This window comes from Nymphaea colorata, chromosome 12, assembly GCF_008831285.2.
Source record: "Nymphaea colorata isolate Beijing-Zhang1983 chromosome 12, ASM883128v2, whole genome shotgun sequence".
Lineage (NCBI taxonomy): Eukaryota > Viridiplantae > Streptophyta > Magnoliopsida > Nymphaeales > Nymphaeaceae > Nymphaea > Nymphaea colorata.
Genome location: NC_045149.1, coordinates 6905475 through 6967931, shown reverse-complemented (window position 1 = coordinate 6967931; position 62457 = coordinate 6905475). Strand labels below are relative to the sequence as shown.

Here is a 62457-nt window from a genome sequence, read left to right as displayed (position 1 = left end):
GAGTTTTAATACTGCCACTCAAACGTGTCCTAAATCTCCCAACATTGCATGTGCCAAATTGGAGAAATTATCCCAAATATTTTGTAAACCTAAAAATTGATAAAAAGCGTTCAGTTGTGGCATCAAAAGTTGAAATCTTGTCTTTTTAAATACATTGGAGAACCTTCCAATGGGTCTGGAAAAAGGTCGGATGATAATGGCTTAGGAGGACAGCAGCAGAGTTGTGACTAAGTACATGGTTTTTTAACTTAAACCTCTCATGCTCCCTTTTACAATCTATTAAGTAGTTTACCACTCATCGTTGCCGTTTGCAATAAAAATTCTGCAACGGAGAATTTGTTATTTTCAAAATATTTCTGGTCATTACCATCTCCTTTCCTTTCTCCATGCTACCAGAAAATTTTCTTGGTGTTTCACAACTTAAATTTCCATTGTATTACATTGTCTTCCCATATTTTTATGAAGTTTGAATGCCAACAGGTCCGAATCCTGATTCCGGTCGCAAGGAAAAGCAAGAAGAGAAGTTGGTAGAGAACCGGCCGCCAGGGAATCGGTTATTCTGTTCCCTTTGATCGCTCGGAAAAATGAATTGCTATGCACCTCTTGTTGAGAAACGCATTCGAATCTCTCCTGCCCGTCTAACCGTGTTCTTGGAAATTTGAACAGCTATTTCTTTGGTGGATTCACCGTATTATGATTGCCGCTCATAGAACTCAAAATGCTAGAGTCATTAAGGCTTCTATCTCTCGTCATTATGAGCTTCAAAGACGGCATTTTGATTGTACCCATCAAGTTTCGACCACCAAATTTAGGACCCAACAATTCGGCAACGATGAAATCAGCAGATTGTGCAAGCAAGGCAAGTATCACGAGGCATTTGGAGCATTTGAGTCCCTAACGAAGACTGATTTCAAGGTTAACCCCGGAACGTATGCCCGCTTAATTCAAGCTAGCTCGAATTTGAAGTCGTTGGAACATGGCAAGCAAGTTCACGATCACTTGGTAAAGTATGGAGATCCACCAGATACAATATTGTGGAACCACATTCTCAACATGTATGGGAAATGTGGGAGTTTAGGAAATGCTCGCCGAGTGGTCGATGAAATGCCGGTTAGAAACTTCGTTTCATGGACTGCCATCATTGCTGGATATTCACAGCATGGTGATGAAAAGGAAGCTGTTCGACTTTATCGGCGTATGAGGCAGGGGGGTCTCGCCCCTGATAAGTTTGTATTGGCTAATATAGCGAGGGCATGTTCGATTCTGCAAGATGTGGAATTGGGCAGACAAATGCATGGTCATGTGGTCAAAAGTGAAGATGGATTGGAGCCGCTTGTTCAGAACGCATTGGTTTCAATGTATACTAAATGCAACGTGGTTGAAGATGCAGAGATCGTGTTTGATCAAATTGGTGATAAAAACATGGTCTCCTGGACTTCCATGATAGCAGGGTTGTCGCAGAACAATTTTGTGTTTGAGGCACTCTGGGTATTCAAGGAAATGTTGACAGCAGATAAGAGTGTCAACGAGTTGACTTTTGGCAGCGTCTTGAAGGCCTGTAGCAGTTCCATTCTTTTAGAGCAGGGGAAACAAATACATGGTTTAAGTATGAAACATGGATTTTCTCGTGATGTCTTTGTTGGTTGTTCCCTCATTGACATGTATGCAAAATGTGGATATCTGGCCTCAGCTCGGCAGTCGTTTTACATGATACAGGATCGAGACATAGCATCATGGAATGCAATCATAGGTGGTCATGCTTGCAGTCAGTATGTTGATGGGGCCTTACATGTATTTGCTCTAATGCAAAATTATGGTTGCTTAATGCATGTAGAAGTTTTCCTTCTTTAATTGTTGGCCAATCAATTCACTCGTACATTATTAAATCAGGTTTTGATATAAATGTTGCTGTGGGGCAATGCGCTTTTGACCATGTATGACACTTATAACTTTTCTGATGCATTAAGTGTCTTTCATGTTACGGATAAGCAAGATCCGGTCTCTTGGAATGCAATCATGGCAGCATGCATTCAGCATAACGAGGCAGATGATGTCTGCAGGTTGTTTAGGTTGATGCACCGGTCTGATATGAAGCCCGACAGTGTCACATTGATCAGCTGTCTTCTGGATCGAAGGTAGCTGCCTTAGAATTGGGGATTCAAGTTCATGACTATGCAAATAAACTTAGCTTTGATCTTGAACTATCTGTAGCAAATGGACTCATTGACATGTACGCTAAATGTGGAGCTCTTGAATCTACCAAGAGCTTTTTCTCATGGATGTCTAAACCGGATGTGGCTTCTTGGAGTAGTTCGATAGTTGGATATGCACAGTTTGGAAGCGTAGAGAAAGCTCTAAGTCTCTTTGAGGAGATGATTCGTTTAGGTTTTAACTTTTAAGCCAAACAGTATAACGTTTGTAGGAGTACTGTCTGCTTGTAGCCGAGTAGGCCTAGTTGATGAGGGTTACAATCACTACAGAACTATGACAATGAACTACGGGATTACACCAACCAGGTCACACTGTTCATGCATGGTTGACCTGCTAGGGCGTGCTGGCCGCTTAAATGAAGCTTGTGACTTTATCAACCAGATGCTTTATGAACCTGATGTAGTTGTCTGGAAATCTTTGTTTTCTGCCTGTAGAATACATGGGGACTTAAGAAAGTTCTTCAATTGGATCCCACTAATTCTTCAGCTTTTGTTTTGCTTTCAAATATTTATGCTGCATCTTCGCTTTGGGATGATGTTGCCAAACTTCGCAAATAATGAGGCAAAGGGGTGTAAAGAAAGATCCAGGCAAGAGTTGGGTCAAAACTAACGGCAAATTGCATGTGTTTGTATCTGAAGATAGGACTCATCTGCAAATGGAGGATATATATGCAGTTTTCTGTGACCTCTACATTCAGATGGATGATGTCCATAGAACTGAATCAACCATTAGAGAGATGATTCCTGGCGGTGTGACCTGCATATGTTAGAAATAAAAAAGTTCAGTTGCTTTTCTAATAGCAATTATTTATTAAATATATGGACAGCACACAATTTTGATGATCTGATCATCACTAATAAAGATGCAAACAAAGCCAACTGGGCCGATGATGCATTGCTGCCTAAAACAAATGTCTACCTGAAAGATTCACATAGGAATGGTGAGGGTCCAACACGAAAGCCCTTCAACATTTCCTGTAGAAAGATGGATGGAAAAGTTCCATTTTGAAGATTGATGAAAGATCACCAACTTCTTCTGTAGCTGCTAAGGGGTGATAATTCATTTATGGAATAAAAACTGTGTTTTATAGCTTTATTGGAAATTTGATATCTTGTTTGTCATCCACAGAGTTTTCTACTACAGGCATGGGCATTAAATTAGGGATGTCTCCGATCCGAATTGCTCTTACAAAATCGGATATGGTAAGCAATTTGACATTCGATTGAGAAATAGGATCGGATTCGGATTTAAGAAACAACATCCGATCGGATACGGATACCAACTACATAACATCCGATCGGATACGGATTCAGTTTTAAGTAAATATCCGATCGGATACTAACTATAACCTGTTATCCGAATCCAAACTTGAGTTCTGGTGTAGCCTCCAGGTTTTGAAATGGAAACTAAGAAAAGTATGATCTTTGGGCAAAAGTTCTAACCAAACTCACTGACTTAACACCATGACATTGAATGAACATAAATATTATATATGGTATAATCTTATTAAGAGCTACCTTTCATTGTGTTGCATACAATGATGTTCTTATAGAAATCATATACACAATTTAACAAAATATTTTACAATTATATCATATAAAATTAATTAATTAAATAATACTATGTTTAATTAATTTCTTTTCTAATCAAGCAACTATTATAGCTATGGCATCAATTAAGCATGATATCGTAAATAATATATTTACTTAATTGAAATAATAAAAAACACTTCAACGAAGAAATTCAATAAAATGGGAATTTTAAAAAATATGAAAAAGACACTTTTAAAGCTACAATTTTTTTAATGGACCATAAATCCGTAATGTCAAATTGGTTACAAGAAGAACTATATTATATATTTAAAAAATAACAAGTTTAAAAAAATTATTGGCATGTACTTCACCTATGAAAAAAAAGTTGATGGCAAAAAATATATTTTTTAAAAAACCAACTTAAAAAAAAAGTTTGTTTTATAGTAAATAGAAATCTTAAAAGCATTATGATATTCGTTTTAAGTTGAAAGCATCTTCATTGTGCATATTCTCACTATGAAAAAACTGTTAAACTTATAAAAAAAAGTTTTATTTATCAAATTATCAATTTACTTATTTAATCAACCATGTAAATTACTTTGTATAGTCATACAATTCATTCAAAGGCCTAAGTATTCGATATAATTCACAAACTTGAAAACAAAAGCCTCTAACTAGTAGGAAAACAACAAATTGTAAGATTTAATAAACTATCTTATATATCATTGAAGTAATTATACAGTTTTATGTAAAAAAACAACTATCCCATCGAGGTAAGAGGAATAATAAATTATTTGATATATCAACGAACGCATGTAACACAAACTATTTCAATTAACTCAATGAAATGAAAAAAACTTCAAATAATGTCTTTGTTTAAATGAGAAATAATATGGATCACCTGATTTAATAATTATTAATAAGAAATAATCACAAAATAATAATTTATTCAATTAAAATATGTTATTATTTAAAAATAAACCAATCAATGTTCAATATGCATAGTTAATTTGAAAAAAATACGAAAGTCAAACATACTAGTTGTTCAATAGACCAATCAAAGTTCAATATACTATTTGTTTTCAACAAGTATTTAAAAAAATAGAATTTATCAAAATATTTGTGAAAATAATTTAAAACGTCCTTAACCAACTTAAAAACATAAAACATAAAAGTCAAATATGATAAAATATGTGCTTAAAACATCTTAACCAACCATGTGAAAATTAAGTAATAAATATTTGCTTATAAAAAGAAAATATAAAAGTTCAAATTATAAAGCAATTTATAGTCAAATTCAATAAAAAAACTTGACTTTTTGAAATGCACATATATATATAATATAAATAATTTATTTTTTCATACATATTTGAAATGGGCCCAATCACACTTAATTTGAAGAGTATTTTGATTATAAAAAATTAAAATTTAAAAAATATTAAGAAATCAAGCATATCTTAAAAAATTTAAAAATAGAGATAAACTCATTTAAATAATTAAGTTGAGTTTGAGTTCACTAAACTTGAACTGTTAATGCTTGATTAGGCTCGAAAATGAATAACAACTTTTACATACTCTTTTTTAATTAAAATAACCGGTTTCAAAACCCTTTATTTTAGGCGGGAAAATTTTCTGGTTTCTAAAAGTTTTTGCCCCCAAATGCAACCGTAAGGCCGTTTGTGGGCCATGGAAAATTTCTTAGAGGGGTTTTCTTCCTTTTCTTAGTGTTTGATGGGCATGTATTTTACTGTAGCAACGGAATAATATTTCAAATTTTAAAAAAAATTCGTGCGTATCATACGCAGAATTATATTTTCGACCGTTAAAAGGTCGATTCCGGAATAATGTTTCCGGAAACAATTATTCCACCCGGAGGGGTGGAAATTCGTTACCGGAGTTTTTTTTCGGACCGTCAGGGCACGGTCTCGCGACTTCCCGTCGTCTAGCATAGCTTCCCAGAGATCTCGCAAGGCAGCCGCTGCTGCGCCCTTTTCGCACCCTCCCTTCCCTTCCTCCTGCAGTGGTCTTGCATACGGCTTCCCCTTCACTGTCGGCTACGCCTGGTTCTGCTCCCTTTCCGTCGTCATCCTCGTTCCTGCCAAGATCTGGACGGTGGGCCTTCCTCTCGACTCAAGGCTGACTCACGCCTCTCTCCCTCGATTCTCACCGCGGGCGCCGGCGCCCCTCAGGTATCTCTTTCTCTATCTTTCTCTCCGTCCCTCCGTCCCCCCCTCTCTCTCTCTCTCTCTTTGCTGCATCTCTCTCTCCGTCTATGTCTCTCTCTCTCTCTCTCTTGGGCCGCATCACTCTCCGTCGATGTCTCTCTCTCTCTCTCTCTCCGTCTGAGGAGTGGCCGCCCACCACTCCTCTCTGTGGGCGAGGGCCGTTGGTGGCCCTCCCTCTCATTTCTGTCTCTGTGCTGAAAACAGGGCTGCCATGGGCAGCCCTGGCCCCTCTCTCTTTGATGCAATGAAGCACATTGCCTCATATGAAACAACTGGGTATTGTGTGTTGTACCTGGAAATGATTGTGGTGGTAATAGGCGATCTTTGAGTTTTGGAGGTGATCTTTTGAGAGATCTTGGTTTTCCTGTTCATATGCCATCTATGGCTACTAATTTGATTTAGTGAGAGAAGACAGACGGGAAAGGGCTTCGAATTGCCACTAACTACCTTCTCTGATTGCTTCTCCAATGTTCGCCTAATTTAAGGAGTGAATTCATTGTCGTGAGGAATTGTTACTAATTGGAGGGACATGAGTACTAGGACAATTGGCTTCTGAAAACTCTCTTTGAGGCAGATGAAACAAGAAAACAGAGTTCTGGCTTTCATTGTAGGTCCTATATTCCGAAAGTTGGAGATGTAAAGATTTGTAGTACGGGGCAGGGATTCGAATGTGAGAGTGTCGGTGTGCCCATTTCGTGCATTTGCTGAAGTGGAATAGCAACTCCAAGCTTGACGTTGGTGGGTTTCCTAATCTAAACATAAAGATCAAGCTTGATAATCAGCCTAGCGTCTTTATTCATTTTTCTGTGCTTTGTGAAGTAACTTTTATGTTCATGGTTTGAGTTTTACTGTGTACACTTAAAAATGGCTGAAGCGGAACAGCAATTCTAAGCTTCACGTTGGTTGTTTCTCTAATGTAAGTGTAATGATCAAACTTGATACTCAGTCTAGTGTGTTCATTCACTTTTCTGCTGTGAATTACCGTTTATGTGCTAGGTTTGAGTTTACTACTGTGTACACTGAGAAATGGCTTCGCTTGTGTATCATGGTTCCTGATAACAAATGCCAGTCAGATGCTTCTTTTCATGGACACTGTTGGTAGTTGGTATCACTCCTGCGATTGTACCTCCCACTGTTCTATTGTTATGAAGGTTCTTGAGTGTGTGACCATGATTGGATGCATACATATGTATAGCGGGCCACTTGAACAGTTTACACACAGAAAATAGCAGGATTACATTCTTCATGTCAAGAGAGAACGCGGTTCAGACTATAGAGGTATCTAAAATGTTGTATAAATGTATGGGAGTTAAAGGTTGCCTGAGCTTCAATCCCACTTTTTTTAGATGTTTCAATGAGAACTTGTCATAAATAAGACAATATAAAAATTTAAGAGTGAATGCCTCATTCTTTTTTCATTCCTGGATGCTTCTACTTATTTTTCTAATTCTACTTGCGGTGCCATCAAATTCTACTTGATGCAGGTATCTTTTTGTTTTGTGCTTTGCTGTTTGATCGGGAGCATTTTCAAACTAATCATATTTGCCTTCCATCAGGGACTTTCCTGTATGTGTATATATGCAAGTGTCTGTGTCTGTGTACATGCCTGTACACATTGCAGCAACTGCATCAAAGGTGAAGCATTTCATTTTGGTCTCTTCCCTTGGCACAAACAAAGTTGGGTTTCCTGCTGCTATTCTAAAGTAAGTCTTTGTTGGAAGGCAGAAGAAGCCTTGATTGCCAGCGGAATTCCTTACACTGTGAGTAAGTCTTGTTTAGTAATGTTCATGTTCATATTATCACTGATCGTGTTTTGGTAGATGATTTATTATTTATCTGTGTGTTTAAGAAACTATATCAAAAGATTATGTAAATCTGGAAATATGTTTCCTCATTATCAAACACAGAAATATATTTCTGGAAATATATTGCTGTATCATCAAACACAGAAATATATTTCTGGAAACATAATTCTCAGTTATCACACACATCAAAATGAGAATCAGAAACATTTTTCTCATTCTTTTATTCCAGGAAATATATTTGCAGAAACATATTTCCAATTCCAGATTTCTTAGCCATCAAACACTATTAAGTTATATCCGAATCCGAATTAAGTCCGAAAAGTTATATCCGAATCCGAATTAAACTTTTAAGTTATATCCAAATCCATCCGAATAAGATTTATGACTTTTTATAGCTCAGTTAATCAAAAGTTGTGCCTTCAACAAAATCCAATTTCAAACCATGTGATTAGGAAGCCAGCTTTAGTGGCATTAGTTGGTATATGCACATCAAGAGAAGAATTTGTCAACAAAGCTTCCTCTGATGCTAATGGCTGGCATTTCTATTATTCTAGAATTTGTCAACAAGGCTTCCTCTGAGATTGGCATGTAACTAAACAGAAAAAGGGAAAAATGAAGAAGATTTAAGATTGCAATATCTTAAATTCATAGATGTAAAGAATTTGAAATTTTGAAAAGACAAACAAAGAACCAATCATCGATTTAAAGAGCTTCACTTTATAGATAAAAAGTGGAAGAAATCACTATCACATCAAATATAAGATTTAGAGCAACAGAGGAAATCCAATAAATGGTAAGGAAATATCAGAAGTGAACAAGTTACTGCTTCACCATTTTCTTTTCTGGTGCCCCCTTCTTTTTCCATGCCCGCCAGCAACACAAAGAGAGGAAGAACATTATGTACGGAAACAGAGTGTCTATGCTCACCCATTAATCCTCATGAATCAGAACAGAGAGCAAAAGGGGAAAAAAACCTTCATCCACTGTATTAGAAAAAGAATAGCTAAGGTAGGCTCTTTCGTGGCACTTGATAAATGCACACATCAGGAGAACCGTTCACAGAAAATTTACTTAAGAGTGTGAAAAAAGGAGGAGGCACTTTCAATTAGGGAAAGGGGAACAACAGGAGGAGATAAAAAAGTTACATCAAATTCTGTATTTACCTGCATGTTTGGCGAGATGATGCGATTCAAGAGCCTCCCACTTTCCAAACTGTTCTCCGCATCAAAAGTTATCAAAAGTTGTGCCTTCAACAAAATCCAATTTCAAACCATGTGATTAGGAAGCCAGCTTTAGTGGCATTAGTTAGTATATGCACATCAAGAGAAGAATTTGTCAACAAAGCTTCCTCTGATGCTAATGGCTGGCATTTCTATTATTCTGCCTCTCCTAGCCTCTCCTAGAAGACTCAAACAATGAATTGCAAGAAATGGCCATTAACTGCTTCTGTGGTGAAGAAACAAAAAAAGTTCAGCAGATTATCTGCACTTTGAGGATAGACATGTGATTTTTTTAAGCTTACTCAAAGATGACAGCAGGACAGAACAACAGGTAAGAGTACTAGAAGCCTCATTTTTTTATATTCAAGCATGGAAATAACAACATCTAGCAGTGTTTCTTTATCTCAAAAGCATAATAGAAATGTCAAGTTCAAAGTGACATCTTCTGTCATCGTCTTCAAACTGTCAAACAAAAACAAGCCAGACAAAGTCAGTCCATGAATAAAGCAATTAACTGCAAAAGATAAATTATTTGAGTACAGAAAGCCCACAAGACATACAAATAGATTATGAACATTTGAAAAGAAGCAACCATGTTTGAAACACTAACAGGTTCCTTAATCAATGTTAGAGACAAAGAGAGAGCGTATGAAAGAGAGGGTCAATGACTCAATGTTACATACCTCATACCAGTGGCAGTTCGGAATCGGCAGAGATCGATGATAGGGTCACGGGATGTCGGTGGGCTGTGGCTAGATACCGGATGCCGGAACTGTGGACCAGCCAGACGGAGGAGCTGTCGTGCTGGTGTGCGGCGCAACGACGGTGAGCTGGTGACTGGTGAGGATGGTCGACAGAAGAGAGCCAAAGACAAAAATGAAGGAAACAAAACTCTATAAAGCAGAACACCGATCACTAATTTTTTACCCTAAACCGGTGAACCGGTTTCAATAACGTAGTGTATCGGTTTTCAACATTTAATGTAAAAAAAAAGAAGAAAACCCCTCCATGAATTTTTCATGGCCCTCAAACGTGGCCTTAGGGCTGCATTTGGGGACAAAAACTTTTAGAAACCAAGAAATCTAAACGGGGAAAAGTTAAATTTTCCCGCTTGAGACAAAGGGTTTTGAAACCGGTTATTTTAATTAAAAAATGAGTATGTAAAAGTTGTTACCCATTTTCGAGCCTAATCAAGCATTAACAGTTCAAGTTTAGTGAACTTGAACTCAACTTAATTATTTAAATGAGTTTATCTCTATTTTTTAATTTTTTAAGATATGCTTGATTTCTTAATATTTTTTAAATTTTAATTTTTTATAATCAAAATACTCTTCAAATTAAGTGTGCTTGGGCCCATTTCAAATATGTATGAAAAATAAATTATTATATTATATATATATGTGCATTTCAACAAGTCGAGTTTTTTTATTGAATTTGACTATAAATTGCTTTATATTTTGAACTTTTATATTTTCTTTTTATAAGCAAATATTTATTACTTAATTTTCACATGGTTGGTTAAGATGTTTTAACTGTTAGCTTATTAATTTTCTCAATAAGTTATTTATGCTCATATTTTATCATATTTGACTTTTATGCTTGAAACACTGCTAGATGTTGTGATTTCCATGCTTGAATATAAAAAAATGAGGCTTCTAGTACTGTTACCTGTTGTTCTGTCCCGCTGTCATATTTGAGTAAGCTTAAAAAAATCACCTGTCTATCAAAGTGCAGATAATCTGCTAAATTTTTTTTGTTTCTTCACCACGGAAGCAGTTAATGGCCATTTCTTGTTATTCATAGTTTGAGTCTTATAGGAGAGGCTAAGAGAGCCAGAATAATAGAAATGCCAGCCATTAGCATCAGAGGAAGCTTTGTTGACAAATTCTTCTCTTGATGTGCATATACCAACTAATGCCACTAAAGCTGGCTTCCTAATTACATGGTTTTAAATTGGATTTTGTTGAAGGCACAACTTTTGATAACTGAGCTATAAAAAGTCATAAATCTGATTCAGATATAACTTTTCGGACTTAATTCGGATTCAGATATAACTTAAAAGTTTAATTCAGATTCTTATTAGACTGGATAGTTGTTTTTGGTTGGTTAATTCAGATGGAAATGTTTCCTATTTCGAGTCAAAATCTTCCAGCATGTCAGAATTTTGATGTTTTGTTAAAGTTGGATTTTTCACAAACCCAATTTTGGCCACCACCGAATACGATTTAATTGCCAAGCTAAACAACATCTTGCCTCAAAAACGGAGTTTTAATACTGCCACTCAAACATGTCCTATATCTCCCAACATTGCATGTGCCAAATTGGAGAAATTATCCCAAATATTTTGTAAACCTAAAAATTGATAAAAAGCGTTCAGTTGGGGCATCAAAAGTTGAAATCTTGTCTTTTTAAATACATTGGAGAACCTTCCAATGGGTCTGGAAAAAGGTCGGATGATCATGGCTTAGGAGGACAGCAGCAGAGTTGTGACTAAGTACAAGGTTTTTTAACTTAAACCTCTCATGCTTCCTTTTACAATCTATTAAGTAGTTTACCACTCATCGTTGCCGTTTGCAATAAAAATTCTGCAACGGAGAATTTGTTATTTTCAAAATATTTCTGGTCATTACCATCTCCTTTCCTTTCTCCATGCTACCAGAAAATTTTCTTGGTGTTTCACAACTTAAATTTCCATTGTATTACATTGTCTTCCCATATTTTTATGAAGTTTGAATGCCAACAGGTCCGAATCCTGATTCCGGTCGCAACGAAAAGCAAGAAGAGAAGTTGGTAGAGAACCGGCCGCCAGGGAATCGGTTATTCTGTTCCCTTTGATCGCTCGGAAAAATGAACTGCTATGCACCTCTTGTCGAGAAACGCATTCGAATCTCTCCTGCCCGTCTAACCGTGTTCTTGGAAATTTGAACAGCTATTTCTTTGGTGGATTCCCCGTATTATGATTGCCGCTCATAGAACTCAAAATGCTAGAGTCATTAAGGCTTCTATCTCTCGTCATTATGAGCTTCAAAGACGGCATTTTGATTGTACCCATCAAGTTTCGACCACCAAATTTAGGACCCAACAATTCGGCAACGATGAAATCAGCAGATTGTGCAAGCAAGGCAAGTATCACGAGGCATTTGGAGCATTTGAGTCCCTAACGAAGACTGATTTCAAGGTTAACGCCGGAACGTATGCCCGCTTAATTCAAGCTAGCTCGAATTTGAAGTCGTTGGAACATGGCAAGCAAGTTCACGATCACTTGGTAAAGTATGGAGATCCACCAGATACAATACTGTGGAACCACATTCTCAACATGTATGGGAAATGTGGGAGTTTAGGAAATGCTCGCCGAGTGTTCGATGAAATGCCGGTTAGAAACTTCGTTTCATGGACTGCCATCATTGCTGGATATTCACAGCATGGTGATGGAAAGGAAGCTGTTCGACTTTATCGGCGTATGAGGCAGGGGGGTCTCACCCCTGATAAGTTTGTATTGGCTAATATAGCGAGGGCATGTTCGATTCTGCAAGATGTGGAATTGGGCAGACAAATGCATGGTCATGTGGTCAAAAGTGAAGATGGATTGGAGCCGCTTGTTCAGAACGCATTGGTTTCAATGTATACTAAATGCAACGTGGTTGAAGACGCAGAGATCGTGTTTGATCGAATTGGTGATAAAAACATGGTCTCCTGGACTTCCATGATAGCAGGGTTGTCGCAGAACAATTTTGTGTTTGAGGCTCTCTGGGTATTCAAGGAAATGTTGACAGCAGATAAGAGTGTCAACGAGTTGACTTTTGGCAGCGTCTTGAAGGCCTGTAGCAGTTCCATTCTTTTAGAGCAGGGGAAACAAATACATGGTTTAAGTATGAAACATGGATTTTCTCGTGATGTCTTTGTTGGTTGTTCCCTCATTGACATGTATGCAAAATGTGGAGATCTGGCCTCAGCTCGGCAGTCGTTTTACATGATACAGGATCCAGACGTAGCATCATGGAATGCAATCATAGGTGCTCATGCTTGCAGTCAGTATGTTGATGGGGCCTTGCATGTATTTGCTCTAATGCAAAATTATGGCACGGTACCAGATTCGGTGACTATTCTTTGCTTGCTTAGTGCATGTAGAAGTTTTCCTTCTTTAATTGTTGGCCAATCAATTCACTCGTACATTATTAAATCAGGTTTTGATATAAATGTTGCTGTGTGCAATGCGCTTTTGACCATGTATGGCACTTATAACCTTTCTGATGCATTAAGTGTCTTTCATGTTATGGATAAGCAAGATCCGGTCTCTTGGAATGCAATCATGGCAGCATGCATTCAGCATAACGAGGTAGATGATGTCTGCAGGTTGTTTAGGTTGATGCACCGGTCTGATATGAAGCCCGACAGTGTCACACTGATCAGCTGTCTTAGTTCTGCATCGAAGGTAGCTGCCTTAGAATTGGGGATTCAAGTTCATGACTATGCAAATAAACTTGGCTTTGATCTTGAACTATCTGTAGCAAATGGACTCATTGACATGTACGCTAAATGTGGAGCTCTTGAATCTGCCAAGAGCTTTTTCTCATGGATGTCTAAACCGGATGTGGCTTCTTGGAGTAGTTTGATAGTTGGATATGCACAGTTTGGAAGTGCAGAGAAAGCTCTAAGTCTCTTTGACGAGATGGTTCGTTTAGGTTTTAAGCCAAACAGTATAACGTTTGTAGGAGTACTTTCTGCTTGTAGCCGAGTAGGCCTAGTTGATGAGGGTTACAATCACTACAGAACTATGACAATGAACTACGGGATTACACCAACCAGGTCACATTGTTCATGCATGGTTGACCTGCTAGGGCGTGCTGGCCGCTTAAATGAAGCCTGTGGCTTTATCAACCAGATGCTTTATGAACCTGATGTAGTTGTCTGGAAATCTTTGCTTTCTGCCTGTAGAATACATGGGGACTTGGCTCTGGGAGAAAAAGCAGCAAAGAAAGTTCTTCAATTGGATCCCACTAATTCTTCAGCTTTTGTTTTGCTTTCAAATATTTATGCTGCATCTTCGCTTTGGGATGATGTTGCCAAACTTCGGCAAATAATGAGGCAAAGGGGTGTAAAGAAAGATCCAGGCAAGAGTTGGGTCAAAACTAACGGCAAATTGCATGTGTTTGTATCTGAAGATAGGACTCATCTGCAAATGGAGGATATATATGCAGTTTTGGGTGACCTCTACATTCAGATGGATGATGTCCATAGAACTGAATCAACCATTAGAGAGATGATTCCTGGCGGTGTGACCTGCATATGTTAGAAATAAAAAAGTTCAGTTGCTTTTCTAATAGCAATTATTTATTAAATATATGGACAGCACACAATTTTGATGATCTGATCATCACTAATAAAGATGCAAACAAAGCCAACTGGGCCGATGATGCATTGCTGCCTAAAACAAATGTCTACTCGAAAGATTCACATAGGAATGGTGAGGGTCCAACACGAAAGCCCTTCAACATTTCCTGTAGAAAATGGATGGAAAAGTTCCATTTTGAAGATTGATGAAAGATCACCAACTTCTTCTGTAGCTGCTAAGGGATGATAATTCATTTATGGAATAAAAACTGTGTTTTATAGCTTTATTGGAAATTTGATATCTTGTTTGTCATCCACAGAGTTTTCTACTACAGGTGTTTCAATCTCTGCAGTGGGCAGTAAATAATTCTTAGATGGACTATTACCTTGAAGGATCTGCATATCAAAGACATGTTTCTGCTAGGCCTCTATGGACTTTAATAGGAGGTATGTGAGTTTTCAAAGCTTTAATTATCTCCATCCCTTAAACCTGCCCTTCAGCGAGCTCAAGTATAATGATTGTTTCTGTTTAAACCCTTTCCCCCAATATGCTTCTTTCTTTCTGTGACATGCGTAACTAAAGGATGTGCTCTTTAACTGCACAGGATGGCTAATTGAGCAATGGCGCATGCCATTTGCACCAGCCGCAACAATTACGTGGTGGATGAGACGTTCCTCATAGCCTTCAACATGATATCACATATAAAAGGCGTGCTTCTATCCTTAATAATATTAGTGTTAAGGTCCATGCCAGTCACAAAGCCTATAGTCAGAGGCATACGACACTGACCTCGTAGATCATGTGGGGCTTCAAGCATTTAAATCTGGTCGGCGATGGCAGTGCCTAGCAACACAGTTTATGATTGCTGGAGGCATGAATTGGAACCTAGATCTGCATAACGATCTTTCTCGATGGCGTTTTGGATGAGTTGTTTTCTAGTTTCCCATCCATAATCATCTAAGAACTTTCCATGTGGTAGGGAATCTGTTAAATCAGCAGCAAAAGGATGATTTATCTTAAGGTTAGCCAGGTTACCCAAGAGAGTTCAGTACATCCAGGTCTTCATTTCTTATTTTTCACTCCAAAATATAGATGTTTTCTTGAAGGTTTATCATGAGCCCGAATTGTTGAGAACTTAGTGCATTTGCTAATTCAATCTTTTGCTGCCGAAGTACTTGGTGTAGTTAATCCGCAAGCTGCCTAAACCGGCCAAGGGGACAGGATTTAATTGTCTTTTTGAAACCAGAAAATTGCATTACAGGCTTCGTTGCAATCAAAGTGGTCTTTCCGTCGGTTTTGTGAGTTTACCATTAGAACTAATTCCCGCCACCTCCTTGTGCAGAAATAATCTCAGATGCAGCTTTAATTCTCAAAACAGCAGCTGGCTGCCCAGGGAAGTACTAAAATGCTTGAAGCAACCGGGCACCAAACAAGAGATTGGAAGTGTGGGGTGGATCGAGGAACGAGCTTTGATCCCATCATGAGGAGTTAAATTTGTTTTCTGACAAATATGGGCGATCGAAAAAGTTCTACCCTTTGGTATGCATCTTTTCCTTAAAATAGAGATCTTCTGTTAGAATATAAGCAACGGTATTGTAGATTAATCAAGAATTTTCTAGCAGGGTTAGCACCACTTCACCAGCTACCATTACCTGCGGTTTCGTGTCCCTCCATGTGGTCAACACTGGGTATTTCCATGGAAAGTTTCAATGGAAACATGAAAACAGGACCGACTTAGTTGTATTTACTCTTCAAGGAGTGAAAAGGGAGGAGATTCTTGGATGGGGAAGATTAAAGAAATTGCAAAGGCTTGGTTCCATCAAGCTACTCAGCAGAGTAAGAACCATAGCACAGGTAATGCCAGTTGAAAGACTAATGCCATGAGAGAATTGGTTGATTGCATGTGAGTTCGAATAAGAACCAAGAACAAAAAAAAAAGGGTCAGCTTATCTCCGATCTGTGGCCCACTTAATGGCTCCCTCTCTCTCTCTTTCTCTCTTTTTATTTGCATTAGGAAAACTTTCCTGTATAACAGAACAGGGAAATTTTTCTGTATACCAGAAAAGTGAAAACATAGTTATGGCGACGAGGCTGAAGTTCGCTTATTGTTTCACTGAGTAGACCAAATAAGCTTCGTGATCGAGTGACTAATCCTACACGTCAGAAGGTAAAAATTTCCCAAGCTGCTTTCGCTAGCCTGTCCGTCGTAGGACACAAAGGCAAAACAGAAGTGAGAAAGGCAAGTTGTGTCATATAAGTTCGAACTGTTCATGGTGGCGAACAGAAGTGAACAGGAGCGATCTCTTAACCTTTTAACAAAAAAATTTTAAATTTTAGTCAATTGGCAAACAACAACCGCACCGTTAACTTTTCCATTTTAAGTAGTTTTAATTTGTTATTTAATTTGTTACAGGACTATTGGCATTGCATATTGTTTTCTGATATTAATCAAAACGGTACCCGGCCACGACCCATCTGCTGTGTTCGGTAGTTTGTAATTCTCACACAACAAAAGATACTGTAAAAAATGCTCACCACTCAAGATGCTTGCCATCCGCTCTAGAGAAAGCTCCATTCTCTTCCTCCTCTGCCTTAGAATAGAAGCATTGCATATTTATCGTACTCGTCTTCTTCCCCTTACCGTTCAGGTTAGATAGTAGTGTTAAACTCTTTTCATGTGTAAGCCTTTGATTCCCATAAATGGCCGATGAATGCTTTGGGGTTTTTCTTCTCCTAAATAGAATCTTGTTTTTCTTGCTCTCTGGGAAAACGCGTGAACCTCAATCGTCCATCCCTGATTTTAGGCATTGACAAATCTGTCCGGCCTTCCTAATTCGCAAATTCATTTTGAAAATTGCAATTTTAAGTTATCGTCCTTTGCTTACTTTTACCCATAGTTAGCAGTTTGGTTCTGAAAAGGGGCAGAAGAAAGAGAAGTAGGTGCTGGATAGACTTGACTTTGCAAATTAGGAAAGTAAGATTAAATGCTGGTGACTAAGTCACCATGCCAAGGGATGTAGGTAAACTATCAAATCTCCAATGCAAGATACAAACCTTGCTGGCTCTGCACCACCATGTCTCCAGGACCATTTGTGAGTATAGACTTGTGTAATTTTAGCTTGTTAGCCTTAATTTGACCTACTCCAGGCCTTTAAAAGAGGTTCAAAACTATCAAGACCACTTTATCCGAAACCCATTCATGTAAGCGATTCGTCCAACATAAAATGGGGGGGGGGGGGAACAGCGAGAAACATTTTCTTAATTATACACGTTTTACATGAAAGATCAAACCAAAACCAAACAAATAATTAAATAAAGAAGGCGACAAAATATTAATGAAGAAGAAAATACTTGCTACTGTACAATACAAGCTTCCAATATGAAAATTTACAAAATTGATGTGTCAATACCAGCTATTGAACAGCAAGTCGTTGGAGATGATCCAAGAAAACCTGGAAACTAACGTCATCTGTGAAAATGATATCACCGCCTGGTGCTGGCACCGTGTCAGAGTTATAGGTGGCAGAAGGATTCAATTTTGCCAATAGGAAGCGTGCCTGATCAAGCCAAATAAGAAAAAAAAAATTAATAATCCAGAGAGATTGAAAGCCATTACAACATCACTTACACAAACATCACCATTTACATTTTCTGCAACAAGAATGATTTGTAAAGATCATATCAGATAGAAACTGATTGAGGTTGCACGTGCATACACCCATTTGTCATGGCATAAATCCAGACATAAGAGGAGAGGATCTCACACTGAAAGTATCCTAGTTGAGGTGCTATAAGAAGCTATTCTGGTAGACGGGAGAGACCATGGTTCAACGGACGTAGATGAGAAGACCTGTGGATGTTCTTTATTAGTCTTCCACAATTCAGAGTTACACTTGAGAAGTGACAGAGAGCCATTGGAGTCTTCATCCTTAGGGATGTACGGTGTAGCGTGACCAGCTTGGGCTAGTGGCCAATAGGCAGCTGGTTTAATGGTTCCAGTGGCATGCACATTCTTCCCCCTTGTACCATTAAATGGGAGATAAGTGATGCACAAGTTGAAGTGCAGTGCAGGTAAGGGTGAACAACGAGCCGAGCAACTCGAGCTCGGCTCATTAAACGAGCCAGCATTTTTGCTAAACGAGCCGAGCTCGACCTTCGGCTCGTTTATTTTATCGGATCGAGTTCTAGTTCGTTTAATGGAACTCGTTTAACTAGATTCAGCTCGAGTAAGAGTTTCTTTTGTCCGTTGATTCCATTTCATTTCTCCATTTATTTTATCTCTCCTCACTTTTTCCTTCATCCTTCAAAACCCACCGACTCCTCCAGCTGCAGCTTGCAGCACTGATCATCAATCGTTGATGCCAAGGTGTCCCTCTCTTCTCCCTCTACTCAACCCTTACCTCTCCCTCTCTAGATCTGTCTCACAAAATCTAAAAACCCTCGCTCAAACTCTCCCCTTATCTCTCCCTCTCTAGATCTCTCTCTCGCACATCACATAATCTAAAAAACCCTTGATTGAGTGATGGTTGAAAGTGAAACTCCTCGATTGAGAGTTTCAGCCTTGCTCAGTCAAGGGTTTTGCCCAAGAGAGGGTTTTTTGAAACCCTCACCTTGCTGGAGTGAGGATTTTCAGAAACCCTCACTTGGGCAAGGATTAGGACTCCCTCCTTGTAGACCTTGATGAAGAAAGTGGCTGGATTCCAATGCTGCGAGGTAATTTGGCTACGGAGGTGGGTCTGATCGGCAGCTAACCGGAGAGTTGGTCCATTCAGGCACCAGGTGAAGAAAGAAGGGAGGAATCGATGAGAGCTGCGGCTTGCTGCGGAAAAAAGCTGTGATAGGTCAAGACACCGAGACCTATGCTCAACTCTGTGCTCAGATCACCATAGTGGTGAGCAATGGACACGTAAGAGTGGGAGACGTAGCTACTGCTTGAGGAAGACTGGTCACAAGGATCTGTGTCCATCAGCAACATTGAGAGGAAGAGGACGGGGGGAGCATGGGAGGGTTTGAGAAGGTTTCATCAAGGAGTAGGACATCTTGTGGTTGCGCTCGTGCGGTATGCCGCTTGTTGAAGTAGGTTGAAATGCCAGTTTTGGAAGCAATAATCGGGATATGGATGGTGTACATCGCTCTGACAATGCTTGGGATGCTGGACATCACCTCAAATTGCGGCCCAGCAACCGGAGTTGGTCCTTTGAGGAATGGCCACCAGGAACTTCGACATCAGCACATCGCGCATCTGTCGCTAGCCGCCACACGGACACTGTCACCATCTGCTGGATGGGACTCGCTGCCCCAAGCATCGTGTCCTCCTTCGGCGAATTCAACTCGTCATGGATCGTTTCAAACGTCACCCAGCCCATTTGAAACACCCAATGGAGCAAAGCCTTTGAGTAGTCGTCTGTAGACGAGCTTACTGAGCTGAGCTCGAGCTCGACTTTGTACTGTCCAGTCGAGCTCGAGCTTCTTTTGTTGAGCCTGACTCGAGTTCGAGCTCAAGGCTTTATGAGTCGAACCAAGCTCAAGCTGGCCCAGCTCCAGCTCGACTCGACTCGGCTCGTGCTCACCCCTAAGTGCGGGTTCCATCCCAGGCACCGACAGAGTCTGAGACCCTAATGGGCAGAAAAAGGGAGTTAAGTCTCTCACTTGGATGGTCGAATTTCCTTCCACTCACCCGACTAAGGGTCATTTGAGTCCCTCAGACCTGAGTGTCATGAGTACTCATGGAGATCCCTGATACACGATGCGGTTCAACCAGAAAATTAAAGTGGCAAAACACATCAGATTGGAGCATCTTGTGCAAGGGAAGGGAGAAAGACATGAGTACACCAAAAGAAGTCCCACCGTACTAATATGTTTACTTAAAAATGTAAGAGATGAAAATCAGAAAATACCCTTTATAAAGATGCATTATGAAACTCCCATGATACTAGTTAACTGTTTTATAGAACCTATGAGCTCTTCCTAATTAAGCACATATTGTGTCACAACAGGTTACATTAAAGCTGATGTATTCTACATCACAAAGCCAATTATCCCATGAATCATTCTTTCGCTGTGTAGATGTGTATAATTTTACAACCAGCCATAATTTATTCCCATTAAACAAAAAAAGTCTAAGGTATCTATCGACTTTGGTAGCATATAATTGACCTAAGCAACCACATCGAAGACAGGCAGAGTGGCTCCAACCAATTACAAAAGCAGTTTTACAAAGAGATTAGCTACACCCCAGGTAAACATGTTAAAAACTTGATTGACAGAGCAAGCACCCGAGGACCTATTCATGTTTCAACATGAATCACAGTTCCAGGCTTAGATGAAATTCTGCTTCAGCAATCTTAGTTTAGTAATCGTTTGATTCTTTCTACCAAAGCAAGATCAAAGTTACCTGCGAGCCATGTTGATCACAAACAACCAGGCGGGGAACTGGAAACCGCTCCTTTATTATGGCATCTGCATCATCATGGGGAGCTCGCAGTAATTGACCAAAAACCTGTAAGAAAGGCAACACGTTTAATTCTAAAAAATGTGAAGTGAAAACGAGATTATTTTTATCTTCTTATCTTCCATCTAAGATTGCAATTTTTATTTTGGTTTCCTGTTTTATAAATAAGAAAGGTGCATGGAAGGATTTGCAGAATTGTGGTATCCATAACTGCAAATTTGATCCAATCCAGAAATCAAGCACAAGCAGCAAGAATCATAAATCTCTTATCCAAATAGTAGAAAAGTTGAAAACTAAATGGACAACTCTATCTTCTAGCTGTACAAGCAGTTCAACATCAACTTACTTCCAATACCTCATAAAGCAACTCATAAAGAAACCTTCAAAAGACTAAGGGTAAAGTATCATACTTCATTCTAGTGATGCAGAAACCAAAAACTTTGATTGATTTTGATCACAGAATATCGATTAAGTATTCTTTAGAAACATTTTGTGATTAAAATTTTCATTTTAAAAAATAATAAACATATTCTCGATTCAGAAAAAGAAACAGTCAATGTATCGAACGAAAACCACTTGAAGGACCACAAACAATAAACTATATTCTAGAAGAGCACAAAGAGATCATGAATGTTACTTCTAAATCAAGGATGGAATTCAAATTTCACATCTAAACATATGCTCATTAGTTTGAATTTTTCTTTCTTCCCCTTAAGAAATTTTCAGGACAAAAAACATTCAGTGACAACTAAGCTTTCACTGAAGTGGAACACAAGTTCGTCAAGGCTCTAAAGATTCTAGCATGGTGCTGTTGACTAAAATAAAATCAACACATATACATATGTATAAAGTCGACTGGCAGAAATATAATTTTCGAGTTTTTACCAGTGAGATTTTTCTCTGGAAAATCTTGGGAATTTAAAACAATTAAAAATATATGTAAATATATCCAAAATCACAAAATTATGAGTTTTCTATTAATTTTCTTACAAGAGATCTGATAAAAATTCAAAAGAGTTATTGAAATATCAAAAGAAACTAAAAAAAGTTTAAAGCATATTAAAAGAAGACTTTTTAAAAAATATCGTGAAATTACAAGCTTTTCATCTCAAAGAACTGGTGATGCTGTAGACAATGTGGTTCAAATTCCAGATGACAATGTAGAGATAGATAACCTTTTTTATCTTAAAGAAAAACAGTTATAAAACCGTGAACTTCAACTTTCTTCAGTTTCATCTGAAGCATCAAAAAGGTTCTAAATCAAGTCTGACGTGAATGTAGCATATGATACATATTAAGATCAACCCCTTACTACAAAAAGATTGGTAAGAAAAATCTCCTCCCTGCGGACTTGTGCAGCCCTTACGTAGAAAATGCAGAGAAGAGAAGAGAGAGTAGTAGTACCAAGGTTGGTAATAAATCGAAGACCTTTTATAAAGTATCAAGATAGATTAGATTTTCTATACTTAACAGCCAAGATTTAATTAGGAGAATGCAAGGATCTAGACTATATGCTAAGTTTGATATGGAATCTCAAATTTTCCTAATATGGGTTAAAGAAAAGGATGAGGATAATACTATTTCTTTGACGTGATACTACGCTTCTGGAAGTAGTACAAATCCGTGAGACTTGTACCTAACTTGTTTAAGTTGCAGAACAAAAAGAACTATCATGGAGAAGCTCTGAAAAATTATACGCGCAAGCAGAAGTTGGATGATCGACATAGAAAAAGGTATGACTACTATCTGGAAGTCTGACTGAATCCAGTAGGAGTTGAATTAAAATTGTATATTTACTGTGTCCTCATTAAATATTTTGCTATTATTCTTTTTGTCTTATTTAATTTCCGCTAAACACTGATATAGAGGACCCATTCATTTATATTTTTCTTCTCTAACAGGAGTTTTTCCCAAATCTGGGATGATGTTGACTACTTTCAATTTGGTTGAGACTTCGCCAGCAGAGAAGTAATATTTGTCTGAACTGTCTGGTAAAGTATATTAATCTGGTCGGGTATTTGTTGGACAAACTTAGGAATGGTTAGGAACAGCTTCTGATCATTCTTGTTGATCATAATAAAAGCATATCCTAATTTTATGGAAACTTTTACTATTTCTGAAGAATTTGCTCCAAAGATTAATGCTTCAAGAATTGCTTTTAATTCTTTATGAATTATCTTTCTTGCTTTAAACAGAAGCTCAAGATTATGTTGAAATTTTTGCAGATTGGCAGACACTGAATGGATTACTTAATCCAACCCCGTAAAGGATTGACTCACTGCTTTGTCATGAAGACTGACAATAGTCTACCTAATTGAGAAGGGGAACGTTCATTTCATCAGGAAGAGTTTGGGTCTTCTCATGCCCAGAATCATTTATAGTTGTATAGGGCTTTTTGAGAGATCTGTGCTATTTTCATTTTTCAGTTTAAAGATTTATGGTTGTTTTACCTTCATCAAATTTCAAGGTTTTAAGCATTGATGTATTTTCAAGAGTACGGATTGTTACTGAAGCACCAGTGAACCGTCTCCCAATGCTTCACAGGCAGGCAAAAGAGTAATTCTCGTAGTGTGACTACTACTTTCTGGTCCCCCTTTTCCTGGGTTAATTTATCATAAACCAGTTTATTCAGGTGTAACACCTGACTTCACTATAGTTTGTACAGGGGTATTGATGTTCAAGGCCTGTTTAGATCTACTGATGCTGATATGTGATATTCTTCTTGAAGCAGCGGGTTTATTCCCTTTTGGGCTCTGCAGAGAAAACAGAGGAAGTACTACAAAGCCTTGACTTGAACAAGGAGGTTTGAAGGTCCAAAGCGAAATAATTGATGAAGAAACAATGGACCAAAATGTCAATATGAGAACATTGAGGATTTAGATATTGAATCCTGGAAGTCTTCTTGATGATCTAGATATCCACAAACAAATGCCCCTGCCAGTTGCCAACAACTTAAACACTAACTCTGGGTTGGAGCAGCAAAATTGAGATGTTCCCAACGGCAACTTGAATCAAATGATAAGGAATTTCAAACTACAAATTCCTACTGTAAACAGACTTCCACTAGACGGGAAAGTAACTTGAAGAAAAATAATCATAAAATGGAGGAAAATAATCTCCAATATCCTAAATGATGAAGAGCCAAAAACTGCAAGATGGACTAAGGCCTACAGATTCCGCCTTGTGCTAAAAGAAGATTTACCTCCCAAAAGAGGAAAGGGTATTCAAGTCTTTGCACAACTATAAATAAGATAGTTCAAAAGTAAAGAAATCAGACCTTTTAACTCTGATACTACTCTAAACTAACACCCAGAAACCCTATACAATTCGATATTTCTACAAAAATTTACTTATCCAAGTTTCCTCTCTTAGGCATACAAGAGATCAATGAAGAATCAGATCTAGCCTAGACGACATCCCTACAGAACCACCATTTCTGGCAACTTCATCTGATTGTCTGTGAACTTGTTTTTGCTTTACTATAACAAATAGATACATGAAGCATAACAAACACACATATATAAACATGACATTTATATGTATATAAACATACATGCTTGGTTTTAACTTACAATTCTTTTAGCTTGACAACACGACAGACTTCAAACAGATAGGATATTCTTAGAAACTCTCAAAAAAGAAAGATCCACAAACTCTTTGAGGCTAAAAAGCATGCTAAGGACTCAAGAAGGAAGAGACTCAAGACAAACTCCGATACTTCCATCATTGAAGTTTCCCTTCTATATATATTTATACATATATTAAGTATTGCATCATGTACCCTTATGTTCTTACCTTATGTTTCAATATGTTTAATTTAATCTCAACATATGTGCAGTTCTTCATTTTTATATTGTTTTTTTCTGATCTTTTTTGGACAGGTTAGTGCCGCTTAGACCATTTAGAAGGTCAACCGTCCAAGCCCACCTAGCAATTTTGACTACTAGGTTTGCAGCGAGCAAGTTGGGGTGGAATGGGTGCTCCATGGAAATGTGGAGCACCTGTTCTTCAACATACCATGCCAACAGTCAAATGATGAAAAAAGCATTTTCTGCACAATGGGAGGAACACATGGGGTGGCAATGTATGCCACCCACAGGAAGACCAAGTTTTGCGGATTCAAACAAGCTCAAAGGGTTATACCACTGCTCTGACAAGGATTTGAAATTGATTTTTTCCTTTTGACTCTCATTATATATTTGCTAGTTCACAGCATGAGACTCGATGTGGTTGAACTCCAGATGTGGGCAAGTTTGACCAAATGTCCAAATTCAAAGGCTTAATTTAAGAAACAAGCTTCCAGCAAAGACTGGACCTTGAATCACACCAGGTGTTTCCTTAAGCCAAACCACCCAAATGAAATCACCACAGCCAATATAGATTCAGGATTCAACCAGAATCAATCAAATTAGATGGTTAATTCATGAAAATGTTCTTTAAATATGAACATTACCTCGTGCTCTGGTTGATTCTGGTAGCCAGCATTTCTCCACTGGGCAATAGTAACTCCATGAAAAATAACAACCGTAAAGTATGAATCAAGAAGAAGGATCCTATCTGCAGCAATGGCAGCAACATCCAGAAGAGCTGGTTCAGGGGCTGAATGAAAAGAATAAGATATTAATGAGGGTTGAATCATCACAACTGAGTTGGCAACATTCTCTCTGTTCAGGATCATCCGAAAGTAAGCAGTTTCATCAGGACTATTGTTAAACACCTGCAAGACCATAGAGCGTCACTTATGAAACCAAGAAAATAGCAAGAACAATGTGGTTGTGTGATAATCATGATTGTGTAAGATCAGGTCAAAATGTATTGAATGCAGTGTGTCATAACCATTCGCATAAGATCAGGTAAAATGTATTTATGTATGAATAACAATAATCATGTAATAGGAACACATAATCAACCTTCTATATATCCATGTGAGCAGCTTCACGAAAAAAATCATTTAAGTCATCCACACATAACTATGAAGAAAAATAAGAAATTCCCTGAAACTGGTCAGGAGTGTAACTATACCATAGCAGGTGTAAGTGTAACTTATGATTCCCCACCACCCCCACCCCCAACCAAAAAAAAAAGAAAAAAAAGAACAACCCAATATTGTACATACTAGTACTATACCATGAGTGTATCTTACATATTGCACATTTAAAGTGAAAAAATAAAATTTGGGGTTAAATCTGTGCAATAAAATTAGAGCTTTTATGGTTTTTCAATAGGAGAATATGTCTACCCTCCAGAATAAGAATTATAAGTTTTACGACCATAAAGTTGTTTTGAGGACCCCAAAGACTGAGCAACACATACAAACGTACAAACTTATTTATTTTGATACCCATTGAAGTATTAAGAAAAATTTCATTAGCTTTAATGAAAGTTGGCATTTTAACTAGAATGTGCTTGTTATTTGTTACGTTGTGCAACTCAATTTTTCTCATAGAGCTAATTTTGTATTATTTTTTCCGATTTTTCCTTTTCTTGTGTCAGTTCTGGTTTTTTAATTCTTAACATTCAAAAAATATTATGAGTTTATGTTACACTACATTGTGTTATGTATCCAGTTGGACAGGGGCATATGGATTACCGATTACTTCATCCATTTTTACAACATTGCATCAAGGTAACATCCAACATTGAATACCAAAAGACACAAAATAATGAGATTAAAAAAGAGTCAAATTTCTCAGAATGGAAACTTTAGCAGAGTTATGAATAACAGTACCTGGACAAACTGAGAGCGGCGCAAATGAAAAATAAACTGGGGAAATATTGAAAAACGTGGAGATAAACTAAAAGTAGAAGGGCTGTCCTTCTGATAGTCTCCAAACTTGGAACACACACGTATAAGTGATCTATCAAGCCATCTGACAGGATCAAATTCAGCCTGCACATCACAACCACAGATAGGGTGAATGAGTGAAAGACGTACAGGTTTTCAACAAATCAAGTCATGATTGTAAGAAACAATGGCCAAGACTAGCTACGAAGCAGCAAGGCCAAACGTTAGGGTTCTCATATACTAAGATTTCTATTGCTAGGATAGTGCTTAACACTGAAAACAAGTCAACTACTTCTACTAGGAAATCGATAGCTCTACTACCTCGAGCTTTAATTTTTCAAAGCATAAGTTTCTGGAAAACTGGAATGCAGTTAATGACTCCAATAAAATCTCAAGATCAGGAGACTGAACTAGAAGTTTTACATAATGAGGTCATGAGTACAAAATTTTAAGGTCCCGTACTGCTTAGAAATTCCATTGCAGTCCAGATACATCAAACAGAGACATGCTAAGAGACATGAAAATATCAATACCATGGGCACAACAAGAGATCCTAAATGGTAAGAGTCACCAATTAATACCGTACCTCAGCTTCCATTTTTACTGACACCATCCTTGCCAAGACTACAGCTGCAGTTTCTTGATCAAAACCAGCTACCAATTCCTATTCATTCACATAAACACCAAAGATCAGTATATGAAAAGGTCATGTTCTACAGGAACTAGCATAAAAGACTTAAACAGATGTACACAGTCTTCCCATATTAAAGAGGAAAGGAGCATGCATCTCCATGCACACAAACACACACATGCACTTCAAACTTTAAAGTTTAATCAGTTGCTCCATGACCAAATTAAGGAAAAATTTGGGAGCCAGAAGCAAATTAAATATTACGTATGAGCAAACAGAGGGATCTCTTGGTCAAGGTTCCACTTCGAATGAATACAGAGCCTAGGATCCAGCATTTAGTTATATGGAAAAGATAAATTGTTGGAAGTACAAAATAGAAATGGAACAATACATGCTGCTTCAAAGTTCACACCAGCAAAGGGAAACCTTAGGTTTCTGTTACCAAGATGAGATGTTTATATATTTCTATACCTGCACAATGCCTGGGCCAGCTACCCATCTTCTAGAAATTGTAGTTGCACGCAATCTCATTTGACCACCAGCATGCTGATAACTGCAGGGGAGGAAAAGAGGGGGGGAGGGGGGAGTTTAGGGCATCCCTTAGTTAACTGTATCAAACCAAAATATCAACTGAACCGAAAAAAAATTAATATCATGATTCATCTTTAGCAGTAAGAGGAAGATGTATTCCATACTAAGTTAAAAATTGGAAGTAAAACTGATTACTGGTCGGTTGACCAATTGCATCAGGGCTTTCTTTTCTTGCAATATCAAAGACCAAGCATAAGGAGGTTCCCCTGTCAAGACCACACATCTTCCAAGCACTCGTATTCCCCTGACCGATAACTGTCTCTGAACAGAGAGGCCCTTTCTGAAAACAGCCAACAAGTGTTGACCTTACATCCAATAAGCCAACTAAACTGCATTGAATATTTATATTGCTAAAAGAAGAAAAACAAAATTTTATGGTACCTTCTCAAGAGACGCACAAGGTCCAATAATTCCTTGCACTTTAACATCCTTAGAGCAGTTGACCTCAAATATTCCACTGCAAATTTCAGTCTCATGGTTACTTGTAGCAGAATGAGCAAGAAAAAGCTACTTTGACTACAGAAGACACATTAGGTGATTTTTTTAAGGTTTTGTGGCAAAGAAACTAAAAAATTAGACAAGAAGCATAAACAGTATTTTGATCTAACGATTTGGCTGGTTTGCATGCATGGTACAGTTTTTAATCTATATAATATTATGTTCAGAAGACTTTTCCTGCTTCAGCAGGAAAAGAAACAGCAAAGTGACACAAGAAATAGACCAAATATAACAACAATGCAACCTTGGTAGTTACTATAGCATGTAAATAAAAATCAGACTGAATGATGGAATCACAGAATGGATTGCAGAAGGTGAAATCTGAAAAGTAAATTAAACCATTTTTTTAGAACTTTTGTGGAAAAAAATAAACAATGGTCAGAGAGCATGAAAATATAAAGATATGACAAAGCAATAATATTAATGAAGCAGATGATACACAAACAAGAAAGTACAAAATAACATAAGCACGGCCTTACTTAAAGGACAAACCAAGATCATAGTCACTGGACTGGAAAATACGCTTGAGAGAATCCTTGAAAACAGAATGGCCAAAACTTTCAGCCAACACAACAAGGCCTCCAGTCTTTTCAACAGCTATCTTAAGCTCCGCTACCCCCACCTGATAAGCACAAAAGAACAAAACAGAAAACTTAAGACATACCAACACTTGGTATGCATGTGAAAGAAAAAAATAAAACAAAGCCAATTCATTTTCCTATGATAGTTAAGAATAATCGTAAATATCTTCCTTATGACTAAAAACGCAGGGACATTTACACTGTCTCCTAGTTGCTTGCGAGCCCTGCTGATCCAACATTACTTACAAGTTACAACCATTAATCTGTAGAAATGATGACCAGTCAACGCATCCCCATAGTCACTTCCTTGGCCATCTTCAGAGAATCCAGGTTTTGAACCTAAGCACAGAGCCATTCACCCAAAACCTCCTCAGCTTCTCTTCTCATACACCACCCATACTGACCCTTCCCTAAATAAGAGGCCTGTTGGGGTCATATCTTTTGCTTCTATTAGTGTTGATTTCATGTTGTTATTTGTCATTACTTAACCAAGATAACTCTTTTTCCTTAATCTACAAATTTCTTCTTTCTTTGCCATTTTCCTCCCTGAGGAGCTACAGAACTTCTGATAAGGCATGATATTGCCATGTCCCAAGCTATGGCCTTCTCCTTTAAGCTTATCACTTTGAAAATTATGGATTACAACCATTTGGTTGAAGATTCTACTTTGTGTCATCACAAATACATTTACCTTGCACACTAAAAACTCAAAATGCCAGTTAAGCAAGAAATATAAACGTACTTTCCATGCTGTGGCATGGAGGTCAGAGACACCCTGCCCACTCGGCTCCAATCCTAATGGCATACCTTCTGCATAACGGGTCAGCAAGGAAATGGAAAGAATGAGGTTTCACCATCCCCTCTCTGTCCTAATTCAAGATAAATTCATGAGATGTAGGATTTCTGAATCTTTAGCAAAAGGTAATAGACATAATGCCAAAGGCTTCAGCTAACACAACTGAATTATTTACATAAATGTCTAATGCAATTTTCAGCCTAAGAGATTATTTTTGCAGAAAATGTCTTTTATTGAGGATCTCTGAGGTAGATGGTTGGAAGTTGGAAGCCCCTAAGGAAACTAATCGCTTAGACTTGAGTAGGTAAAAGAAGACATACAACCTTGGCAAAAGCCGCAAAACAATGTTATCAGTACACTGTAAGATGGGAATTCCATAGGGAGAAGGGAGAAAAAATCACAGATAATTGTTGTTTCTTGTGAAAAACTAGCCTATTGAAGCATAATGTCGAAACAAAATTGCCATGTAGGAAGATATCAAATGGACTAGCTTGGTTGAGCTTTTCTTTGTTCTTCATCTATCCACGATATTTATCTTCTTTCTCATGAATCAAAGGAGATTCTGATAAACCAACAACTGACATTTATCTAATTTGACCGGTCACAAATGAACATCCGCAAGGTAAGACACTACTTCTCAGGCCTCTCAGGCTGATTCTGTGGTGGAAGCTAGCAACAGAGAATAAACCCCACTTTAAGACCAAGTTTCAATGTTCATTGATTGAGGCATTGAGCTCCGCCAAAAACAACCATTCTTAGAAAAATAGTGTGTGTGAATCTCATCCCAAGCATTCTTGTGATTCCAACACTCTTAACTACAAGAGAAAGAAGAAAGAGGCACACAAGCAATGGTGGAACTACATATGGGCTGGTGTTGACAGTTGCCCACACCAGCCCGACAAAATATCTTTATTATCATATTGTTGTCATCACGTAATTGATAATCATATACAATGGTGCTCCTAAAGGCATGAAATTTTTTGAAGCAGTGCCCCTCCAGCCGAAATTTTTTGAAGCAGTGCCCCTGCTATTCCACACAAGATTCCATGTGCCCTATGCTACTTGGGCCTAGAGTGACCTCAGTCCCGTTCAAGTTCAAGCACTCAGTTTCCAGAGGACAAATATGCCCAGCACCCAACTTCATGGTGAAGTACAACTTTTCTGCATATCTCCTTTTGTCTCCCAAAGAAGAGATGAGAAGCTAGAGAAAAGAACCTCAACCTGCTCCTCAAGGTGAACACTAGATGTAACAAACCCAATATAAGTTGCAGTTTTCTAGTTAGCCCATACATGTGTTTGTGCATGCCCACATGTGTGTGTGTTATGATTTGGAAATTAGGGTGAGCTTGGCTCATTAGGTAAACCAAGCAAGTCCGCAAGTCCCACCATTTTAGACGAAGCCCACAACATCAGACAGACTTGTTAACAAGTAAGCCAGACCTAGTGACAAACTTATTTCAATATCTTGTTTTTTACTGCCAAAATAGGTCTAAATAACATCAGGAAAATATCACGTCATATTATCATGGTAGTATCATGATATTTCTGTTAAAAAAATCCTTACATTCTCAGCTTTAGCTTCTTTGATCATTAAAAAACTTCTAGTGATAGAAAAAAAAATACCAGCAATAACTTTATGTTCTTTTCATATTCCCCTAACTTTCTTATCTTGAGTTTCCCAAAGAAAAGAAAATTTTGAAAAAAATTCAAGGGAAAACTTCACGACCAATTGCCAAGACCAGTATTCGTAGCCATGTATAAGACTCCAAAGTAACATAGTTTCATGTGAGACATATCCAAACCTGGTCGAGTGCACAGGCAAATAAATCCAGCACATGGCCCTGGTTCACCAGTTGCTTTGAAAGCCCTTCATAAAACTTAACAGCCTTGTGATAAAGGGGTGCAGAATCTTTATCAAGGTCCTTATGTGAGCGTATTGGTTCTGATAAATTCTTTGAAACAATCTGCATCCAGTATAGTTCTATTCATTAGGAAAAGAAGAAAAAGGCAGCGTGAAAAAACTTAATAATGAAAACAGGTTGCATATCATGAGAAACGAGTGATTGATAAGGATCCTGAGAATACCCTAAATAACAACAACAGCAATATAATATTAGCAACCAGATAGCTGATGTGATTACTTCAAGTGTTTCTAAAGATGGAAAAAAATAATATCAGCCATCCTGCCAACCAATGCCTTCAATATAAATGTCACCTAGAACTTCTACAGAACTAGCTTCACTGACCAAGTTAATAAGTTGATGAAATCCTATTGTCAATTGTTGTTCCCTGCAACTAAGTTGGACTGGAATAAGAAATTGCAGCTCAAAAACTCATGGCTTCTTCAACAAGGACTGTGCGTTCTCATCTGCTTATATACACTATATGAAATATGAAGCTTGAAAAACAACTGAAGAAAATGTCATTTCAGCCTCCATCGCTTTTGCAATGATTTTTTCTTCCTTCAAATATCAGATCCCAAGCACATCAGTCCAAAGGATTGCAAATGCAACAACTTTCAAGAAGGATGACTAATATATAAAAGCCCAGCCAGCATTCCTGAAATTCAGGAAATAAAGCCTCGGATTTCTTAAATATTGTTGAATTAGTTTGAATCAGTATAGAGACACTCATTGGGTTTTACTCAAAGCCAGTTTCAACCTTTAAATGGGCCAGAGCTCCACAATATAGTCATATTTGCCATACCCAGATAAAGATTCATCATAATCATTGCCTTTTACTTTTACAGTAATGACACTGTGCAGGCACATACACAGAGTCCATGCAATGAGAGAGAAGGGAGAGAGAGAGTTGCCCACAAACTCATTAGTCTGGCATATTAGACATTAGTATATGTCAAAAATAAAATGTGAAGAAGACGAGCATTTGTAAATTGTATCTTATTCAGTTATTTGTTATTTCTATAATTGTCCTTCAGCACTCGTGTTGAATTGCATTTAGCATTTGGGGGTACACATGGTAACTTGGTAAGACCCAAATCTTAGCTAAGCCAACCTGAATGTCAAGCTCCTCAAAAACATTCTGCTTTGAAGTTAAGATCCCAGACTTGGGCCTTTTGTGCACCCCCTTTCCCAAACCCAACAAGCTTAATGCAGGTCTAAATTTATTTTTGGAAACACATGCACACACACACACACAAAAGCTCTATTCTCATATCTATCATTTTGTTGTCGGTGTAGGCAGCTTTGTCATGGATGAAAGGTGCAGAGCCAAGGCGTTTAACTTTACCACTAAAACATGGCAAAGATTTTGCATAGGCAAACTTTGAACCGATGCAGACTTTTGCTTAAAAGGTGAATAATAATTTTCCCTCTAAGACGTAAAACTTTTGCATACATTTTTTCTTGCAAAATTTTCACATAGGCAAATGATGGTGCTTCATGAAAATGGTTTTACCAACAGATAGATCAGTAAACATAATAATTATGACAATGATTTTCCATTGAGTCTCCTATAGTGTCTGGATTAAGTGTTAGAGAAGTGAACTATGCAAATTGTAAAGCAAGCCAAAGAATATTTGTTACTGCATCGCTCCAAAATAGCTAATGAACAGATTCTATTTTATAGCATTTTGTGTCATCCTTAGTTTAGGTTTTTCTCTCTGCTCGTGATTGAGTCACTAAAAGGTTCCAGGTGATTACACAATATGATCGGGGACAACTACAGATTTCTGAAATATATATGCATCTGTAGACCCTATATATTTGTAACAGACGTAAAGGTAATGAATGAAATGATGACACCGTTCTCCCTGAAATTAATTTTGCATGGCATCTATTTAGAAATGGCTAGATGAACCTGAAGCCATCATACCAACCTATTGAAACAAGACTCAAAGCAATTTCCAAGAACCACCAGTTAAAAGTACTTATCTGTTATCACCGGTGACCAATGCAACTTTCCACATCTAGAGCACGCAAGATACCTTTTAAAGGATTAAACCAGTTCCACACAATCCAGCGACCAAACAAAATGCCAAAAAAAAAAAAAGACGCCCTATAATTTAGCATAAAAGGAAATCAATATCATATTCCCTCAAACAACTAGGAAAGGAAAAGTTTCTACAATCCTTTAATACACTATCCAAGGGGATGAAGAAATGAACTTATGGACTTCTAACAAAAGACTTTCGGGCATGAATGTGAAAGAATCACCTGAAATATATATAATTAAGAAAACCTTACCGCTCCCGGTCCGTCTGTAGATGGACCACCAACAAAAGCCATGATCCTTGCGCCAGAACCAGGAACGCAAGCTCCCAGTAGGCATGCAGCCACGCTCAATGCTGTGCCCGTGCATCTGGATGCCCTCTGATCAGTGGGCACCGGCCATGGGTCCTTCTGCAGCTCTTCCAAAACCTAAATGCACAAACAACGATTCGTTGAAGCAACGATCCTTAAGATCAATTGACCAATTTTTATACCATTTGCTTTGAGATTGACAAGAAGAAAGTGTTTCTAGGTTGAAAAAGGCACGTAAAAATTTTAATCTGAATCTCAAGAGTTTCTCGTCCTAAATTAAAGACGATAAAGCACAACTTTCACTTCTCCTCCGATGAAAGGGAAACCTCGGCCATAAAAATAAAAAGGAAATCGAGTTTTAATACACCAATCATAGGAAACGCTGACATTATGATTCTTCTTCTATTCCCATCTAGCTCAAAAAAAAAAAAAAGGTCAAGGCCTAACGACCCTCAAAGTGTTCCATAATCCATTGCCACAACCGAATAAGAATAAAAGGAGCAAAGAGATTTAGAATTTGACGTGTGCTAACCGAGTTGAACGCGAACTCGCACTCCGCCGCTGGCAACAGAAACCTCCGAATGCTATCAGGTGCCAGCCCATCCCTCGGCCCGGCAACCACACCTAGTGGAGGCCTCTTTCCCCCTCCAAAGAAATTCATCTGCTCGAGGATCTGATCCTTGGTAACTTCCTTCCCTCCCCGGAACACAAACGATTTCGGCATCGTTGCAAACCCCAACTCGTGCACCTGAACGAACGTCCCAAACGTGATTAGCCCGACAAGACTGCGATCCGGCAGCAGATCAACGGCCTGAATGAGCGCAAGCTTCAGAGACCCCAATTCCTCCTCGATGAGGCAGGTGTCAACTACGAAGAGGAAGACGGTGGGGATCGCAGAGGCGGCGTTGGCAGCAGCATCCATCGCTTCATACTCGATTGTGGAGAAGTTCGGGAAGAGCTCGGCCGGAAGGTTCTGCTCTGAGATGGATGAGTAGTGCTGTGGAAAATGGTTCCGCTGGTAGCAGAAGGGGCACACCCAGATCTTGGCCACGAAATCGACAGTGCAGAATGGATTGAGAATAGACCGGCAAGTCCGGCACCGGAGAGGGGCGTAAGGGAGGGTCGGTGCGCCAGAGAGTGGCTTCAAAGGGGTGTAAACGGCAGCCACAGGCACGACACAGGTCGCCGCCTCCGTCTTAGTCCCCGGCACCACGTTCCACGTCATCCGAACGCCATCCTGGGCCTCGAGCTCGACGAAGTCCGCCATGGCTAGCGGTGGCTTTCCGGCGAACGGGTTCCTGGTTTCCCGGCTGGTGGTTTTCCTCCCCTTCCTCTATGGCGGACCCTCGATCGCTCCCTCCTCCTTCCGAGCGCGAGAACGGTTTAACGTTTAACTACGATTCTGCCACTCGGGCTCACCCGCCATGAACGCCCCCCGACCGTGTACGTGTCATTTCGCGCAAAAGGACGAAATGGGGACACTCCGACTGTCTCCTCGAAGGATAAATTATATTTTCTCCCGTTACCTTCAAAGTTGATGGGTACATTTCCTTTCAAGATGAAAAAAGAAGGAAAAAAATTTTGGCAGTGTAATTTGGCTGTTTGGCAGTGTAATTTTCAAGATGAAAAAAAGGAGGAAAAAAATTTTGGCAGTGTAATTTGGCTGTTGTATTTTCTATTTTTCATTAGAAAAGAAACCTTTTTTGTTGGCATCATGCGACAGCCTTGCTCTAGTGCAAACTATCAGTGAAAATTCTATATTAATTCAAAAGTGAAATGTTTACCATCTGTCTATATTTTTACAGGAGATGAATATCAAGCAGATCCCCACTTCCAATAAACTTTTGACTTCCTTCAACTTAAAACAAAACAAAGTTCAAGTTTTTCACCTCTATCGCGTTCTTCTTGTTGCACAGCCACCAGTGGGAGTTATTTCGTTTTGTTGGTGCATTTATATAAATTGCTAGATGCATACAGATATGGTGAGATAAGCCAGTTTCATTGAATCAAAGTTGTCAGCAGCAGCATCAACACCGTGCGTTGTGTGACTTGTTAATATGGCTACAAAACAATGTTTGTCAGAATTTATACACGAAAAGCCCACATCTAAAAATGGTTAGTGTGATCATAGAAGAACGCCTATTATAGACGAAAGAACTGCATTCAATTCCAGCCTTGATGAAATCCATAATTTTCGCAAACTGTAGATTTAAGCATCAACCCCGCAACATAGATCGTGAATCCATGCTACATTGTATAAAAATAGTGGAATTGAGGTCCAGGGGAGGGGGTATCAGACCTCAAAACAGTAAATTTGAGGTCCGCAGTGATGTGAACAATAATCAAGTGCAACCTTCAAGTTTTTAGAACCTTGTGGATGGAAATTGCCTGAGGGTCTATCAATGTTTCGCCTTCTGCAAACCGCCGACACGCCGGATACCTGTAACAGCCCAAGTCCAAGCTTACTGTACAAAACCTCATACAGCATTTAAAAAAGATTCTAATGTCGCCTTAAATTCTTTTAAGTTTAATTTTGAGCCAAAAAAGGGATTGAACGCTTGTTGCTCAGAGACGTTGCGAACAAGAAGAACCTCCGATTATCTAACTTGTTGCCAGTGCTCTAACATTCAACACATTCATTAATATATCCAGATCCTGTCATCTCATCTCATCTAAGGGAACACCTTTGTAGCATACGGCAGCAAATATTATGAGTATGATCGGTTCCCGGTTTGGACAGAGAGAATAATGCAAACCATTTTCGTTGTAGAAGAGGCAGGTAAACTAGAGGGTGTTTCGTGCCAGGAACAGTGTGTTCTTTGAAACACTGTGTTCCACGAACCCGCCTATTTTTAGAAAAGCATTCATAGAACATTCTGTTCTAAAGAATGCACCGTTCTCGTTACCAAACACCCTCTATGTGTATACAAGAGCTTGAATGATGCTATTAAAAGGATTTCAAGTTCGAGGAGAGAGGAAGGGAAAAATTAAGAAAACAAGTAAAACAAAGTGGCTGCATATATACATACACACACACACACACACACAAAGAGACACATATAGAGAAAGATTGTGGGAAGGCTAACAAAATTCCCTTAATTATGCAAAGTAGCGGTCTCATCTCTTCATACGTTTGCCATACATTTTTGTTGACCAATCTTTTTTTCATCTCTCCACCAACGCATCATGTCGCAGCATGAACAATAATTTAAGTGAAAAAGAAAGGACTAGGAGGAAAATTTCTTAGATTTTTGGCCACAAACAAGGAAAAGAACAGATTAATGAGAAATAACAAAGTGAGTAGGTAGGCACTGAGCTCGTCCAACCACCAGCTAGGATCCATTTACCAAAGACTTCAATTCATCGCGGTATGCTGATATTTTTTCAGATTCTACCATCATTACAAGGCCCAAACACATATAATTCCTCAACTGCAATGCATGAAAAGGAGCACAATTAGATCACGAGCAACATAATAAGGGAACACAAAAAAGATATCCAGTAGTAGAAGTTTTCTTGCAAACTAGGCTTTTCATTTAAAGGGGGCTCAATTTAAGATGTTTACCTCAATAAGTGTCAGTACTATGAAGCATTGCTATTTAAAATCTAAAAACATGGAAAAATTACATTTTAGTTAGGCTGCACATTCTTTTCTGCTTGTAACATTTCACGGTATAAGTTGCAGTAGGATGTTAATTTCAGCTAACTTCCTACCCATCTAGCTAGTTTAGTGCAAAATAATTACCATAAAAGAATTTATTTGCCACAACTCAAAGGTAGTGCAGTAAAAGTAATTGCCTACCTAGCTTGATACTGGTGCTCCTACCATCTCTAAGTCCATCGTGCCCTTGAGAAAGGCATAACCACCTTTTAAATTTTCAGCTATTGAGTATGGAGTTATTTAAGGATAAGAGCACTTTTTGCTTTTATGCTAACTATCACTTCATTGGGTTGAAAGGGGCCCGAGGAATAATTATCTAGCATCCTTGGTTTCTCCATTTGACAACTTCAGAGATCTTAATAAGCATAGGAAAATGTGAAAAAATATGAGTACTTCTAGAAGCACTATAAATAGAGAGAGTTGACATCCTTTTCCCACTGTAACAACCCTTGTATGTGAAATATCATTCATGAAACCAAATCATCAAAAGTCTTCTGTGAAAAAGAACACAATATCACAATAAAATACACAAGCATAAATTATAATGCCACCATTTGCCAACCCATGTATAGAAACCTAAGTCCTGCTAAAGGAAGTTCTTTTGTTTCACCAAAGAAGGTTGCACTGACTGAGATACGGTTCCCAGAAAAATAAGGCAGGCCTCATGGTTAAACCTATACATTTTTTATGTACTTTCTTTTTGGTTACTGAAATGCATTTCTGCAAGGATTGACACGATCGTTGAGTTTTCCTTAGTTCGCCTTGATGCAATCCCATTGCAAAAGCATATCTTTGAAGTGGTAACTGGTGAGATGCACAATAATTCTCTCACATGGATGTACGTTGATGATAAAAGCATCTATGCATGGAAACAGACAGGGTAACAAGAGATGCAAACTATCTCCATGGTAGTTAAAAATTAAATACAGGAAAAATCAGCCAACTTTGCTAGTGAAATTAAAGCATAAATTGCAGTGAAAAGGAACAAAAGAATCACTACCTCGTTAGCAACAATCTGCTCAGTAGGAAAGGTAAACGACCATGAACATAGCTGAATATTTTAATTAGAAAATCAGTGTATCAGTAAATGTGTTGTTAACCACAGACCACAAAATGAAAGATGATATAGATTAGCTACTCAATTTAGAATACCTTATGGAAAATTTCATCTTCTATTTTAACATATATCACTGATTCTTCAGTCTGATCATTCCTCATCCTATTGCTCTGTCCAGTTTTCTTCTGCAAATGAGTGTAAAAAAGATGGAACAAAGCAACGATCAATCAGGTTTCCATGATTCCAACATCCACAAACTGAAAAGATTATCCAGACTTCATTTCCAAACTGAAGACCGCATACTCAAGTAATCACGTGCTTCCAAATATGCAACTACAATCAATGCTAGAATGTGAGAGAGAGAGAGAGAGTGTGAGAGAGAGAGAGAGAGGCAAACCTTGTAGAATCTTGTGACAATGAGATAGTATTTAAAGCAAAATGATTTACGCAACTCCTCTGTTGGCTATACACGGAAACAAATAAGTTAGTTTGTTCAGAGTCTTCAGACAGTGAGCAATTTATTATATAAAGCTGAAAACAGGAAAAGAAGGGAGGCAGACATAACAGACAACGTATGCAGCAGAAAGTAAAATCCTACCTCATCTTCTGTGGCCCATGATATTTCATCAAACAAAGCATCATACAGTGGAGGCAAAAGCTCTATTGGAAGGTTTATCATACGCTGAGAAACCAAAAGACCTACATCTTGTGCACGTTCTTGTAACATTGTCCTCAGACAAGTCCGCAGATCATTGTCATGACAGATTTGTAATAGAAATTCCTTAAGCTCCATAATGCATTTATGATCCTGATGCAAGAGACGATAATTAGTAAATGTGACAAAAAATCTTGCAAATCCGTTCTTTCCGTCTAGTAAAGAAGGCCTTGAAACTATGCTAATCCTGATCTGCACGGATTACAATGAGTCACAGTCGTTCATTGAGGTTACTCAAGTAGCAGCTTGGCAAGAGTTCCAACATACCAGTCACATAACACATAAATCCTGCAGGTTGATTATATAATCTCAATAAGTAATTTCACTCAATGAGAAGCAAAATCATTAAATGTCATGCCTCAACAAGGTAAATAATACTTTTATTTAATTACCAAAAAATTTGCAGAACAAACACTTCTAAATGATCCACTTCAAGCATTCACACTAAAATTAACCAAGTGGCTTATCCGCTGATTCTACCTGACCTCAACACAAATTTTGTCAAGTGGAAGTAGAAGAATATGAAACCAGCAGGGCATAACTTATGCCAGTTTTATGTTAGGATAACTCTTGTGAATGTAATCTTCTATTTGTGTAGAAAATCTTCATCATCATAAAGACGACTTGAATACTGTAGTTGCTGACAATGCATTTGAGCAATGCAGAAAGAAAAAGGAACACAGGAAAGCTTACCTTATATCTGTCCATATTAAGGGCTGTAATAACAGCAAATAGGTTGTCATCATCATCACCATCGATCCTAACCACTGTACCTACAGTTGGCTGCCCCAATATCATATCCACAAAATCACTCAAGTCCCACTGCTTCGAGTCCAGATAAGTGCGTAACAAATTTTTTACTCCATGAAAATCACTAGGCTTGGGATCAAAGAACTCAAAATCAGCAAAAATGATGTCCTGCACGATTGTGTCCATTAGGGAAACTGTCAAGGAAGCAGTAATAGCCAAGAAAATTCATAGACCTGGAAAACAAACCTGACAAGTGACAACACTGAAAATAGTTCTCTAGTTTAATACATGCATAACATACACAATACTCACAAAATTTGCAGCTACTGACTCAGAGACTTGTAAGAGATTAAGTGAAAAATGGATGCAGTATGTAATACAACAATTCTCTTGAATGACAAAATATGGAATATAGACTGCAAACCATGCAAAACAAGATTCACATCCTTATATTGTACTATCACCGTATCACGTCAATACAGTAGGGAGAATCGATATTTCTACTGAGTCCTACCTGCATCCACGTGGTTAGGTACAAGTGTTATTACTAGGTACTCTTGGATTCTTATTAGTAGATACTCTTGGATATAAGTTAAATGGAGTTTGAAGTTTGAGCCCATCGAAACATACACTGTATCATGATTTCATAAATTTTAGGCTAACGTATGCTATCAATAGAGATGGTGAACTGAAAGACTGGATTCTCTCAAATAACGATACCATTAAGAAACAAACTTCCAGCCTCTTCTTTCCAATCCACCCAAGTCCTGTGTACCGCCATTACACGAATTTAATAATACAACATCTATTAAAATGAGTTATCTTTGTACCTAGCTAAGCCTCATCTGCGAAAGTTCAACAGAAAGCTATTGTTTTCATTCGACATAACAAGCATAGAACAAACTAAAATAGAGATTCAAACAAGAAGGAAGAGGAAGGCTCTTTGGCAAACAATTGATAAGCAACGTCGCAGTTCTTTCAGTCATTCTAATATTTATGAACGCCAATATTGTAAAAAGCCATCAAAGATCACAAAGACAGGGATTGCGAAAACGCACTTCATCATTGTCAAGGCTGTTTTCAGAAGATTCGCGCCCATCTTTCTTTTTCAACTGAACAAACTTTTCACCTGCATGTACGTATGTACAGAAACTGGAATAAAAATTCGGTTGTAGGAGCAAGAATTCGAATTCCACTCCTTGTAAACGAATCAACAATTGGAATCTGACAGCACGCGAACCCTAGAAATCAGCATAACTGAAGCAAATTGGACTGCTAACATTGCTTCGGAAACTAGAAAAAAGAGGAAAGTGAATAACACCAAAAGTAGACAGAGGTCAACCAAAGCTTCGTACTCAAGCTCTTAGGACGGTGTTCAGTGAGGGATCTCCGTCTCCGGCGGGGTTTCGCGCTAACTTTGACGAATCTGGCGAAGGAAGAGAACGCCGGAAGACGGGGTCTCCCGGAACGACGAGCCGGACGCCTAGGCGGCATCTCCCCTCCTCTTTCTCTCTTACGAAGGGCGACAGAGATGAACAAAGGGCGGGGAAAGACGGCCAGGCCGCCCGAGTGGACGCAGCGGGAAGGGAAAGGGATACCGTTGCCATTTAGTTCGTGACTTAAGGGTAAAACGATAATTTGACTTCAAAGTTCAGGCGTCGAGTCGACCAAGCTTCACTTGTTTTTTCGTTGCCAGATTACCCGGCTGACTTTTCATAATTGCTGACCAATGCACAATTTATTCAATAATTGCAAACAAAAACCACGAGATTGGTAGGGAGGGGAGATGCCTAAGGAAGTTCAAACTTTTCTCCTTTTCTCGTTCGGGCTGTTTCGGGACTTGGGAGAGGAGTGATACACTTGTTAATTAAAATATTTTGTGTTTATCAAAGCTATTTTTATAGTTGGTGTTGGTGCATATGCTAATCTTCTTTCTGTCACTTTGTGTACAGTGGAAATCTTTTTTTGGTGAAATGGATCTAGGAATTCCTTCTTTATGTCATATCAGTCTTCTTTTTGAATGGCGGGAAAGAAATGGATTCAATAATCAATTATTCATTTGGTTGCAAAGACAAGGAAAAGAAAAGAAGGGAAGTGAAAGAAAAATGTAATGTAAATCTAATCCTTTCAAAATTGAACGGATTGAAAAGGAAATTAAACTTTTGTCTCTTTCTACCATCTATACCCTTCTCAATTTTTTAAACATTTTGAATGTTAGGGGTATTATTATAAAATATTATAAATTTTATCATTTCCTTTCTTTTCAATCCAAACAATCTTCATAATCATATCTTTCCTTTCCATTTTCTTTCTTTTTCATTCCTTTTCTCTCTTTTTCTTTTCATTTCCTTTCTATCCCTCCCTTTCCTTCCCTTTCCCTCTATCCAAACAAAGTACCAGTCGTCTTTCTGTCACATCAATCCTTCAGTAGATCTTCTTTTGGTGGAATGGAATTGTTAATCTCTTCTTTAGGCCGCTTCAATTCTTCAATGGATCTTCTTTCGGCAGAATGACTTGAGAATTTGCTTTTTAAGTTTTACTAAAGTGTGAATTTTACATGGTTTGGGAAGTTTTGAGCATTCTGGGCCCTTGTGTTCTAGATATTTTTGCATGAGCTTATAATATTTTTTAAGACTACTAAAAACTGAATAGTTTTTCCTTAATAGCTCTGGTTTTTTGTGTTTCTACCGGTACTACAAGAGTTTTCAACCACTTGTATGGTTTTGTGTGTCTTCTTTTGTTTTCTGAGATTGTGAGTAAATAATTTGGTGTCCCTTAGCTTCATAGAGCCATATCGTCTCGCTGTTATATTGATGAAGTAATTATTCAAAAATGAGTTGTATACTCTTAGCCCTTTTTCTTTTTGGAAAGAAGTTGATTATTTTATTATTTTTTAGAGAAGTAATTTTGCTTGTACTAGTGGCTCAATTTCCATCATTTCTTTTGTTAATCCTAGTTTTACACAATGAATTGGGGGTAGTACCTTTTCTGGCAATACTTCTGCTTGGGCAGAGTAGAATCAGACATAAATAAGGGCTACATTAGTTACCTTTAAACAAACTTTTTACTTTCATCTGGGAATTCTAATTTGAGTAGGTTTTTACAGACATGTTGTATCTTTTAGATATAATGTTTATCTGTTTTATCCCAATGGTATTCTTTATTTTATTTTTAGTTTGGCTTGTAATGGTTTACAGTGTTCAACAAGGTTAGGAATATATTCTCTTACTTGGTTTACCAAACCTAAAAATGACTGGACTTTTACCTTTGAGTCTAAATCATTAAACATTGTGATTTTCTGTATTTTGTTGTTTTGCATTTTAATACATGTTTTATCTTTTTCTATACTTAAAAGTTCTATTTATTTTTTATAAAATATATTTTGTTTTTACTAAGTGCTATACCTGCATTTTTGGCATAGGTAATAAATTATTTTAACAAATTATAATGATTTTTTTTATGTAACTGTATAATAATATGTCATTTTGGTCCATAAAAGTTTGAAATCTTCGTGGTGCATTTTTATATCTAAAAGGTAGAACATTCCATTCATAAAATATGTTCGATACAATGAATGCAGTTAATGCTTTACTTTCTTTGGCTTGTTCCTTTTATCAATGGAACTTCTTTGTTTCCACTGTTTTCACTATTAAGGTCTGTATTTGTTCTTTACAGGTTGTTGTTAATTTTATGTATTTTTCTATAATTTATATTGGTAAGTAATAATTCAGAAATGGTCTTCCTAAAATGATATCCTTGTCTTCTAGTTCAAATGCGTAGATTCTATTTATCTTAATTATTTTCTTCCAAATCTATATATTTATGCTATCAGCTTTGTATTGTATTATATCTTTTCCTTTGTTAAACCCTTTAGCTTCCAAAGGGGTTTATAACTTATCACAACATGATTCAGGTAAACAATTTGTCTTACATATATTTATCTGGGCTCCTGTATCAATGTATGGTGTATAATACCTACTGTTGTATCCTTTTACTATCATTTTAATTAATATATATATATATATATATATATATATATAAACTTTTCTTTGGTTATATTCATTCTTGTTTTATTCATCATTGCCATTTCAGGTGGACTATCTTGGTAATATTTAGTATTAATTTTAATTCTTGAATTTTCTATTTTTTCCTCAAATTCTGCAAGTCTTCTATGATCTAGGTTTCTTAGATACAATGTCTCAATGACTCTCTGTTGTAATTCTCCTATAAATGGATTTACTAATGTGTATATTTTAAAATCATGTTGTAATTTTCTCTTGATTTTTTCTTTGTATTTTTTCTTACATTCCCTAACAAATTTTGTTGATCATCCAAACATTCAGTTTTCTATATATCATCATAGTCTGGGTAATCAGAATAGTTGTAGATTAATACCCATATTCCATTATTTCTGTATCCATTTCCATCTTTCTGCTACTAAGTCTTTTAGTTTATTTATGAATTTGTTTATTAATATGAAAATTTTTAATTTATGACTCAGCTCTTATTGCACTATTTATATTTTGCTTTACATTATTGTGTGAATTCTTTGTGGTTGGTTCTTTTTATCATCAAATATTATTCTCTGAAGTGTATATTCCTTTGTTAGTTCTTCTTGGTACTTTATTTCCTATGGTGTTTCTACTTCTTTAATCATTTACATTTTCGTTGGTTCCTATGTTTGATTATCTGTCAGTTTCGAAAATGATCTTAGTTTCATATATGTCTTTGTCACTTAATATATGTATGTCTATGAATTCTTCATCTATTATGCTTATGGATTTCTTTTTAATTTGTTGTTTACATTCTCTAGCTATGTGTCCTAATTTTCCACAATTATAACTACAAGTTTTAAGATTTTTAGGGTATTTATTTTTATTTTTGATATAATATTTTTTATTTGGATTCTGTTTTTATATTTTTTATACTTATTAAAATATCCTTTTAATTTCCTATATCTTTCTTACTAATCTTTTTATATGATCTATTACATCCTAGTTGTAGAGTTACATATTTTTGAGAACATCTAAAAGGGTTTCTAATGATACCTTTTAATTTCTTATTTTTTATATATGTTTCACATGCACTTTTATATCATTGTCTTATAAATTCTATCTTTGATCCTAATGTATCTTCTTTAGGTAAATTATCTCTAAGTGGAAGTTTTGTGAATAATAAATCTAATGCTCTGGCCTTTATCATTTGTTTCAAATTCTAATTGGTAAAAGTATTCACTAAATAAGGTTACATAATGTTATGCTGCTTGGCCAGCTTAGGCATAGCTCAGAAAGCATGTGGGATTCAATCGGACACTAAATCAAGCAGAAAGCAATGCACATGGAATGTGCAACGCGGTGGTGCGATGATAAGGCGTATAAATGCATCAAGGTCAGCGGTCCCTTTGGAAGTGCAAGCCCATCGTTGGGGAATCAGATGGGTTCCCCACGCGTAGCGTTTGGATGCGCAAGGAGGTGCACGTGGGTTAGGGGCAATTCCCTAGTGAATGCATATGCTGCGTCCACAACCGCATAGAGTCACGCATGGGTGAGTAAGTGAATGCTCGTCGTCGAGTAGGGCGATGGTCGGCTGCCTTACTTAATGACATATAGTCGTCAACTGGCTTCGGCTGGGGACTTCCTTCCAAGGGAAGTCTACCCCCACCCAGATTTCGTTTGGTAGTAGATAGGCACTTGGAGGAATGACGACGTTCTGACAGGGCCTCATGGCCACGGCTTGCCGATGGTCTACTATGGGATAAACCTGAGTGATGGTGTGCCGAGTGCGTAGCACTCCTCATTTAGTCCACAGTCCTAAAAGATCGATGAATGCTTCCGCAATATTAAGAGAAAGTCAGGCTAGCCAAAAGATTTGGAGAATGCTTTCGGCGCCACGCGGGTCAAAGATGGCTTGAAAAAGTCGGTCCGTGACAAATGGTATCAGAGCAGACGATTCTCGGAAAGAACTTAGAAAAAATGAGAATGTTGTGATGATAACAAACAATGGTTCAGAAAAAACGTTGACTTGTTAATGGTGCCCTATGGTTTGGGCATGTTTGTCGGACACTAGTTCAGGTGACCGCGTTGGTGTTGGCCAGATGGAGATCACACGTTCTAAAGAGGGTATCTAGGCATTAGGAGTAGAAGGACCAAGAGGGTCGCTCGCTGAGACAGATAGGGATAGAGGCCCGACGTGGAAAATGATTGTCCAGGAGGGCAAGTGCCCTTAGTGTTGACATGACTCAAGCAAGGAGCATGCGCACAGGTTGGCAACACGACTTGGAAGTTTGAGACTTAGTGGTCGTCGGAGATGTTCCAGACTTTACAAAGGAAAAGTGCAAAAATTGACAGAAAAGTAGGAAGATACCAAGGTGAGACTAGAGGCAAAACACCCGATAAGGCAGATAGCCTCGACGTGATGGGTGCGTCAATCAGACGAACGGACATGAGCTCAGTTGAAAAGAAATGAAAGGGAACAGTTGCTGAACTTCTCTCGCTTGGGGCAAAGTGACTGAGGACAATGACGATTTTGGCGGTGGGAGAATGTTGCCGGCCGACTATGTACGGCCCGACCAAGCCAATAAAAGGTTATGCTGCTTGGCCAGCTTAGGCATAGCTCGAAAAACATGTGAGATTCAATCGGACGTTAAGTCAAGCATAAAGCAATACACGTAGAATGTGCAACACAGTGGTGTGACGACAAGGCGTATAAATGCATCAAGGTCAGCGGTCCCTTTGGAAGTACAAGTCTGTCGTTGGGGAATCAGATGGATTCCCCACGCGGAGCGTTTGGATGCGCAAGGGGGTGCACGTGGTTTAGGGGCAATTTCCTCAGTGGATGTATATGTTGCATCCACAATCACGTAGAGTCACGCGGGGGGTGAGTAAGTGAATGCTCGTCGTCGAGTAGAGCGGTGGTCGGCCGCCTTGCTTAATAATTGTTTGCATCCCAAAATTTTCATTGGTTTTGGAGTGCTCCAGAAAAATAAGGTTTTTGTTTTGAAAGAGGAAAGAAAGGGACTCGCCCGTCGGTACGAGGATCGACCATTCCCGGCGCCTTTACCGGGGGTAATCAACCCAAGGACTATGTTTATCATTGATGCATTTCGTTTTAACTTAAACATCTTTTTGATTCTATATGCGGTGTAGAAAATATTGAAAGTTTGGAGTTTCAAACTTTTGAAAAGGTTCTTGAAGAATTGCTTGAAAAAGTGAAATGTTTTGAGGAAAAAGTGAAACTAGTAAATATCATCTGAAAAACTTGTGAAAACATTTTGAAATCACTTTAGTGTTCTCTTAAGACTTTAAGTAGGTTTGAGATTTTGCTCTAATTCGGTTACCACCTAGCTAGAGCTTCATCCCTTCTTGCTTAAGTTCTTTTAGAGATGTGCTTGTGATCATAAGTGAAATAAAGTGGGTGAGAATGCATGAATGCATTTACCCTATATGATTGAAAAAAAGTAAAACATTCCTACCACAACATTCATCTAATATCATTCCTACCACAACATACATCTAAGATTTCGTTGTTATAATTATTATATATAAGAAGGAAAAGTTTTTGAAAATGGATAGAGATTGTAGACCATCAAGCATGATTCCAATATTGGGTCATTACTTGATTTGTGGTCTTATTGAAGTTGGTAAATAGAAAGTTCATGAGATGAGAATGTTAAGAAGAATACAAGAGATAAAACACTCTTATGAAAGGAAAGAGAGAGATATAAAGAAAGACATGCATATTTGTGTACATATCATCACATATAAAGAGAAAAAGATGTATTGATTCGAAGAGAAAGAGAGATTTTAGAGGAAAAGAAAAATATCGTACGCATATATGGGTATGAGAAATGTTATAAGAGAAGATATTTGTCTTGAAAAGAGGAATAAATATTTGAAAGAGAGGAGATGGAACACATGTACATACGTATTCATGCACAATAGAAAGTGAAAGCATAGAGAGAGAAAGATGGGGGTCATCATGTTGGCATAAATGTATATAACATGTGTATACATCCATACCTTCACAAGATTAAAAAAAATCAAGGAACAACTTAAAATTACCAACTTCAAATTTAATGTGGGCCGGAGGGGAGCTTGGACTCATGCAAGAGTCTAAGCTAAGTCCCTAAGGCCATATTAGAAGGTTCTTTTTGAAAATGTTTTGGAAAATATGATTTATATAAGTATAGAATGTTATTATTTAGTTTGTTGTAAGGGCTATATTTCTTCCACCGTTGGGTATGAAAGAAAACAAGCAACATAACGAAGCACTCGTTAGGGTTCCTAATGTGATGATTAAGAAAGAATCTAGCGCAAAATGTCATGAAAATGCATATTAATATGTACATTTTCGTGAGGGTTTATCCCGGGTTGGACAAGTCCCAACCTCAAAAATTAATATGAAAATAAAGAGTCCCCAAACCACACTCTCATTCCCGACATGCATTCACATGTAAGTAAAGAACCAAACAACTATGCATGCATAATATATAGATAACTTTCAAGGAAGGAAAGAAAGAAAGAGGATAATGAAAAAAAGCAAAGTTCAATTAGAAGGGAAGACATGATGTAACTATGAATTGATATACCACCTCATCTTCTCATGTTCTCGGTGCACTTGAGTATAGCCTCTTGACTCTAAAATAAAGATTGAGAGCTATCTCTTTTGGCCATGGAGAAATGAGGAAGAGAGGAAAATAAGAGGAAACAAAAAAAAAACAATAAGAATGTATTCATGAAAAGAAAGAACATGATTAAAATGAAAGATCATCTCATCTTTCTATGCTCCCGGTGCACTTTGAGTATAGCCTCTTGTCTCTAAAAAGAGATTGAGAGCTACCTTTTTTAGCCGTGGGGAGATGAAGATGAGAAGAAAATGTAGAAAGAGATACAATAACGAAGAAATGAAATAACAAGAATAAGACTATATTGAAGAAATGAAATAACAATAACAACAAAAATATATTCATTAAGGAAAAGAATAACAACAACAAGAATATATATTGAAGAGAAGAAAGAGCAAGAAGATATTGATAAAGAGAAATAACAAGAACAACAAGAATACTTGAAAGAGCATGATTTAATCATAAAATAAAATATCATCTCATCTTCTCATGCTCCCGGTGCATTTGAGCATAGCCTCTTGTCTCTAAAAAGAGGTTGAGTGCTATCTCCTTTGGCCATGGGGAGATGAAGATGTGAAGAGAAAATGAAAACAACAACAAGACTATATTTAAGAAAAAGAAATAACATAATAATAAGAATATTAATGAAAAGAAAGAAGAGAGAAATGAGAGGGATGAAGATTACATACCTCTAATGGGAAATGACCTAAGAAAGATGAACACCTCCACTTGAAGATCCCCTTTTGAATGAAACTCCAAGAGTGCTTGCTCTAAGTTGGAGAAGGAAATGGAAAGAGGGAGAGGGAGAGAGAGAGAGCTCAAGAGAAACTCTAAGTCTTCAAGTGAGAATACACTAGAGTTTCTCTCAAGGACCAATCTTGCCCAAGAGGGAGGATATGGGGGGGTATTTATAGAGGTTTTTGGAGCCAAAACCCAAAATTTGAATTTTTTGACCTAAAAATACTAAAATCACCCTCCAAAAGGAGATTTTTTTGGCCAAAAGGAAGGACAAATCGGTCTTGTCCACCCAAAAAGACTAAAATTACCCTCTAAAAGGATGTTTTTTGGTCAAAAGGAGGGGTAAATTGGTCTTGTTTACCAAAAAGACTAAAATCACCCTCTAAAAGGAGGTTTTTTGGTCAAAAGGAGGGGCAAATCGGTCTTGTTTAAAAAAGACTAAAATCACCCTCTAAAAGGAGGTTTTTTGATCAAAAGGAGGGGCAAATCGGTCTTGTTTAAAAAAAGACTAAAATCACCCTCTAAAAGGAGGTTTTTGGTCAAAAGAAAGGGCAAATTAGTCTTAAATGATTGATTTGGATCTGAACTTGGGTTTTGGATCTAAAATTAGTATTTTGGATTTAATTTGGATCTGAGAGTAGTATTTTGGATTTAATTTGGATCTGAAAGTTGTATTTTGAAAATCTTGTGCCTAAATTTGAATTTCGCACTTGGATAAAACATCATAGTCCTTTAGAAAAATTTGGGGTGATTACAGATGCCCCTCTTTGTTAATAAGCCGGTGTTAGCCGTGCTTAGTGACAAAGATAAACGCCACAAATTTTTCAAACAAGACATTTTCATAGAGATGTTTCAGGCTTTACCCCTTACCTGAATGTGTTGTTTGAGCTTAAATTGCAGGTTTAACCCCTTACCTGCATGGGTTTGCCGATTTCAAATTCAGGATTAACCCCCCTGAATGGGTTGCCTTGACTTGCATCACAAGTTGAACCCTTTAACTGTGTGGGTTGCTTTGGCTTGTAGCACAGGTTTAACCCCTTTGCCTGCATGGGTTGCTCTCAAGCTCTGAGCGATAAAAATAAAAATGCCCCAGTGTAATTGTCATGTTTTACAACTGGGAAGAATTTAGATTGAATAGTCGATGTGGAAACACAAATGATTGACATTGATTGGAAAATGAATACAAGAGAACTAGGCATAAAATTTCTTGAGGTGAAGGGCATTAACAGGATCGGCAAATTCCACCCCATCAGCATCAATTAGTCGGTATGAATTGTGGGGCAAAACTTCCTTAATGACATATGGGCCTTCCCAATTTGGTGCCCACTTGCCTCGTGGTCGTCCTCTCAGGTACACTGAAGATCGTAGGACCGAGTCATTCACTTTGAACTGTCTCTCGATAACTGACTTGGCAAATTGTCTGGCTACCCTTTGGCGATAAGCTTCAGCATGTTCAGCCGCTTTTAGCCTCTTTTCATCTAGCAAATCGAGTTGCATTAGCCTTTTTTGTTGATATTGAGTAAGAGGGAGCTCTATGAGATAAGCGAACTTCAAAGCAGGTTTCAACACATGTAATGGTAGAACCACTTCTGTTCCATAGACTAGCTCTGCTGGAGTGGCATTTGTTGGAGTTCTCATAGTGGTGCGATATGCCCATAGAGCGTTGTGCATCTTTTCATGCCAATCTCTTCCTGTTTCTACTGTTCGTTCCAAGATGCGGATCAGGATCTTGTTGGTAGCCTCTGCTTGTCCATTGCCTTGGGGGTAATAAGGAGCTGAAAAATGGTGCGTGATGTGGTATTTGCTGCACAACTGTCTCATCTTTTCATTCTTGAAATGAGTTCCATTGTCTGATACTATATCATGAGGGACTCCAAATCTGCAAAGAAGATTTTTGTGAATGAAGGACACTACATGACGTCCTTCCACCGTTCTAAGTGTGACGACTTCTACCCACTTGGTAAAATAATCTGTTGCAGCAAGAAAATACTTATGGCCGTTAGAAGCTGCAGGGGATATCGGTCCGACTACGTCAAAGGCCCACATTGAAAACGGCCAAGGAGATGTCACAGAATGCAAGTGAGATGCTGGGGCATGAATTACTGGAGCATGCAGTTGACATTCTTTGCATCTTTTGACAAATTGGTGACAATCTTTTTGCATGGTAGGCCAATAATACCCTGCTCGAATTATTTGTTTGGTGAGGGTTTGGTAACCAACATGGCCTCCACAATCTCCTCGATGTGATTCTTCGATTACTTTCTTTGCCTCATCTTCATCAAGGCACCGAGAGTATTCAGTGCTAAATCTACGTCTGTATAATACCCCTGCTAGGATAAAGTACCTTGCTGACATACGTTGTATTGCTTTTTGTTCATTTTTAGACATTTCAGTCGGGAATTCTCCGCTTTCAATATACCTTTTGATGTCATGGTACCAAGGCGTATCCCCCCCTTGGATATGATGAACATGCGCCATCGTTTCAAAAGCAGGGTGTTCTAATCTTCCAATCTCAAAAGAGCGGATTGCTTCATTGGTTCGAAAAGTGATGGTTGATCCTAAGCTCGCGAGGCCATCCGCAATAGGGTTACCTTCTCTCTTTACGTGAGCCAATTGTACTTCTTCGAATTGACAGATTAAGGAGGTAGCAATTTCTTGATATGACACCAACTTTTCATCTTTGACTTGCCATTCTCCATTCACTTGGTTTATAATAAGCTGAGAGTCGCCGAAGGCATGCACTCTTTTCACTTGAAAACTCAATAAAGAACGAAGTCCTTGTATGAGGGCTTCATATTCAGCCATGTTATGGGTACATGGAAAATCAAGTTTCAAAGAGTACGAGATCATTTCGCATTCTGGAGTGATGAGTAAGATGCCTATGCCTGCTCCCATCACATTTCTGGACCCGTCAAAGTACATCTTCCATGTCGAAACCGTTTCCAATCTTAGTACATGTTCATCTGGAAACTCATCATTTGTTCTGATTTCTTCGTACTGAGGGAAGTCTGCTAACTGATCCGCAATTGTTTGTCCTTTGATTGACTTTTGAGACACATATTCAAGATCATATTGCATCAACAGAACTTGCCATTTTGCGATACGCCCATTAAGGAATGGTTGTTCCAAGATGTACTTGAGAGGATTTAGTTTGGAGAGTATCTTGACCTCACAAGCCAATAAGTAATGTCTCAACTTCTGACACATCCAAACCAATGCCAGACAAGTTTTCTCTATTGGAGAGTACTTCTTTTCGTACTGAACAAAAGTCTTGCTAATGTAATAGATTGCATATTCGATGCGACTTCCTTCCTCATATTGTGCCAAAAAGCCGCTACATGCTGACTCATTCACTGTGATGTAAAGCAGCAGTGGTCTTCCCAACGTTGGTGGTTTTAGAATTGGTGGATTTAGAAGGTATTTCTTGATCCTTTCGAATGACTGTTGGCATTCAAAACCCCATTCAAACTTGACACCTTTCCTCAGTAGCTGGTTGAATGGCTCGCATCTCATGGCCAGATTGGAAATGAATCGTCTGATGGATTGGATTCGTCCTTGCAAGCTTCGCAACTCCTTGATATTGGTAGGTGGTGACATATCGATTATTGCCTTGGCTTTTATAAGATCCATTTCAATTCCCTTCTTACTGACCATGAAACCCAACAGTTTGCCTGACTCAACCACAAACACACATTTTTGAGGATTCAGGCGAAGCTTGTACTGTAAAAGCCTCTCGAATACTTGGGCAAGAGTTTCAATGTGATCTTCTCTTGTCTTGGATTTGATCAATATGTCATCGATATATGCATCCATGATTTTATGCATCTGGTCATGGAAGATGGCGGCCATGGCTCTTTGATAGGTTGCTCCAGCATTCTTCAACCCAAATGGCATTACCGTGTAACAAAAAGTACCCCATGGTGTAGTAAAAGCGGTCTTAGGTTGATCTTTGACTGCTAATTTGATTTGATTATATCCCGAATATCCATCCATGAAAGAAACATTGCATGGCCTGCAGTACTGTCTACCAATAGATCAATGTTTGGAAGAGGATAATCATCCTTTGGTGTGGCTTTGTTCAAGTCTCGAAAGTCGATGCACAACCTAACTTTGCCATTTTTCTTGGGGACCACCACGATGTTCGCCAACCATTCGGGGTAATCGATGGCACGAATGAATTTTGCCTTTAGCAAGTCCTCTAGTCCTTCTTTTACAGGGCCTTCTAGTCGAGGGTCAAGCTTGCGCAATTTTTGCTTAATCGGCTTGCAATTAGGATTTAAGGGCAAACGATGTTCAACCAATTGGGGGTCTAAGCCTGGCATATCTTCATAAGTCCAAGCAAAAGCTTCTTGGTTACTTATAAGAAAGTCCACCAATCTTTTCTTCTCATTCGCTGACAAACTGGTGCCAATTTGAAGAATTTTAGGATCTTCACTGGTTCCAATATTAATTTCTTCAATTGGATCATTCACCAAAGATGAGGGATGCTCTTGTTTCTGAATCTGAGTGAATTCTGGTAATTCTGACTCGGGTATTGCCATAGGTTCCATTTCACCGGATGCTTGTTTGATAAATGCTTTCTGGGGGGACTTTCGTGGAAAAAGAATAAACTGAGACATATTGAGTTCCGACATCCTGTAAAGAGGATAAAGGAAAGAGTTGGACGAAATTGACAACAAAAAATTACTTGCATTTGCATATATATAAAAAAAAAGTTCTTAGTTCATAGAATGGGTTCTCTCATGAGACGAGACAAAAAGATGTTCAAAATTACAAAATTCATGGGAGGATTTTGAAACAAAAGTGAATACTATCAGCCCCCAAGATCTTCTTCAAATTCCTTCATGATATCCCAGTCCTCTCATGTTCATCTGAAAAGATATGCTAATTGGTTGCAAGATGCCATCTTCATTTTTCCCAAGGCCAGTGAATGGACGGTAGCCACCTCTCAGAAGCAACTGAAAACCCTTGGGGTTTTTCATGAAATGAACATACAATAGGTGTTCTTGGTAACTTGCACAATTGCTTGAAATAGCATAAGCATTCCCGGATGGTTCATCTATCTCCATGTTCTGCATCCATTCTTCCAAAGGTCTGTCATTTGTTGTTCTTAAGCTCGGTACATCTACCGGATCAATTGGCCTAGGGAGCATAGGTTGCATCAACCTCTTGACTGAATCCTCAGCACGGACAGTGATGACTGATGGACCAAAATTCCATTTTAGGCATTGATGAAGAGTGGATGGGATCGCTCGTACTTGATGGATCCAAGGTCGTCCCAAAAGCAGGTTGTATGATGGTGGTACGTCTACCACATGAAATACAATGCAATGGCTAGTATTTTCAATGATCACATTCATGTCGAGGGTACCTTTGCTGTTCATGCCTCGGCCATCGTATCCGTAGATCTTGGTATTATCAGAACGATATCCGTTTTCACGAAACCCCAATGTTTTAGCCGTGAGATCAGGACAAATATTCAAACCACTTTCTCCATCAATCAAAACATGTGGCACCGTCATCCCATTGACCTGAACAACGATGTAAAGAGCATCTTCATGGAAATATCCCATTTTGAGAGGTCTTTTTCTGAGAAGGTAATTGACTGATTTTTAGAAGCTTGAATCGAGTCTCCCTCATCCATATGCTCTTCCAAGGGGAGAACGTCCAAATAGCATGGATCTTCATCTGAGGAGTCATTTGATGATTCGTCGCCTTGTAAGATAAAAGTCTTTGGAATCATAGGAAGTTTCTTGGGCAAACTTTCTATCCTGCCTTTCATCATAGCAATGAAATCTAGAGGTTCCTTACCTTGGTCTACCACCATGATTTTGTATGAGCTGCTCCCAATATAAGGTCGAATGTGCTCTTGTGGATGGTACGGAAGTGGAGTGACTTTAGTGATCATGGCTACTACCGCCTTTCCGTGGTCAGGGAATGGATTCCTTAGTATTTCAGGGGTACTATCATCACAAATCTTGAGATCTTTGTTGATGAAGTCTTGAATAATATTTTTGAGAACAAAACAATCCTCAGTGTCATGACCAGGGGTACGATGAAACTTGCACAGTTTTTCTTTATTTCCTCCCATCATTTTCGGAGGCTCTGACACTTTTGGCAAGACGATAGTTCCTTTGGCGAGAAGGTATTCCAGGATCTTCTCCCGAGACTGGCTCAGAGGAGTGAATTTTCAGTCGTAGCTCCAACCTGGGTGTTTGTTCTTCCTTTCATCGTCGCCTTTGAGAAACTGTGTGTTCTTCTTGAAACTGACTCCCTTGTCATGCTTGTAGTTATTATCATGGTCCTTTCTAATGCCAGCATTGGCTATGAATTGTGCAGGCAGTTGTGTCCTTCCTCCTTTCTTTCCATCTTCTTTGTACTTAGGAGCAATAATTCCATCAAAATCTCCTTCATCAATCCCTTCTTCTATCGAGTTTGCTTGTTCAATTAAGTCAGCAAAGGTTTTGATCGGGGCATTGCGGATGAGACTTTTCAAGGGTTGGGCAAGATTTTTCCTAATGAGTGATAAGGCTTGTGTCTCAGAAATGGGCTCCTTCATCTTATTGCATTGCATTCTCCATTTTTGGATGAATTCTCGAGCCTTTTCTCCCTGTTTCTGACGAAGACTGCAAATGGTACTGAGGGTTGGAGCCATGGGAGCATTTTGTTCAAATCTTTCAACAAACATGTTAATCAACTTGTCAAACTCCTTCAGCTCGATTGGATTGATATTTTCTTTATACCATTGTGCGGCAATGCCTTCAAGACTTCTTGGAAAATATCGGAACAAAGCTCTGTTATTTGTCCGAATTTTGTAGCAATCATTGAAAAAGGTTGAAACATGAACGTGTGGACAGGTGGTTCCATCATATCTGATGAATTCTCTGGGCAAGCCTTTCACGTCTTCGTCTCCTTCAATGCCAAGGTAGTAGTCCTCACATGAGTATGAACGTTTCCCCTTCCCCCTAAGCTCAAGATTGTTCATTCTTTTCTCCATTTCGTAGAATCTGCGCTTAGTCGGACTTTCATCATCACTTGATTCGACCAATTCTGGCTTGGTCTTTTTCTTTTTGCCCTTGATCTCCTTTACTTTTTCTTCAGAACTCTCACTGTCTGAGCTGCTGCTAGTGATGTATTTCTTTGTCTTTTTTACTTTCTTGGTAGGTTTTCTCTTCCTTTTGGGCTTCTCTTCCGAACTTTCAGTGGTGATATGACTGGGTGAGCTGTTTTCTATCATAACATCTTTTCCCTTTTTATTTTTCTTTGTTGTCTTTTTCTTTTTGAGAGAAGACAGTTCGGGTTTTTCTTCCTTACTAGTTGTCGAATCTGAACTCAAATGGCCTTCATCCTCAACAAAAGACTTGTTTTTCTTCTTTCTTTTCTGCTTGGCAGTCTTTTCATTATCCGTCTCTGGAGTAACCATCAAAGCCTTTTGCTCTTCTTGCTCCTTCATAAATCGCTCCATGAACAAACGGAACATATAGTAAGCTTCTGGCTCGATTGCTGGGAGGCCAAGTGTTTCTGGACGGAGTTCAGAGGATGAAGCCTCGTTTTGAGGAGTCTGCTTAGCTTGCGATCTAGTTTCAACCATCTTGTTGGCTTTCAAGTATTCACCTTATGACATAAGAAAATAGAGTTATTGGATGGAAATGACGACAAAATGAAGGTTCATATTACATTACAAGTTTTAAAAGTTACATCCATAGACACTAATAAAGATGACAACGACAGAAGGAATACAAAGTTGACAACATAAAACTTTTAGGGAAGGATGGATGGTGGTCGGTTGGCATCCCACCACTCAGCATATTCCTTCTTCACCACTGGGCCTATGAACCAAGTGTATGATATTTGTGTCTTCCATTCTTGTCGAGCTACTGCAAACAATGCCGTCCATTGAGGAGAACTAAGGTCAAATTCAGGAATAGCTCCAATTGGTGCATGCACAGAGACCATCTTCTGCCTTTGAGAGAACTGTCTCATACATCTATCAGCACAATAATCAACTATGAAGTAAGGGCCCAAGAGTGTGGTACGCCCATGATGATGGTGAGTGTATCGAGGTAGGCTCTGCCGACGATCACAATAATCCCAAATGATCTCTCCTTCATTCAATTGCTCGATCAAACGACGGTATTGCTCCAAGGTTGTTAATGATCCATCAGTGTTTCTGAATAGACTGGCTTGGGGTCCCGCATGCTTGAGGAACCACAATTGTAAAGCATATGTGCATCCTTCTATGAAGTCGATATCTCCAATGGTAAAGCGAGTGAGTCCTCGGTAAAGGAAGGCTAAAGCTGTCATTGCTACTGACAAGTGTCGGGTCCCTCTATGCCCCATACTCGAAAAAGTTGGGCAATACGGACATCTAAAAGGTCACTTCCATTGGTAAAAAGGGTCACTCCTACTGTGCAGAGTATCATACAATGTTTAATTCTCCCTATGGCTTTTCGAGGTAGGGTAGAAGGTTCAACATAGGTTCCAAATTCTTCATACAAATTTTTCATGTTGATGCTTTGATTTTCATGGTTTTCTACTAAAGGCCAAGTTTTCCGTCCAGTAAAGTGAGCAATGAGGTCATTTGCATTGACCTTGGTTGGGTTCATAAGGAATTGTTTTTCCAATAGATCATTTGGGTCACAAGTTGGGGTAGGGAGGTCTAGTATTTCGGCAAATTCATCTAGTAATATTGTCATTTCTCCCATGAAAACCAAAAGAGGAGGTCATTGGGTTCCAACGCTCGGCGATTGCATGTACCAAATTTCCATCAACTGACTGCATTCCTCCAGCTGCCACTGTCTCTAGCCCACATTCTTCAAAGTAAGAAGGAAACATCCGAGAGAAGGTGGGATGCAAGTCCGATACCATTCGGGAGCCAAAGGTTGAGACTCAAGAGAAATGTAGGTGGACCGTTTGGGACCTTCCCCAAACAGGATGTGATCATAGGGAATGTGACACCACGTTGGAAAGAATACATCTTGAATGATGACTCTAAAGATAAAGATGGAATTAATGGAAACATTGACTATGTTGACAAAGACAATATGAGGTAGATGTGCGGAATGAGGTTGCAAATCATCACATAAGGTTTCACGCACATAAACATCTATCATGATTTTTTTTTTTTTTTTTTTTTTTTTAAAAATTGGGTATAGGAACTAATTGAGATAATTTTATTCACGATAATCCGATATCAAGTTATGCTTATATACCTTACCAAATGGCTTAGTACGAGCATAGATTCTTCCTTAGGCAACTAAGGTATAGCTCATGAACTTCTTCTTGATCACTCGTCGATATACCATAAATTACCACTCATGGTACTAACGAGGGGCGTTCCCGCCCAAGGTGTGGTCTAGTTGTAAGGCTTAGTCTTGTGCTACCGCCAAAGACAAGCCCGCAACATGATGACCGGGACAAATAGGTATGAGGAATTTTGAAATATAAGAAATCATATAAATGAGTTGTCTCTAATGCAATGTTGCCTAAGTTTGAAGATTAAAATAGAAGAGCAAACATGGTTTTTCAAACAACTCCTAATTGAGAAGGGTGGTATGTGATCATAGATTGTGTGAACATGATTGATCCTTCTCAATTAGTCCTTATGTGCAAGAAAACATTCACAATCCATCACAACAATGCAATGAAATGCCATGGGGTCGAGGCCAAAAGAGGGACATGCTTTATCATTGGCAATGTATGAGATGTTCAAATTATTGAAAATGTATCAATAATCATAGCCAAACGATAACGGGCCCATCACGGTCGCCATCTGTTTGCATCCAAAATTTTCATTGGTTTTGGAGTGCTCCAGAAAAATAAGGTTTTTGTTTTGAAAGAGGAAGAAAGGGACTCGCCCGTCGGTACGAGGATCGACCATTCCCGGCGCTTTACGGGGGTAATCAACCAAGGACTATGTTTATCATTGATGCATTTCGTTTAACTTAAACATCTTTTTGATTCTATATGCCGGGTGTAGAAAATATTGAAAGTTTGGAGTTTCAAACTTTTGAAAGGTTCTTGAAGAATTGCTTGAAAAAGTGAAATGTTTTGAGGAAAAAGTGAAACTAGTAAATATCATCTGAAAAACTTGTGAAAACATTTTGAAATCACTTTAGTGTTCTCTTAAGACTTAAGTAGGTTTGAGATTTTGCTCTAATTCGGTTACCACCTAGCTAGAGCTTCATCCCTTCTTGCTTAAGTTCTTTTAAGAGGTGCTTGTGTCATAATGAATAAGTGGGTAAGAATGCATGAATGCATTTACCCTATATGATTGAAAAAAATGTAAAACATTCCTACCACAACATTCATCTAATGTCATTCCTACCACAACATACATCTAAGATTTCGTTATTATAATTATTGTATATAAGAAGGAAAAGTTTTTGAAAAGGATAGAGATTGTAGACCATCAAGCATGATTCCAATATTGGGTCATTACTTGGTTTGTGGTCTTATTGAAGTTGGTAAATAGAAAGTTCATGAGATGAGAATGTTAAAAAGAATACAAGAGATAAAACACTCTTATGAAAGGAAAGAGAGAGATATAAGAAAGACATGCATACATGTGTACATACCATCATATACACATATATGAAAGAGAAAAAAGATGTATTGATTCGAAGAAAAAGAGAGATTTTAGAGGAAAAGAAAAATATCATACGCATATATGGGTATGAGAAATGTTATAAGAGAAGATATTTGTCTTGAAAAGAGGAATAAATATTTGAAAGAGAGGAGATGGAGCACATGTACATACGTATTCATGCACATATGAGAAAGTGAAAGCATAGAGAGAGAAAGATGGGGGTCATCATGTTGGCATAAATGTATATAACATGTGTATACATCCATACCTTCACAAGATTAGAAAAATCAAGGAACAACTTAAAATTACCAACTTCAAATTTAATGTGGGCCGGAGGGGAGCTTGGACTCATGCAAGAGTCTAAGCTAAGTCCCTAAGGCCATGTTAGAAGGTTCTTTTTGAAAATGTTTTGAAAATATGATTTATATAAGCATAGAATGTTATTATTTGTTTGTTGTAAGGGATATATTTCTTCCACCGTTGGGTATGAAGAAAACAAGCAACATAACGAGGCACTCGTTAGGGTTCCTAATGTGATGATTAAGAAGGAAACTAGCGCAAAATGATGGAAATGCATATTAACATGTACATTTTCGTGAGGGTTTATCCCGGGTTGGACAAGTCCCAACCTCAAAATTAATATGAAAATAAAGAGTCCCCAAACCACACTCTCATTCCCGACATGCATTCACATGTAAGTAAAGAACCAAACAACTATGCATGCATAATATATAGATAACTTTCAAGGAAGGAAAGAAAGAAAGAGGATGATGAAAAAAAGCAAAGTTCAATTAGGAGGGAAGACATGATGTAACTATGAATTGATATACCACCTCATCTTCTCATGTTCCCGGTGCACTTGAGTATAGCCTCTTGACTCTAAAATAGAGATTGAGAGCTATCTCTTTTGGCCATGGAGAAATGAGGAAGAGAGGAAAATAAGAGGAAACAAAAGAACAATAAGAATGTATTCATGAAAAGAAAGAACATGATTAAAATGAAAGATCATCTCATCTTTCCATGCTCCCGGTGCACTTTGAGTATAGCCTCTTGTCTCTAAAAAGAGATTGAGAGCTACCTTTTTAGCCGTGGGGAGATGAAGATGAGAAAATGTAGAAAGAGAAACAATAACGAAGAAATGAAATAACAAGAATAAGACTATATTGAAGAAATGAAATAACAATAACAACAAAAATATATTCATTAAGGAAAAGAATAACAACAACAAGAATATATATTGAAGAGAAGAAAGAGCAAGAAGATATTGATAAAGAGAAAGAACAAGAACAACAAGAATACTTGAAAGAGCATGATTTAATCATAAAATAAAATATCATCTCATCTTCTCATGCTCCCGGTGCATTTGAGCATAGCCTCTTGTCTCTAAAAAGAGGTTGAGTGCTATCTCCTTTGGCCATGGGGAGATGAAGATGTGAAGAGAAAATGAAAACAACAACAAGACTATATTTAAGAAAAAGAAATAACATAATAATAAGAATATTAATGAAAAGAAAGAAGAGAGAAATGAGAGGGATGAAGATTACATACCTCTAATGGGAAATGACCTAAGAAAGATGAACACCTTCACTTGAAGATCCCCTTTTGAATGAAGCTCCAAGAGTGCTTGCTCTAAGTTGGAGAAGGAAATGGAAAGAGGAGAGGGAGAGAGAGAGCTCAAGAGAAACTCTAAGTCTTCAAGTGAGAATACACTAGAGTTTCTCCCAAGGACCAATCTTGCCCAAGAGGGAGGATATGGGGGGTATTTATAGAGGATTTTGGAGCCAAAACCCAAAATTTGAATTTTTTGACCTAAAAAGACTAAAATCACCCTCCAAAAGGAGATTTTTTTGGCCAAAAGGAAGGGCAAATCGGTCTTGTCCACCCAAAAAGACTAAAATTACCCTCTAAAAGGATGTTTTTGGTCAAAAGGAGGGGTAAATTGGTCTTGTTTACCAAAAAGACTAAAATCACCCTCTAAAAGGAGGTTTTTTGGTCAAAAGGAGGGGCAAATCGGTCTTGTTTAAAAAGACTAAAATCACCCTCTAAAAGGAGGTTTTTTGATCAAAAGGAGGGGCAAATCGGTCTTGTTTAAAAAAAGACTAAAATCACCTCTAAAAGGAGGTTTTTTGATCAAAAGGAGGGGCAAATCGGTCTTGTTTAAAAAGACTAAAATCACCCTCTAAAAGGAGGTTTTTGGTCAAAAGAAAGGGCAAATTAGTCTTAAATGATTGATTTGGATCTGAACTTGGGTTTTGGATCTAAAATTAGTATTTTGGATTTAATTTGGATCTGAGAGTAGTATTTTGGATTTAATTTGGATCTGAAAGTTGTATTTTGATCTTGTGCCTAAATTTGAATTTCGCACTTGGATAAAACATCATAGTCCTTTAGAAAAATTTGGGGTG

General features: G+C 38.1%; 4 protein-coding genes across 9 annotated transcripts; 2 read left to right on the top strand and 2 right to left on the bottom strand.

The window, feature by feature from the left end:
• The first annotated feature begins 131 nt into the window (after positions 1 to 131).
• LOC116265614 (pentatricopeptide repeat-containing protein At3g53360, mitochondrial-like) lies at positions 132 to 1876 on the top strand. Of its 3 annotated transcripts, none has more exons than XM_031646345.2 (2): positions 132 to 231; positions 481 to 1876. In XM_031646345.2, exon 2 carries the CDS (start codon positions 694 to 696, stop codon positions 1849 to 1851), a length of 1158 nt encoding a protein of 385 aa, XP_031502205.1. In that variant the 5' UTR covers positions 132 to 231; positions 481 to 693; the 3' UTR covers positions 1852 to 1876. The 3 variants fall into 3 exon arrangements, with proteins under 3 accessions (XP_031502205.1, XP_049936774.1, XP_049936775.1); XM_050080817.1 differs by having other exon boundaries at positions 204 to 238; XM_050080818.1 differs by lacking the exon at positions 132 to 231 and adding an exon at positions 285 to 359.
• Positions 1877 to 5607: 3731 nt separating this feature from the next.
• LOC116265613 (pentatricopeptide repeat-containing protein At3g53360, mitochondrial) lies at positions 5608 to 16438 on the top strand. Of its 4 annotated transcripts, XM_031646343.2 has the most exons (7): positions 5608 to 5932; positions 7525 to 7728; positions 11737 to 14457; positions 14645 to 14771; positions 14930 to 15346; positions 15668 to 15864; positions 15948 to 16438. In XM_031646343.2, the coding sequence occupies exon 3, from the start codon at positions 11950 to 11952 to the stop codon at positions 14284 to 14286; it is 2337 nt and encodes a 778-aa protein (XP_031502203.1). In that variant the 5' UTR covers positions 5608 to 5932; positions 7525 to 7728; positions 11737 to 11949; the 3' UTR covers positions 14287 to 14457; positions 14645 to 14771; positions 14930 to 15346; positions 15668 to 15864; positions 15948 to 16438. The 4 variants fall into 4 exon arrangements, with proteins under 4 accessions (XP_031502203.1, XP_031502200.1, XP_031502202.1 ...); XM_031646340.2 differs by having other exon boundaries at positions 11737 to 14771; XM_031646342.2 differs by having other exon boundaries at positions 11737 to 14771; positions 15945 to 16438.
• A 1181-nt stretch (positions 16439 to 17619) lies between these two features.
• LOC116265680 (protein transport protein SEC23) lies at positions 17620 to 35388 on the bottom strand. The gene is made up of 12 exons (XM_031646473.2): positions 34453 to 35388; positions 33864 to 34037; positions 31461 to 31622; positions 28761 to 28903; positions 28165 to 28240; positions 27888 to 28063; positions 27664 to 27745; positions 27148 to 27225; positions 26505 to 26666; positions 25230 to 25493; positions 20720 to 20824; positions 17620 to 17882 (listed from the first exon to the last, which is right to left on the bottom strand). The coding sequence occupies exons 1-12, from the start codon at positions 35185 to 35187 to the stop codon at positions 17739 to 17741; spliced, it is 2301 nt and encodes a 766-aa protein (XP_031502333.1). The 5' UTR covers positions 35188 to 35388; the 3' UTR covers positions 17620 to 17738.
• A 441-nt stretch (positions 35389 to 35829) lies between these two features.
• On the bottom strand, positions 35830 to 41704 carry LOC116266474 (protein BCCIP homolog). The gene is made up of 9 exons (XM_031647721.2): positions 41459 to 41704; positions 41162 to 41232; positions 40047 to 40271; positions 39237 to 39446; positions 39036 to 39101; positions 38734 to 38823; positions 38582 to 38632; positions 36220 to 37351; positions 35830 to 35981 (listed from the first exon to the last, which is right to left on the bottom strand). The coding sequence occupies exons 1-8, from the start codon at positions 41595 to 41597 to the stop codon at positions 37253 to 37255; spliced, it is 951 nt and encodes a 316-aa protein (XP_031503581.1). The 5' UTR covers positions 41598 to 41704; the 3' UTR covers positions 35830 to 35981; positions 36220 to 37252.
• Between the last annotated feature and the right edge of the window lie 20753 nt (positions 41705 to 62457).

Coding starts and splice junctions, on each gene's coding strand:
- LOC116265614 (XM_031646345.2), top strand. CDS start 694: ATGATTGCCGCTCATAGAACTCAAAATGCTAGAGTCATTAAGGCTTCT.
- LOC116265613 (XM_031646343.2), top strand. CDS start 11,950: ATGATTGCCGCTCATAGAACTCAAAATGCTAGAGTCATTAAGGCTTCT.
- LOC116265680 (XM_031646473.2), bottom strand. CDS start 35,187: ATGGCGGACTTCGTCGAGCTCGAGGCCCAGGATGGCGTTCGGATGACG. Junction 28,064..28,164: donor CTTGTGCGTCTCTTGAGAAG/GTACCATAAAAT, acceptor GGCTGTTTTCAG/AAAGGGCCTCTCTGTTCAGA. Junction 17,883..20,719: donor GTGATCAACATGGCTCGCAG/GTAACTTTGATC, acceptor TGGCTTGATCAG/GCACGCTTCCTATTGGCAAA.
- LOC116266474 (XM_031647721.2), bottom strand. CDS start 41,597: ATGCCGCCTAGGCGTCCGGCTCGTCGTTCCGGGAGACCCCGTCTTCCG. Junction 41,233..41,458: donor ACACCGTCCTAAGAGCTTGA/GTACGAAGCTTT, acceptor ACGTACATGCAG/GTGAAAAGTTTGTTCAGTTG. Junction 38,633..38,733: donor AAGATGAAATTTTCCATAAG/GTATTCTAAATT, acceptor TAAAATATTCAG/CTATGTTCATGGTCGTTTAC.